This window comes from Amblyomma mixtum, chromosome 1 (genome assembly GCF_055824585.1).
Source record: "Amblyomma mixtum isolate Tamu chromosome 1, ASM5582458v1, whole genome shotgun sequence".
In the NCBI taxonomy this organism is placed as follows: Eukaryota; Metazoa; Arthropoda; class Arachnida; order Ixodida; family Ixodidae; genus Amblyomma; species Amblyomma mixtum.
In genome coordinates, this window is record NC_143012.1 from 168,528,857 (window position 1) to 168,600,945 (window position 72,089).

General features: G+C 49.4%; 1 protein-coding gene and 1 pseudogene across 1 annotated transcript; one reads left to right on the forward strand and one right to left on the reverse strand.

Annotated features, from left to right (window-relative positions):
• Positions 1–7,222: 7,222 nt before the first annotated feature.
• Positions 7,223–16,053, forward strand: LOC149369732 (uncharacterized). Its single transcript, XM_089576253.1, has 2 exons — positions 7,223–7,327; positions 14,965–16,053. The coding sequence occupies exons 1-2, from the start codon at positions 7,223–7,225 to the stop codon at positions 16,027–16,029; spliced, it is 1,170 nt and encodes a 389-aa protein (XP_089432379.1). The 3' UTR covers positions 16,030–16,053.
• Positions 16,054–44,881: 28,828 nt separating this feature from the next.
• Positions 44,882–45,679, reverse strand: LOC149369733 (uncharacterized; annotated as a pseudogene).
• Between the last annotated feature and the right edge of the window lie 26,410 nt (positions 45,680–72,089).

Genomic DNA, 72,089 nt, shown 5'->3' on the forward strand with positions numbered 1-72,089 from the left:
TGATTGGACAGTACAAGTAGGCATGTCATGCCTGTCGACAAAACTGGTCTTGACTTGCTTCTCTGGACACCGTGCAGGCATGCAGGCGGTCGAGAGCTCCTAGTACGTCTACAAATTCAAGATCTAAACAAAAAAAAGGGGGCAGGCACCGCTAGCACAATGCGCTGACGATTACGAGTCGCGTGAGGATCGAACATTCCGTTAAACAATCAAGGTAAAGGACGCGTGGTTAAATTTTTATAGCTCCATACCATTTAAAAGCTCCTTATAGGAACGCGGATGCGATAATCCAGTCCGGCCATTTAATTGTGCTTGCAGTTATTTTCCATTCTATTCTCTCATTTATGTGGGAATGCTGACCGAGTCGCAGCTAGAACATACCCACGAACATGAACGAATAAACAGTGAAAGTTATAATATAAAATAAACAATGATACTTTTAATTTTCAGCTAGAATAGGTCATACCAAAAGTAGGAATGGACCAGCATTAGCGTAATTTGTACGAGAAAAAAAGCAGCACACATTTACTAAAAGTTCTCCAGGAAAGCAAACTTGCCGCTTTCAATTGAGAGCTCGTCTGGAGCTTCTCTGCCTCTATACCGCGCACCCTGATGTGCATTGGAGCGACGTCCTTCAAAAATCCGACAACTCTCTCCACCACACTATGCAGCGTGCTCTCTGCCATTCCAAACAGCTGTGCCACAGATCTAAAGATGGCTTTGTTACCAGCGCAACTGCAAAAAAAGAGTCAACCATTCCAGCGACTGGGAACGTCTGTTAACATACTTGTATATGTGAAAAGGAATCATGCAAGTGCATATATGTTTTGCGCTTTGAGGAAACGATAATTCTTCACGCGGTCAATTACCACATAAAGGACAAAATGCGTTCTTCAGCTGCCTTCTGAGGTGTTCCGCCATGCCAGTAATGTTTAGGAAACCAGCTCGAGAGTTCAAACTGCGTTGGCAGGAAATTACATGTCGTTCTGGTCAGACGGAAATGTCTCCGAAACTGCAACTAGACACCACGAAGAAATGAAAATTAAAAAAGACCAAATAGCGGGACACAACAGATGGAAACAAAGAACTGCCGCTATTAAACGTACCTCTTCATCGCTGTATTGCGGCATTACGCTGGTGACAAAATTACCAGCTTTCGGCCGCTGGTTTAGGTGGCCGTGCTCATGAATAGCGGCAACCAACTCATCTTTGCTCTCCGATGAACTACTGGAGTCCAAGAATGGGAACAGAAAGCCAGCGCGACTATTATTGTTTACTTGCTCTTCCCGGTGCATTCAGGCGGTAAGACCGCATTCCCGGTTTGCCGCATTGTCTGCTCCTGCCTCTCCAGGCGCCTGCTAGCGCGCGCTGCATAACGGGATTGCACCGCGCTGCACGGTGGCGCGGAGGCGCGCACTCGTGTCGTCCTCCTCCCAGCCAAACGTACGGTACCGCACAAGTGGCAGCCAGCCAAACGTGGGGCACCGCACGAGTGCGCAGAAAACGCCACGAGCGCCGTCAGCCGAAGACACCATTAGTGACAACGGGGAGACTGCTGAAGAACGCTTGTCCCTACTGACAAAACGGCTTCGAAAAATTCATGAATTACTGGAAGCCTACGACGCTGTCGTCAGAGACTTTTCGGTGGAAGACATAGCTGAGCCAGTACTAGAAAAAGAACAGCCAAAGCTGATCGATTAGATGCCTTCATCAGCCGGTGTTCTGAGAAACGAGCAATACAACGAAAGCTAGTGTTTTTCGATGATTCGTCGCTTGGACAGAAGTTAGTCAATAAATCAAAATCTCGAGAGTGGTCTGAATTTGGCAGCCTTTTTGTAGCACTGCTACAGAATTTCAGAAGCCAAAGAATAGCATTGGTGGCAGACGTAGAAAAAGCATTTTCACAAATTGAGATCAGACAGAACGTAAAAGATGCATTGCCTTTAGTGTGGCAGCAAGCGAAACCAGACAAGAATGGACGAACAGGTAAAGTGCAGACTTGGCGAATGAAGCGACTTCCTTTCGGAGCCACTGCGAGGCCTTTCTTGCTGACAGCGACTCTTCAGCGTCAGTTGAATTCTATAGAAGACTATCCCGGCACGGCGTCAGTAGTGGGGCATTCCTTATAATGTGCATTACTTCTTAACTGGAGCAGAATACGAAGAGCGAGCCCCGAAGGTCTATGTAGAATCAAGGACCATCTTCAGCGCTTCCTCTCTGAGACTGCACAAAGGGCGTCCAACAATCATACACGCAACGAACAGTTTGCGGCGGATGATTGTGAAGCAAGACATGTAGGATACGTGCTAGGGGTTCTTAAGGTTTTGGAACTGACATGAAATCCCAGCAAAGACAAAACCTCGCCTTCACCCCACAGTCTACCGAGCTACTTGAGCCCGCAACAAGCACTAAAAGGTCTTTTCTGAGGACTACAGCAAGAGTGCATGACTCACATGGATGGCTAGCTCCATTCGCTGTCAGAGAGAAGGCTTTATTCCAAGAGCAATGACAAAGAAACGTGGACTGGGATTCTATCCTGCCACAGGATCTGGGCACATAAATGGATGAGGTGGTGCGAGGAACTAAACGAACTGAAAAAAGCCAAAGTGAAACGCTGCAAAAAATCGGGCGCAGTCGAACCTGCCATGAAAAGTCCTGCAAAAATTGGCTGAAGCCAGCCTGGAGGCTTTCCAGGCGTACGTCCTGAAAAGCCTAAACAAGCCACAACTAGTGACACATTTCTGGACTTTATTTGACAATCGAATTGCATTGGATTACGGGAGAGCCCTCTCAATTAAAAAAAATGGTGAGGAATCGGGCAACTGACATTCAGCGTCTTACCGACAGCCTAGAAAAATTGTCAAGATCCGAGAATTCGGCGGATCTCATGACGAGAGAAGTTACAGGTGATCAGCTTGTTGAGAGTTCCACCTAGTGGGAAGGAACGCCCTCGATGAAGGCGACTGAAAACACGCAGCCATGCTTCTCGCTACCAATGAACAATGGAGGAAGAAAAGCGAACAGTCGAAGTCCTTCATACGACAAGTTCCACTGAAGTTCGAACGCTGTTAAACACCGATCGAGACAGGAATGCGACAAGACTCTTGAGAGTTACTACTTGTGTATTAGATAGATCAAAAAGCTACGAATCTGAGCACTAACAAAGGATCACTGACGGGAGTTGAACTGGATTACGCCGAGAAATACTGGCTCCGACATGTTAGCTAGTGTCACAGCACTAACTACCGCGACTTTCTTGTTTAATCGAGAAATACTGGATACAGCAAACTCAGCGAAAAGACCAGGAGAAGGAAATTCAGTGCGCAAAAAAAGATCCCTCTCCAGCAGAGTCGCCACTGAGAGACACCCCAGTGTTATTGACAAAGACAGTGTTCTCTGTAGGAGACGCAGACTTCAACAGTGTGGCAAGCTGTACAACGAACGTTATCCAACTGTACTGTCCAGGCGACATCACCTACCAGAACTGCTCGTGCGTCAAGCACATCGCGAAGTGCTACATAGAGGAGCATAGAATACTTTGGTATAGTTGAGAGAGAAGTACCATGTTCTACAATCCCGCCAGCTGGTGAAAAAAATCATCAAAGGATGCATCATCATCATCATCCTGACTACACCCACTGCAGGGCAAAGGCCTCTCCCATGTGTCTCCAATTAACCCTGTCTTTTGTCAGTTGCCGCCACTGTATCCCCGAAAACTTCTTAATCTCATCCGCCCACCTAACTTTCTGCCGTACCCTGCTACGTTTGCTTTCTCTTGGAATCCACTCCGCTACCCTTAAGGACCAGCGGTTATCTTGCCTTCGCATTACATGCCCTGCCCAAGCCCATTTCTTCATCTTGATTTCAACTAAGATGTTATTAACCCGAGTTTGTTCCCTCACCCACTCCGCCCTCTTCCGATCTCTTAACGTTACACGTATCATTTTCCTTTCCATAGCTCGCTGCGTTGTTCTTAACTTAAGCTGAACCCTCTTTGTTAGCCTCCACGTTTCTGCCCCATAGGTGAGTACCGGTAGGATACAGCTGTTGTATAACCTTCAAACCTTCAAACCTATACTTTTCTCTTCAGGGATATTGGTAAGCTACCATTCATGACCTGAGAGAACCTGCCATATGCGCTCCAGCCCATTCTTATTCTCCTAGTTATTTCCCTCTCATGATCCGGATCTGCGGTCACTACCTGCCTTAAGCAGACATATTCTCTTACTACTTCCAGCACCTCGCTACCAATTGCGAACTGCTGCTCACTTGCTAGGCTGTTGAACATTACTTTGGTTTTCTGCATGTTAATTCTTAGCCCCACAGTTCTGCTCTGCCTGTCTAACTGATTGATCATGCTTTGCAGTTCTTGTCCTGAGTGGCTTAGGAAGGCAATGTCATCAGCGAATCGCAAAATACTCAGGTATTCTCCAGTAACTCTTATCCCCAACTGTTCCCATTCCAGTCCCCGGAATACCTTCTGTAAGCAGGCAGTGAAGAGCATTGGCGAGATCGTGTCTCGCTGTGTGTTGGAAAGATCGTGTCGGAAAGGTGTCAGGCTGGGAGACACGATCTCACCAGGGAGACAGGATCAAAGGATGCATTACTATTCAATGCTACAATGCACGTGCAGAGGCTAAAGCAAGTGTACCGCTTCCATGTGACCGAGTGACCCAGGCTTAATCCTTTCAAGTCACACTAGTGGACCTTGGAGGACCACGTCTGGTGAAATGAGAAAATTCGCTGTACAACTCCTGTATCGCGTTGTTCACTTTTGCTGTAGCACGAGCAGTTCACTTAGAGCTAGCAATAGACGTGATAGCCCAGTCGTTTCTGATGACCTTTAGAAGTTTCATCTGAAAGGGGGGTGCACCCAGTCATCTACAGTGACCACGCGCTTTCCGTCAAGAAAGCCAACAGCGATGTTTTCTACATTTGCAACTTTATCCGGAAACCAGAGGCGCTTGACTACTTAGCAAAAACACGAATTGAGCGGAACTTCCTGCTTTATTCTCCCAAATGTCCTTAATAGTACTGGAAATTTCTATCTCAGGGCTTCGTCAACACCAAAGGAACCTCTACGAGATCTTTGCGCGTGAGTGCACAAGGGACTTAAAGCGAGTACCCAAGCGGTTTAAGTTGACCTCCAAGGCGACGGCGCCGCATAAAGCCAAGGAAAGCGGGAAAGGAAAGCAGTCCACAAAAAGGGTGACCGTCAGCTTGTGGAGAACTACCGCCCCATTTCGCTCACATCTACGAGCTGCAAAACACTCCAACACATTATCGCTCACTACATTACGAATTTTCTTGAAGATAACAACTTACTCTCTCCATTCCAGCATGGATTTCGGAAGGGTTTGTCGACATGTACGCAGCTTTTAACAACTGTTCACGAAATCGCTCTAACACTTGATTCTTCTCGGCAGGCTGATCTTATTTCCTTGATTTCAGCAAAGCGTTCGATCGCGTTCCTCGAGGCAAACTTCTTGAAAAACTAAGTAATCTCACTTTTCCTGCATTTATCATAAACTGGATAAGAGCGTACCTTTCAAACCGCACTCAGTTCGTGGATGTTAATGGCCATGTCTCCAAGGCATTACCGGTTTTATCCGGAGTGCGTCAGGGAAGTGTACTAGGACCGATTCTTTTCTTAATCTATGTTAATCATATAACTAGTGCTGCCCATCCTCATGTTAACATCAGACTGTTTGCGGACGATTGTCTGCTCTTTAAACAGGTTACGTACCGTGGTGATCAACTTCAATTAAACAATAGTTTAACCACACTTAATGAATGGTGCTCGGCTTGGTCCATGACCTTAAACACTGAAAAAATTGTATTACTTCGCGTTACGAACAAAAAACAACACTTTCATTTTCGTATTGCATCACTAATACCCAAATAAAGGAAATCACAGAATACAAATACCTCGGTGTAACGTTTACAAACACTCTTTCATGGTCAAAACACATTGAGAACATTTGCGCAGCCGCCTCTCGAAAACCCGGTTTTCTGCGTCACAAACTGAAAACAGCACCTCCTGATTTAAAACTTCTAGCCTACAGAACGTACATATTGCCAAAATTAGAATACGCAGCAATATTATGGGATCCCATTCACCTAAAGGATAAATGTAAACTTGTAATGGTTTACATTTAGACGAGCAGTAAGGTTCATCTTTAAAAAGTTCAGGTCCACAGATTCCCCGTCACAACTTATGGCTGTCAACCACATACCTACCTTAGAGTCACGGAGATCTATAGCACCACTTAAATTTCTTTTCACGATGTATCATAAGTCCCTGAAATTCAACGGACGGCAGTACATTCAACCATACCTGCCACGCCCATCAAGACACCGTCACGCTCACAATTTGCTGCCTTTCCACGCACGCACTAATTTATTTAAAAATTCTTTTTTCCTCGTACAGTTAGTCAGTGGAACGATCTGCTGGCTGAAATTTTCTCCACTCACAATTTTGACCAGGCGCTACTTATGTAATTTGTAACGTAATTTTCGGTGTCATTTTCCCGTCTTTTGATTCAGTTGGGTTTTTTCTGTGTTTTTTCTGCGCAGTAGCGCATGCAAGTGCATTTTTTTCTGATTATGCGAAGGTCGTTAATGCGGAAATGCGGAAATGCGGCAGCGGAAATGTGAACTTGTTCATTTTTGTTCACTTTTTGCTGCTCCCCCCATGTCAAACACAAGAGAATAACTTATCACTTGATGTTAATGAAATGAAAGTGTTGAACACATGCCCACGTGCTTGGTCTCCTTGAGACCGCAGTACTTGTAAATAAATAATAAATAAATAGTAACGCCGCCTCGGCGCCGCATATCGGAACGGCGAGCCACGTCAACGCATCATATGGCCGACGCCGCTGCGTCTCCAGCCTGCCACAGCGGGTTGTGCTCGCTGGCGAAGGTAGCGGAGGGAGGCCACGAACTTGCCGACGTGGAAACCCAGGACGCCACTCCCGGATTTTCCACCACTCACCCACGGAGGGAGGCCTGATGCAGGGGACGCTGCAGTAGGACCTGTACTCCAACTAGGCGCTCAAACTATACAAGCGCACGAACCGCCGCCTGCTCAAGGGCGAAAACGCTCCTGTAGGTGAAAAACTACACCTCCCTTTACTCAACCCTCCCTCGAAATCCAAACTCCTTCTATAAAACGGCGCACAAACTGCAGCCACTTCCGAACGGCGACTTAAAAATCCTCATGCGACCGAAGAAGGGTATCCCGGTCAAGAACTGCACAAATCACCAAGTGTTCAGGGCCGTGTTCCAGGCCTGCGGCGGTACCACTGAAGACTCGAAGTACTTGGTACGCCTCCATCCAGGCTCTAACATCATTATCTTCGGCACCACCACAAAGCGGTTGCAAAGATATTGCGCAAATCATCCAAACCACGCTAACCGGTGTGAACTACGTGACGAACCCCTTGTAAACCCCGAACGGAGTTGCCAAGCGAGCGCCTGACCCAGTGTACGTTGCTGCTCTCCCCACCTCGCTATCCGGCGGGCCGCAAAAGGCAGCATGCCCGCTCGCGCGCCCTCGAAGGATCGAGAAGGTTTGCGTAAATTCTATTCATAGGCCCGCGGCGGCTGCATTTCGATCGAGGCGAAGTTCTAGAGGCCCGTGTACTGTGCGATGCCAGTGCACGTTAAGGAAGCCCAGGTTGTCGAAATTTCCGGAGCCCTTCACTACGGCGCCTCTCATAGCCTGAGTCGCTTCGGGACGTGAAGCCCCAATAAACCAAACCAAACTATCCACAGGCGATGGAGAGGGCGTAGCCTTGAGAGTGCTGAGTTACCCTTCTCGGCTGCCCCATATCGGATATACGCTGTATATCCCAAACATTCCTCTATATGCGATATAAGTTGTATTCTGATGATATAACGATATGGACCACTAACAGCTCCTTAGGCCACAAAGAAACCATGCGACAGGAAGCAGCACAAGTCGCATAAGATCTTGCCTCGAAAAGCGGTCTTCATTGCTCCCGACAGAAGTCTGACTACGATTTCATAATCCGCGACACAGATCACCGGGCCCGATCAACATTACGATAGAAGGGCAGCCCGTAAAGGAAGTGGAGCATATTAGGATCGTTGGACTTTGGATCCAGAGCAATCTCAAGGCGACCCACACCACCACTATTCAAATAACCCGCATTATTGCCGTATCACCCGACATCGCCAATGCATGCGAAAAAAGGCATGATTCGATTAGTCCAAGTGCTAGTCCTCAGTAGATTAACATATGGAGATGCATTCCACAAGAGCACGAAACAGGAAGAACCGCAGACTGACACTATAATAAGAGGGGCATATAGAACGGCCCTTAATCTTCCGTCCAGCACCTGAAGAGAGAAACTTCACGCCCTTGGCCTTTTCAACACATACTCCGAAATCCAAGAAGCAATCCTCACGTCACGAACAGACCGACTCCAACAAGCACAAGCCGGCCACGCCCTTTTAAGGCGTGTAGGCATGATGGCGGACATACGAGCCCTGTATTTTCAATCTTCTCTAGAGAAAGTTCAAAGAAATAAAATCATAGTAGCTCCGATACCGAAGCATATGCGAAACAATGATGATGATGTTAGGTTTTATATTGCCGCAAGGCCATCTAAGGCCAAACAGCGCCAGACACAAGGTTTGTGGTCGGCTCAGGCTAAAATGTGGCACATGTTAAAATCAACACTGGGTGTACAGGGCCTACGAGTTTTTCGCATATTGTCACGTAGCAGTTGGTACAGGTAGCGCCGCGTCTAGACGGGAGAGGAACGCCAACACCGAGAAGATGCCAACGCACACCGAGACGGCCAGGATGGAACGTCCAGTTTCTTCTTCAGCATCGAACAGCGTGGCGCACGAGCTGCGTGCCGAACAGCCACCGAGCGGCTATTGTTGTAGACGCGGCATTACCCTCCCTCTCGGAAAGAGCATCGGCCCGATGCTTAAACAAGAAAATAGGGAGAAAGAAAAATAGACTAACGCGCAGCACTTAGTCACTAACTGTCTTGCAAAAAGTAGGGCTTCATCCGCACTACATGAACAATCTATGGTCTCTGCTGACGGCGAGTAATCCGGGAAGCCCCATCCGGGAGAACTTCATAGGTTACGTCGCTTAACTGACGGAGAACTCGGTAGGGGCTGAGCAGTTTTTTGGAAAGACCACGGCGTCGAATGGGGGTCCATACCCACACTTTGTCGTCCGGGGCGAACGTTATCAGTCTGTGGCGGCGGTTGTAACGTCGGGCGTCACGGTCTTGTTGGTTCAGGATGCGCACTCTTGCAAGTTGTCGAGCTTCTTCTGCGCGAAGCGTGAACTCCTCGACGCCAACGTCGGGGTCGCGGCCATCATGGGGCAGCATTGCTTCCAACATTGTCGACACTTCGCGGCCGTACAACAGACAGAAGGGCGTCCTCCGCGTGGTTTACTGTTGAGCAATGTTATACGCGAAAGCAATATATGGCAGGATATCGTCCCAAGATCAATGGTCAACGTCAACATACATGGACAGCATGTCGACGAGAGTTTTGTTGAGGCGCTCGGTCAGGCCATTCGTCTGGGGATGGTAGGCGGTTGTTTTCCTGTGAGTAGTGCCACTCAGCCGCATGAGCGATTCCAAGAGTTTGGCAGTGAAAGCGGTGCTTCTATCCGTGATAATTAGTGCTGGAGCGCCATGCCAGAGGACGATGCGTTCCACAAAAAATTTCGCAGCCTCGGCTGCTGTGCCGCGCTGGAGGGCCTTGGTTTCAGCGTAGCGCGTAAGGTAATCAGTTGCGACGATAATCCACCGGTTTCCCGAAGATGAAGTTGGAAAAGGGCCGAGAAGGTCCATGCCAACTTGCTCAAACGGGAGTCTGGGCACTTGAACGGGATGTAAAAGTCCAGCTGGCTTGACAGGGGGTGTTTTTCGTCGTTGACAATTACGGCACGTGCGCACATAGTGTCGTACCGTCACCGCAAGCTTAGGCCAGTAATAGCTCTTTTTGATCCGAGCCAGAGTGCGGGCATAGCCGAGGTGACCTGCGGTGGGCTCGTCATGACACGCCTGCAAGATTTCTTCACGGAGATTCGCTGGAATGACGAGGAGGTAGTCGCTTCCGGTTGGAGAAAAGTTGGCTTTGTACAGCACGTTGTTGCGCAGACAAAAGGAGGACTGGGTTCTTGCGAAGGGCTGGGGAACCTCCGTGGTACGTGCTTCCAGGAAGTAGATGAGAGGTTTCAGCGCCGGGTCTTCACGTTGCTGACTGGAAATAGTCGCTGCGTCTACGGCTGCAATGAGAGGAAAGTCTGGTTCGTCGTCGTCGCGCGCAGCCTCGACTGGATATCTGGACATGCAGTCGGCATCGTTGTGCTGGCGCCCTGATTTATACACGATGGACATGTCAAACTCCTGAAGACGTGAGCTCCAAAGCGCAAGGCGGTCAGATGGATCCCGTAAGTTCGTCAACCAGCAGAGAGAGTGGTGGTCGGTTACGACTTGAAAATGCCGGCCGTACAGGTAATTTCGAAATTTCGTCACAGCCCATACCACGGCAAGGGATTATTTTTTCGGTCGTGGAGTAATTAGATTCAGCACGAGACAGAGTGCTGCTGGCGTATGCTATCACGCGCTCAGCGCCGTCCTGCCATTGGACGAGTACAGCACCGAGGCCAACGTTGCTGGCATCTGTGTGGACCAAAGTCTCCGCACGACAATCGAAATGGCCAAGGACAGGCGTGGTTTGCAAGCGTCGCCGTAATGCATCAAATGCCTGCTGCTGCTGTTCCGTTCACGCGAATGGGACGTCCTCTCTTGTAAGATGCGTCAACGGTGCAGCAAATCGGGAAAAGTTGGCAATTAACCGCCGGTAATACGCGCAAAGGCCCAAAAAACGCCGGACTGTTTTCTTGTCCGAAGGAGTGGGACAGTTGGCGACGGCAGCTGTTTTAGCAGGATCTGACAGGACTCCATGATGGCTGACGACATGGCCCAGGAAAAGGAGCTCCTCATAACCAAAGTGGCATTTCTCGGGCTTCAAGGTCAGGCCGGCAGATTTTATAGCCTGTAGCACGGTCAAGAGGCGCTGGAGGTGTTCTTCGAACGTTGGCGAAAATACAACAACGTCGTCCAGGTATACCAAGCACGTCTGCCATTTCAGGCCCGACAAAACAGCATTCATCATTCTCTGAAATGTTGCCGGAGCCGAACACAAACCGAAAAGAAGGACCTTGAACTCATAAAGGCCATCTGGCGTCACGAACGCTGTCTTCTCGCGATCCCGCTCGTCAACTTCGATCTGCCAGTAACCACTTTTTAAGTCCAGCGAAGAAAAGTAGCGCGCGTGCCGCAGCCGGTCAAGAGAGTCGTCATTGCGTGGTAACGGGTAGACGTCTTTCTTGGTAACCTGGTTAAGCTTCCGGTAGTCAACGCAAAATCGCAGACTACCGTCCTTCTTCTTAATCAAAACCACAGGCGAAGCCCACGGGCTCCTCGATGGCTGAATAACACCATCCTGCAGCATCTCTTGGACTTTTTCAGCTATGGCAGTGAGACACGGTATGGGTTTTGTCGGATTGGTCGGGTACTGTAGTCCGTAATGATGCGGTGCTTAAAGAGAGGCGTCTGTTTGACTGCCGACGTAAACGACAAACAGTCTTGGAACTGATGCAGGAGGCCGACTAGGCTCTCCCTATCGGCTGGGGGTAAGCCTGGGTTCACGTCGAGGATCAAGTGAGGTGTGCAAGAAGTGGACGTTTTGCTCTGGAGGGCAAGGCAGTCGTTAGTTTCGGCGATGCCCTCGAAGTATGCGACCGCAGTGCCCTTGGCGATGTGTTGCCGTTCGGTCCCGAAATTCGTTAGAAGTTCACCTGCCAGGCCATTCCGTAGCGTGACGATACCTCTCGCGATGCAGACCCCACGAGAGAGCACAAGCGCAGTGTTCTGTTCTGCTACGCCGTAAGCACTGCACCGGTCGTCATAAATGACGGTAACGAGGGCACATGATCGCGGAGGCACGGTCACATCGGCGTCGATTATGCGCAGCGCCGCTTTGCGTGGTTCGGTGTCGGCTGAAATTGTTCCAGGGGTCGAAAATGTTACCAGACGATCAGGAAGGTTTATGATGGCACCATGCTCACGCAAGAAGTCCATACCGAGGATCAGGTCTTTGCAGCAGTGCGGCAGAACAACAAAAGTGCCAACAAAAGCAGAATTGGCAATGGTGACTCGAGCAGTGCATCTTCCGACAGGCGTCATGAGGTGACCGCCAGCAGTACGAACTTGAGGTCCATCCCATTCTGTCTTTACCTTGCTGAGGCGATCCGCGAGGTCCTTTCTTATTATCGAAAAATCCGCGCCTGTATCGACTAAAGCAGTCACTGGGTGCCCGTCAACGTCAATGCGGAGGTCGGCGCTAACTGCATCGGTGTCAGGGAAACTCGGGGTCACACAATCGGGCTGCGGCGGCATCGGGATCTCGGCATCGCGCTCCGGTGGCGTTCGGGGGTCTTCCTTATACCCGCTGTCAGGAACCTTCCCCCCTGAGGTCGCCGCTTTCAGTTTCCCCGGCGCGGGCTTGGATACCGGCCCCACATCCACCTGAGAAAGCCTGGCGGCTGGGCGACGTGATGCGTGCGGGAGACGAAGATCGGGATGGGCGGGTAGAGGTGGTGTCATGGGCAGCAAGGTACTCCTCTATTTCGTGGGGTCGCTCACCGAAACGGGGACAGGGAGCGTCACGCGGGAAACCCCGGAGGCCGATTTCACGGTAGGGGCAACGGCGATACAGGTGGCCGGCTTCCCCGCAATGGTAACAGAGCGGCTGCTGATCAGAAGTGCAGCAATGCTTCTTCTTCAGGCATCCTTCATGGAAAATGCACGCTCACGGGCCCTCCATTCAGTTCCTGCTGACCGAACACCCTATGACTAAACAATTCATTAAAGCTGAACTATATAAAGAAACTATAAGGAAATGGAATCGTATTTGGCAGGACGAAGGGTTGGAAACTTATACTTATCAATGGATCCCAACTGTTTCAAATATACCTAAATTTTTTCCAACCAACTATCTTTCATCTCAAGCGATAAGCGGACACGGGCGATTTCCCTTTTATTTAAAACGATTCGGCATTCTAGAGAGCGATCAATGTTGTTGTAAAAAATCAGCATCAACATTTGACCATTACTTAAGTGACTGCAACTTTACTAAAGAAAAAGCTAGTAATCTTAAAAAGTTTGTATCGGGTGATGTCACAAACCATAAACCTGAAATAGTTAAACAGGATAAGGCAATAAAAATAATTGAAGAAATTGTTCAAATCATAAACGACAAAATTCTCGAACGTAATTAAAACACTGACCTGGAATTTCGTCGCCGGACGGGAGGGAAGACACTGATAATGGGAACTTGTTGTAAGGCACTTTCAATAGTGCTAATTTTACCGTCAATGACACACACTTGTTGCTTGTTATGAGCAGACAACCACCCTCAATCCCGACCACGACTAAATGGACTGGGCATCTCCCAATGGAAGAGCACTGCAGGCTAGCAGTACTCCACTGCCCAGCCAACCTCCACCCTCACAGGGACAGAATGTCTCGCATAAGCAAAATTCCCAACGAAAGATTGGGTATGTAGGCTACTGAATACAAGAGCACTGAGAGGCAGCTCTTCAATGCCCAACCGCTCTTCAGCCTTGTAAAGTCAAGGAAGTCCTGTCCACCTACAGTCACTATGTTGAGCCACTGGGCTCCCATGGCCACGAGACTACCCTTGCTTGGTAGCTCATAGCGAAGCTCCCATGATGTTGTCAACTCAAGCAACACTGTAGCTCTATCAGAGCGAAATAGCTCCCTTCGGGTCGAGCACCCCTTGAAGGAGCACCTGTTCCCTAACCTGGTTACACAGAGTGGAGATGTGTCCTAACCCCCGAGGCAGACATGTTTCTCGGTCAGCGCAAAGGACTAAGAGACTAAGAGAGAGAGAGGAAAAAAAACTGATTCATTACAAAGAAAAAGTCTTGTACCGTCACCCGTTGAAAAAAAGAAAAAAAAAGAAAAAGTATACTTTTGGGATCCATATCCTGGGGAGCCGTATGCTGCTTGAGATACAAGTCCTAAGAAGTATGCGGCACCTTATTAATCCTAATACCCTAGGAACGAGGGTAATGTTCGTAATGCTGAATGTATAATTAACACAAAACATTCAAGCGAAATGCACTAACATTTTTGTATTCAATTTATATGCCGATGTTTACTATTTTGTCCACACTTTTAATATCCGAATAAATTAGGTACTGCAGTAGATATATTTGAATACCCAACAGTGCATCCAATGTGAGAGCAATAGAATGTTTTCTATTTAATATAAACAACAGTAATTACACTGAACAACAGAAAGTAATATACCCAATACACCCCATGCTACTACGACTCTAGTTAACGTTTTATCGTTATGTATCCTTGTTGTTACCGTTTATAGCCTCTTTTATACAAACATTAAGTCCCCTATCGAGTTCACTTCCCTTAAGAGGAATTAATATGTGCTTGAGTTTTTAACAAGTCTTGCAGGCAGTAATTCATGGTTCGGAAGACAGAGTGACTTCCACCACCTGTATCCTGAGGTCTACGAGAACTTCACAGCGCAGATGGAGAACAAGAAACCAAGCCTATTGTACGTCAAGATGCAAAGATTAGTTGTGGAATTAAGTTAGAAAAAAAAAGCAAGACAAATTTACGTCAAGATTCCAAGAACAGTTGTATAATTACCACAGAAATAAATGCCGTTGAGCCGGGCCCCCCCCTCGGCTGTGGTTTCGCTGATGATGGTAGAACCCCGCCTTTTTTCTTTTTTTTTTCTGCAATGCAAAATTTTCTTTTTCCCTTTTATTTATTTTATATTGGTTTAAGCCCGTTGTGCTCTAAGCGGTGCGGGCCGGGCTCTATTATTTTACTTTCCTTTTAGACAGCCCACCCTAACATATGTCAACCGATAGATGGCAATGCAACCATAACCTCATCTTCCGTCGATCTCGCTTGTCTCGACCACGCATGGCACAACCCCGGAACGTCATCGACACGGACCCGACGGGATATAAAAGCAACACACCGGCCAATCCTCTTCAGTGGGTCTGGCAGCGGCATGGCGAACGGTTCTTGCAAACACGTGTGCTTCATTTTGCAGGTAGGCCACAAATACGCTTTCAAATGTTATAGGAGCGATGATCGTTTCTTATTGCTGCTGCCAGACCCTCAGCACTTTGTGTGTATTTTTTCTTGCCTACTGCATTCGTTAAGAATTTTGTTGCAACTGTCCGGCGATGTCGAGACAAATCCAGGCCCAAAGTCAGAGGAAATGCTAACGGAGCTGCTAGCTGGACAAGCACGAATCAGCGCAGAGCTTTCCGCGCTCAACTCTAGAATGGCTACCTTTGAACAGCGTATTACGCACATAGAGGCGTTGGCTTCAACTGCTAACGACGCTCTTCAGCGTGTTCATGATCTTGAGATAACTGTTGAGAATCTTAAAGATGTCATTACCAAACTTGACCGCAAAAATGATGACCTGGAAAACCGATCCCGTAGGAATAACTTAATCATCTATGGCTTGAAGGAACCATCAAATGAAACTTCTGAGGGGCTATTGGCTTCTGTATCGGAGTTACTGTATTCCAAACTTGGAATCCAATGTGAAGGTATTGAACGCTGTCACAGGCTTGGCAAGCAAACAACTGAAAAGACGAGACCTGTCATTTTTAAACTGCTAGACTTTAGAACCAAGCTTTCCATCCTTAAAAACGCCAGAAAACTAAAAGGATCTGATACGCACATTAGCGAAGACTTTTCTGCGCGTGTACGACACATTAGGAAGGCTCTCTGGGACAACTCGGTTGATATCCGCAAAGAAGCAGATAAGTATAGGTTGCAATACGATTCCCTGATAGTCGACAGTGTTCGTTACACTTGGGATGATGTTTCCAAAAGGCTTGTCAAGGCTGCACGTGCTGCAGTGCCTAGGGACACAGAGTGACTCGTTAATGAGCAGAAAGGTAGAAATGAGCAGAAAGAAAAGCAGAAGCTGACTCTTTTGAACTTAAATGCTAGAAGCTTGCTTAATAAGATTGAAGATTTCAATTGGCTTGTAGAATGTTACACTCCGTCAGTTATTTGCGTAACAGAAACATGGTTGGACAACTCCATATCAGATGTAGAATTTTTGCCTCCAGATTACTCGGTGATCAGAAACGACAGGCAGTTTGCTAGAGGAGGGGGCGTAGCTCTGTTCATTAGAAAAGGCATTGAAATTTTTGTATTGCCAGAACTTCCGAATACTGAGTCTGTTTGGTGCCGGTTAAACATTTCTGGTTTCGTGACAGTCGTGGGTGCTGTGTACCGTCCGCCCGGTTCGGAAAATATTTTCTCGCACATTACAGAATACATAGCGGAACACAGGCTCCACAAGTATAAAATGACCATTACAGGTGATTTCAATGCTCCTTGTATCGATTGGAAGTTGTTAATTTCAACAGGTCGTGACAAGGTTGTTTGTGAATCCCTAATTAATATGGCTATATCATATGATTTAACACAAGTCGTGTAATGTCCAACTCGAGAAAACTCTGTTCTTGACCTTGTTTTTGTTAATGAACAGTTGCTGCAATACGGATTTCAGTGTGATGTAGTCGACGGACTGTCAGATCAGAAGTGTGTTTTCATGCAATTTAATGTGGTTTGTGAGCCCCATAAGCCGAATTTCAATATTGTTAAAGATTTTACCCGTGCCAACGACCGTGCTATTACTGAACTGCTAGCGTCGTCTTTCGGAGATTTCGTGACAGACAGTGAAACGTGTGGTGTTGATGCTTTATTAGAGCAGTTTTATAATTTAGTACATAGCTGTGTGCTTCATTTCGTCCCCACAAAATGTGTGAAACATAACCCGAAGCATCCGTGGTACACAAGAGACATAATTCATCTCATAAGACGCATCAAGCGCTTGCGCAAGCGCAGCCGGCCAGGAAACGAAAGCCGCGATTCACTACTACTTTCACTCAAGTCGGAGCTAAAGACAAAAATGACACAAGCTAAACACTTTTACTTCAACACAACACTGTCAACATTCATGAAAGAGAACCCATCGAAATTTTGGAAAACAATATTACCCTCTTCCCATGACTCTGTATCTTTCATTATCAACGAGCAGCCTTGCATTGATCCCGTAACCATTTCTGAAGCCTTCAATAGCTACTTTCACTCTGTCTTTCATCTTGATGATGGTACCAATCCTCCCTTCATTCATAGCTCGGAACACCAGTTACCCAACCTCGAAGTAAGTTACCCTGGGGTTCACAATCTGTTAGTAAAAATTGACACAACTAAAAGTGCGGGACCAGACGCCATACCTAACATGTTTTTAAAGAGGTACTCGGAATGGAGTGCCCGTTACCTTACAGTGATTTTCAACAAATCACTGGACACATCCTCCGTTCCCCGGGCTTGGAAAATTGCCAATGTCATCCCGGTGTTTAAATCTGGCGATAAACAACGAATTAGTAATTACCGACCGATCTCCCTAATTTCCACTTGCTGCAAGCTTCTTGAGCACATTATTCACAAGCACCTTGTTCAGTTCTTAACTTGTCATAATCTACTGTCACACTGTCAGCACGGTTTTCGATCTGGTTTTTCCACTGTCACTCAGGTCATTGAATTTACTCACGACATCGCTTCCGCTTTAAATAACCGTGATCAAATCGATGCAATATTTATAGATTACTCCAAAGCATTTGACATGGTCTGCCATAATAAGCTTCTTCGTAAATTACGCACCATGTTTAACGGCAATAAGTTACTGGACTGGATAACCGACTACTTAAACTTAAGATCCCAGTTCGTCACTTTTAACCATGTACAGTCATCGTCAGTCACTGTAACTTCAGGTGTGCCCCAAGGGTCGGTGCTTGGGCCTCTACTTTTTATAATTTTTATTAATGATGTAGCTAATGTTACTAACGACACCGCAGTGAAGTTACGCCTATATGCCGATGACTGTGTGCTTTACCGCAACGTTGCTAACGCCGATGATCATCAGGAACTAAACAAAGTGTTTTCATTGTTCTGTGAATGGAGTAATGCATGGCAAATGAAAATTAATTTCACTAAAACAGTTGCAATGACCTTTGGTAACAAAAAGAATCCGCTGCATTTCTCTTACAGTAACAACGGTAACTGCTTGACCCACGTCAGCGAGTTCAGATACCTGGGCGTTATATTTTCGCATAACTTAAAATGGAATGCTCACATAAATAACATATCTGGGAAAGCACTTCGCAAACTTGGTTATCTCAAACGAACCTTAAAAAATGCCACGAAGGAATGTAAATTAACTGCTTACAAATCACTAGTTCGACCCATCCTGGAGTACGCCTCAATTGTCTGGTCCCCTCATTACGCGCGCGACATTGACCGTTTAGAATCAGTTCAAAAGAAAGCAATAAGAGTCATCTTCAGCCGGTATGATCGCAAGTTTTCACCTTCTTCCCATATGCACAGTTTATCTTTACAAACATTAGAACATAGACGCACACGTGAACGCATCATTATGCTGCACAAGATCGTTCACACATCATCTGGCATTCAGGCACCCTTCACATTTGTGTCATCAAGCGCACGTGCAACCCCACGGAACCACCCATTAAACATTGTTCCCTTCAAACCACATATAGATTGTTTTAAATTTTCTTTTTTCCCTCTAACCGTTGAAATTTGGAATGGATTGGACGGCTCACTTCGTTCATTGCCAATTGAAGAGTTTGTTGTTCAGTTGCCTGACAATTTGACCCGTTGATCTGTTTTTAATATTTCTGTGTTATCTATTTTTATGCTACCCATGTTATTTGTTTTTACTCATGTATTCACCCACTCCTGCTATGTCTCTCCTCAGAGACAGCAGTATTTATAAATAAATAAATAAAATAAAGTGCGCCAAACAGCCGCCTTCCGGGCCGGTGGACGCATGGCAGGTGCTCGCTGAGGCCGCTGGTAGAATGACGGTGGCGGAGCGGTTGGCGGCGGCGGGTGGTATGGCAAGCGTTGCACAGGTGGCAACTCGGAACGGAGAGCTGCCGCGTAGCTCATGGGGCGTGGCTCCGGCATGACTGGAGGAGGCAGTGAAAATGCTTGGCGAATCTCGCCGCGCACAACCTCGGTAAGAGAAGCAGCCGTCGGATCAGACGAGGCAAGGGTCAGTTTCTGGAGCTCTTCACGGACCACCGCGCGTATGAGCTCACGCCGCGACGAATTGTCGCTAGACACGCTCAAAGAAGCCGCACTGGCGCTTGGCTCACCGCACAAGGAGTCATTTCGGCGGCAGCGCTGATGCAAGGCCCGCTCAATGGCGGTCGCCTCTTTGATGAAGTCGGCTACCGTCTGCGTGGGATTCCGGACCAAACCAGCGAAGAGTTGGTCCTTCACACCTTGCATCAAGTGGCGGAGCTTCGTGGATTCCGCCATATCTGGGTCAGCGCGCCGACAAAGACGGGTCACGTCCTCGGCGAACATGGCAAGGCTCTCATTAGGCTTTTGGACGTGAGCGTCCAGGAGGCGCCGCGCACGATCACGGCGGTCCGTGCTAGCAAAGGTGTCCCGGACCTGCTGGCGGAAGGTATCCCAGCTTTGGAGATCGGCCTCTCTGTTCTCGAACCAAATCTTGGCTCCGTCTTCGAGGGCGAAATGCACGTTCCGCAGCTTCTGCGCAGGGCTCCATTGGTTAAAATCGGCAACCCGATCAAACTGGTCAAGCCAGTCTTCAACGTCTTCGAAAGTGACGCCATGGAAGCTGGCTGGCACGCGGGGTTGCTGTAGCGTCAAGTGTGAAGCGCTAGCCTGCGCCATGGTGGTATGCTCACCAGGTCGATGACTGCGTGCCTCTTTTGGGAGGAGACCAAACTCTGGGACCAGTCCCAGGAGCCGGTGGCTGCTGCGGTGAACGGGCGTGCAGACAAGCGGTAGCTGGTCGGGACTCGATGAGCGGCTGTCTGAAGAGGTGTTGGACATGGGACGTCGAGCCCGCAACCTCCACCAGTGTCACGTAGCAGTTGGTACAGGTAGCGCCGCGTCTAGACGGCAGAGGAACGCCAATACCGAGAAGATGCCAACGCACACCGAGACGGCCAGGATGGAACGTCCAGTTTCGTCTTCTTCAGCAGCGAACAGCGTGGCGCACGAGCTGCGTGCCGAACAGCCACCGAGCGGCTAGTGTTGTAGACGCGGCAATATTCATGATTATGGCGTATCAAGAGGATGTAAAGGTAACGTGGAATGACCTAAAGTTGCACTTGCCACACGCACTGCGACTTGCAAGGGCGCAGCGCTCTTGTGATCAGACTCACAGCAAGGCTACCGAAACTTCCTGCGAGCACGCGTCCCAAAACACGTTGCTGGAGTAATGGGTACCAAACCCCTCAATAAACCTCACCAGGTTACGTGCACCTCTGGTCACGAGGGACTAGAGGGAAATGAAAGGGCGCACGCCTTAGCTCGAGCATCCGTTAATCGTGCGGCGCCATCCAGCGCATTCCAATTCATCCCGATTCTCTACACGTACAACGAACGCTTAGAGAGAAAAATAGGCACCCAGGACGCTGTCTCCTGGCGTAAGGTCAAACAACACTTTTCCTCATCTCCACAAACTTCACCTCTTAAACCAAAACTATACCTTGACATATGCCCACGGTTCCATGCCTGCCCAACACTCTTCCACATTTCGTGGGGATGTGGGGCGAAACCGAACCACTTACAGATGCAGTACACGTCATTTTAGCCGTCGGAGACGATGCTGACCAGCGATCGTATCGAGGACCAAAAAACCCTCATAAAACAGGTCCGTCTGACAGCTCAAGCCACACGGAGCCGAAGCCCCGCCCACAAGCCTCAAGAAACACGCCCCGGATTTTAATCATTAAAGTTTATATAGCTACCTACCCTTCAAAGACATGGACCCAACGTCAGCAGATCACAGGAGCCTTTCGGCTAGGTGGACCAGAGGGAACCTTGAAGAAGTGCGAAATGCGAAGACTCCGAACGAGCGATAAGGCAAAATGATAAAGGAAGGTTACTGGATTCTTCTCTGTGATAGTCTCCAACCAAGACAGCAGTGGAAGATCGCAAGAATCAAAAGATTATTTCCGGGAAGAGACGGCAAGGTGCGATCGTGCCTTTTGAGAGTACCGAAAAGATCAACCCTCAAGACACCAGTTCAGCACCTACATCCACCAAAGTTAACGTAGAGGAAAACAATGAATAAATTTTCGGGGGGGGGGGGGGGGTGCGAAACCGAGACAACAACGTCCCATGTCGGAAGGCAAGCCAAACAAGCCTCGAAAGAAGTAGAGCCACTCAATGATTATAGACCTTTTTCAGTTTTAGCCTCGCTCCCAGCGCGCCGAAAGCCGCCATGTTGCTTTCCTCCTCTCTGGCTGGTTCGGAAAGGCGGCGTCCGTGCGTCCCGTGCGTTTTCTGCGGTTCTCCGTGTTTACTGTATGCGGTTGCTTAGCTGTAGTAGCCCGATTTCGGTGTATGTGCGATTAAAGCTGCAACGAGGTCTTCGGGAAACCACTGCGCAGTCGTCTGCTGTTCAAACAACTACAGGAAGCGAGGGCGGCTTGAAGCGGAGCAGTGTGAAGAACGCAGAGACCCACGGCGGTAGTGCGGTTGCGGGCTGTTTCAGCGGCACATACCTTACACGCGAGCACCTACTGTTGATGTCACTAAGATGTGTCGTCTGTGAGCCTTGCAAAATCAAAACATTAGTACTAATTCGGGGAAATGATGCAGCAGCACTGCGGGTTACGTGAAACATTTCTGTCATAACTGCCGACACTGACGACTGATTATTAACGACAACGGCACTGTAGACAAAGCTATTTGAGAGTACTTGAAAGTCATGATGCATTGCGCGAATGCCACAGCTGTTTGCTTGCAGTAAATATCCGCTAAACCAGTAGGTCTTAAATAACTGAAAGCCGCAGCTTTGACGTGTCCACCTTGCATCGTGACACCTCATGCTTCGACCAAATACTATTTTCAACTGACGCCGTAATGCAAAGTGCCGATTGTTTTTTAAAAAAATGTGCCTATTAGGGACGTGCAATCAGCAGACACGCAGTGCCCACCCGACCACACGCACGCGCTTTCTCGGTCTTTCGGCATTAATCAGCGGCCGCACCTGATACGGACCAAGCAGATACGCCCCTCAGGAACTGTCACAGCAGGCGCACCAGTTTCGAGGGTATAAATTACATCGCGTTCGAAGGCCAGATGCCTCTCTACTACATCTTTTTCCGAGTTTAGCGAAATGTCAGACGACGCGAAGCAACACATCCAGTTTCCTCGGTTCCTGCGACACTTTATTTCGATGCGCGGCGCCGACGGATGCACTGGCGCTCCGAAGAGCGCTGCCACACACTCGCATGTTCACGCTAAGAGTGGACCACAATACATTTGCACGCTTCACCAGTTATTTTACCGTTAGTACGAAGTAATCAAGAAATTTATGCAAAGCCAAAAGCCGCAACAGAATTCTAAGCGCTTATGCACTCCAGCTGTGCCTTCTGCCTGTAGCACTACAGAAAGTACCGTTTTTTAGGACAGTGCAGAGGGAAAATGTAGTGAAAGCCGTGGTCGAACGCAGTTTCAATCTGTTCGTGTCACCGGCGCAACGCAGAGCAGACCGCTTGAGCGCTTGACAGCAACACTGCTATTAGCTCGGAACGGAGCGGTTTTTCTTTTGTAATTATAACTACAACATAGAAGCGCTCAGCAAGTTTCGTGCTCGCATTAATAAATGTCTCCATTATAGATACCAGAAGACCGTTAAATGAATTGCGCACACTTGCGTAGAAGCGCACCTCCAATGTCGATTTTCGGCACAACTTGCAGGGAGACACCCGCGTCGCCGCTCGCCGAAGCACGGGCCATTTTGTTCACAGCTGCTCAGTGCATACAGTGCAACACTTTGCAGGTCAAAATCATGCAAAAATCAACACTCGGATAAGGCTGAACCGCGCGGCGAGTACAGGCAGCGGCAGCCGCCCAAGCCAACATGGCGGAGAAATCGGCCAGACGCAAGACGGCGCTGCAGTCGAAAGATGGCCGCGCGCACCTGAAAAAGGTCTATAGAGTGTCGCGATTCTCTTCCTCGCGCCTGTGCATCAAGTATTGGTCAAGAAAGGTCACATGGTTTGCTCCCGCCCGCGGTCACCTACAAGCGTCCGGACAGATGCAGCGTGGACGAAACTCGCGCCGGTAGCAGTGTGGGGATTCGTACGTTTTTCGCTTGTTTGTCTTTGGGAGAAAACGGCGCGGCAAAGCAAGAAGCGAGCCTGCTGCGCTTTCGGGTGCAGCCGCCGGACAGAGTCGGGGAAGAATTTTCTCCTCCACTTGGGCCAGGCCAGGCAAGAAATTCGTGGCGACAGCAAACACACGCTTTTCTGAGGTAAGTTCGAGTTGTTCTTGGTGGAAGTCTTGCACATAGAGTAAAGTGCAAGAAATTAGCCTGTAGTAGAACAGCTACACATGCGGACAAAGGGAAACGGATCGCGCTGTTTCCTCTAAAATTTTTGACTCCATGCCTATTGTAACTCGCTGCTCTGGTATATAATCGCTGGTATAGCGGAGGCGATTGGGCTAGCTCTTGGACAACTTATATTTGCTCATACTCGATAGGGAATTCGTGATGCTCGTGTAAGGCGATAAGAATGCGCACGTAAGTTTGTTTCTGTGTGAGTGAGCGAGAGCGCATGCGTAGAGAGTTCAGCAGCAGCTACGCTGCATCTGGAATCGCTCGATATGGACGTTCTTATGATGAGTGAGGAAGGAAAGAACGTCCGTGAGACTTAAACACCACCAAAATAACAATAACAGTGGGTGCAGGGTTCATCAGTAGAGCTCATTCTCAGGACTGGAAATGTCCTCACGAAAACTGCCGCTCAATGTTCCATACAAGCCTACCTCGTATATTTAGCAACTTCGACTGTTTTTTGAGTAGAATTTGAACTCCTTAAGGCATTAGCGCATGCAAATGTCCTTGCGGCATTCAAATTCTTGTTTGTTTTCTGCTCGCATGTAGCTGCGCCGGACGCGCGCTTCAAGGAGTTCAGAAGCTTCATCTGCGCGCCGCTCATTGTTGCAAGCAAGAGTGGGGGACTTCGAAGTTCTCTCTAAAGAAAAAACTGCGGAGCGCCCCTTTTGGCGGCTCTTCACATGTAACATTGAAACAGGCGGGTGTCATTTCACATCGCTAAATGAAGATTTCTGTTTTTAAGGAACACCACAGAGTAAGTTTATTGGTTGGGAGTGCAAAGAGGTCGCCCGGGAAGTTGTTTTTCTGGCCTGCTAGTGTGCACTGCGCAAGGAGAGGAGAAGCAAGAGGGCCGTGATGAGTGACGATGTGGCGAGAAGAGTGATAAAAATGTATACACGCACATTGTTGGCATCGCAATCGCGAGTCGAGGGCCGTTTCACTCAAAAAGTGTGAAAACGCCCGCATTGCCTGGTGCACTGATATTATGAAGCAACCACAGTGTTTTCTGTATGTTCACTAGCGTACGGAATTTTGCTGGAAAATATCTCCACAATAACGATAGTGAAGAATATTAGTGTTGAGAAGTCTAGGAACGGAGCAGTCGTTTACTATAGGCAGCGATATGCTGTAAGGTGAAATGGGGTGCATCAAGCAAGCTTGAATACTGGCCACAGTTCTGCCCACGAGAAAACAATACACGAGGCAGTTATAATGGCCTGAAATAAATTTAGCATGCACTATAAACCACCCTGCCCTAAACATACGAAAGAAACATTTGGCATTGTCCCTGCAGGGAACACTATAAGGCAGCGTTTGTATTTTTTTAGTGTTCCCAACTATGACAGAAAAGTTGTGAAGGTGTAGGTTGCGCAACCACGGGACGAACCACGAAGATGGTTCGGTTTGGTTTGGTGTATTGGGGTTTAACGTCCCAAAGCTACTTAGGCTAAGAGGGACGCCGTAGTGAAGGCCTCCGGAAATTTCGACCACCTGGGGTTCTTTAACTTGCACTGGCATCGCACAGTACACGGGACTCTAGAATTTCGCCTTCATCGAAATTCAGCCGCCGCGGCCGGGATTGAACCCGCGTCTTTCGGGCCAGCAGTCGAGCGCCGTAACCACTGAGCAACCGCGACGGGGCCGAGCCACGAAGAAAAGACACAGAGACACACACAAGCGTGTGTGTGTCTCTGTGTCTTCTCTTCGTGGTTCGTCCCGTGGTTGCGCATCCTACACCTTCACAACATCATATACCAACTAGGCCCAACCCAAGTTTTACTGAAGTTACTATGACAGAGAAACTTCAATGCTGGCAGAATTGGTAAAAAACACAGACAGAGAGATGTATGAAAACGCATGATTAAGGCAGCATTAAGGTAAGGAAAGCTTGAATAAAGGCAGAAACTATGAAATTATGGTATTATAGCTAATATCAAGAATAAGAAATTGACCTGAAGAGAACATTACATATTATAAGGAATGAAAGCACAGCAAGGGGTGGCATGTGGGCACATGAGTTTAGAGGGATTTGCTGGGATAAAGTGGTCAAAATGGGGCAGGACTTATTTCAAGACCACAAGCGAGGTCTTTGTGCTGTAGTGGTTATCTCGTGTTGTGAGGACTGAATGCTTCTGAAAGAAATTACCCGTCTGCGTGCCGATCTCACTATAGTAAAGAATTAAGAGGCGCCTATAACAAGCATGACATCTTACTCTGTTTTTGGAATGCATACCCTTCCGACTACAAGGCACTGTTAGGAAAAGTTTAACATTCGTTGTCTCGACAAGTTTGAACGAGAACACATTTTTACATTCACTTAGTAAAGTTTCACAGGTTCTTTACCTTCCTTCCTCGCACCAGGGGTGTCCCGCCAGAGACGGTTGGTTTAAATCGAAGACTGAAGCTTGATCTCTGCACCAGGGGTGCCCCGTCAGAGACGGTCTCTCGATGAGTAGAGATGCAGGGATAAAGGGAATACTTATGTACAGTTTATGTACAGCAATTTACAATAGATACAAGCTCAGGCACTAGAGACAAATTAAACGGCAAAGAGATACACAACAACAAAAAGGTGGAACTGGCTAAAACTAGGGGAGGCACCTTCTCGGCATAGCCGAAGATGCATAACATCTGACCTTAGCGCAGAACCCCGCTTAGGGCTCCTGGGCCCGGTTTTAAAACCCTAAAGGCCCGGCCCACATTTCGTAGCTTCCAATCAAGTTGTGCTCTTAACATGATTGGTTCTTCAAGGGCATGGCCAGCCCTCCGGCTTCAACAAGGCAAACCACCCTCTCTACCACTAAATAAACATAAAAACAAACACAAATGCACATTCGGGCCAGTACGTGCGCGAATCGGTACCGCGGGGCGGGGGACACCCGTACTTCCTGGCGCGTTCGCGAGCGGCCGCGTTCCGAGAAAGGAGACGCTTCGCTTTGAGAGCCCCCAGCCGCGTTCCGATGACCCCGCGTACACTACCGATCCCTTACACACTTTTTTGTTTCAGATGACGTCTGTTGAAACATACACCTGCAGCAGGTGCCATCATAGGACCCACTCCTTGGCTGCACGTTTCCGCCACCTTGCCAAATGCATTGGTAGTGAGAGTGACTGGTTACGAAACTCTGAAGGCATTCTGAAGACATATGTGCTGTATAGTTCCCCCTGGAAACATGTCAGCCGGTGGAAACAACATCAGCATGATTTGATGTCCTTTGAAGCGTGTTCTTGCCTCCAAGCAAGCAGACCTTGACGTGCGCCAGGATGTAAGTGCATCCGATGAACATGGTAGACCTGACAGCATGTGTAGTCAGCCCTCGTTTATGTACTCGTGCCCAATCTGGAATGCATTTAGCATCTCTCCTGCTCAGTAGCAGGAGAGCAGCCAGCTGCCTGAGATTATGTAGCAAAACACGCAGATAATTTTGTTACAGAATTCGTACGAGATTCAAAGACTGCAGTTGACATGTCACAGATCGAACATTTAATACGAATACTGGCAGATGAAGCTACAGGAAAACATTGTTTCTTTTTGTGCGTTTCCGGCCTGTGCTCTTAACAGACGGAGACTTACTTGAGAAATATGAGTTTGTCTCTGTCCTTGACACCATTGGAACAATAGGAAAGGTCTGTAACATATTTAAGGAAGGGAGTGGCTATTCTCCCGGCAGCCGTGAGAATTCCGCTCCCACAATTCTCACGGCACTCGCTTCTCATTGGCTGTGCATTGTCACGTGACCGCTGCCCGGCAGCCGTGAGAATCGTGTTTGCGAATTTCTCACGGCACTCGCTTCTCATTGGCTGTGCATTGTCACGTGACCACTGCCCGATGCGGCACTGATGCACGTGCGTCGATGCGCGGATAGTTGCGCCGTCTTGCTTCGCACGTGTTGTTCCGTCTTGCTTCGCATGAGTTGTGACCTGCAGCGTTTATTTCTATCGTGCGCGGTTTATCAGTGAACATGGCGAACGTGCCCAATTGCGGGCAGCCGCAAACGCACAGTGACGACAGCGATGTGGCTTTCGCAGTCGGCGACAGTTTTTCTTCGTTCTCGGAACTTGAAGACAAGATAAATAAGTTCAGGGCAGCGAACTGCGTGCAGCTGTAGAAAAGGGACACGCGGACAATCGAAGCGGCAAAAAAGCGCGTTGGTCTTATCGCCAACAAGATGCCGGAAGCACTGAATTATTATCAAGTGCGCTACTGCTGCATCCACGGCGGCATGAAATTTGTGAGTAGCACCAAAGGCACGCGGAAGTCATCGTAAGTACCCTGCTTTGATGCACGTTATCACTTGGCATAGACCTTGAGGACTGCTTTAAACAAGATTGTTGTCGTCATCCGGTGTGTCTTCGATTTGGTAGCTAAGTTCTTTTCGACCCTTTTCGCCGCTTTTCGACCCTGCAAAAGAAACTAAAATTTCATGCGATGCATCGCAAAACGGCTTAGGTGCTGCATTATTACAGCTTCACGACAATGAGTGGAAGCCGGTCGCATACGCGTCTAAAGCTCTGACGGAAACCCAGCAGCGATACTCGCAGATAGAAAAAGAAGCCATGGCGATTGTGTACGGTTGTGAAAGATTCAATCATTTCACATACGGTCGTCACATTATCGTGGAAACCGATCATCGACCTTTGATAGCGATATCTCAAAAAGCGATTGGTGACATGCCGCCAAGGCTGCAACGCTTCTTTCTGCGACTGCTTCGTTACGATATCAAGATTGTTTTTGTTCCAGGAAAGCACCTCTTCCTGGCCGATATGCTGTCCCGGGCTTCACTCAACTGTGACGAGACCGACATCGACAGCCAAGATGCAGAAGTACACGCCGTGAGTGTAGTTTCGTCTCACGTGAGCCATAGAACTTTAACTCGACTGGTCGCCGAGACAAACAAAGATGAATATCTGTGCAGTGTACTCAAAAGTCTGAGAGAAGGTGCACCGGTTGAAGGCCAGCTGAAGCCATTTACTGGCGAGCTCTCGCAAGTTCAGGGCGTCTTGTTAAAGGGTTCCAAAGTGGTGATTCCCACTAGCATGAAGCACGAAATTCTGGAAAAAAATTCACCAAGGCCACTTGGGTATAAGCAAATGCAAATCCAGAGCCCGGGAAGCGATATTCTGGCCAGGCATGAATAGTGACATTGAAGCCTTTGTCCAGAAATGCGCAGTCTGCCGGAAATATGCATACAGCCAGCCGCGTGAGCCGTTGCAGATGCGCTCAGTGCCCACGCAAGCGTGGTACCGAGTAGGAATCGACATTTTTTACTATGGGGGTAGACCTTATCTTTGTGTTTACGATGCGCTCTCAAACTTTCCGGAGGTGGAATTACTTCAGGATACATCGGCCAGGACTGTCATTCAAGCAACAAGCGCTATCTTCGCTAGATATGGCATACCAATGGAGGTATGCTCAGACAACGGACCCCCTTTTTCAAGCTACCAGTTCGCTGCATTTGCAAGAGAATATGATTTCCAGCACATTACTTCTAGTCCTAGATACCCACAGTCGAATGGCCTGGCAGAAAAGGGGGTACAGCTGGTGAAGCGAATATTAAAGAAAACTGCTGAAGCCAATCAAGATTTCTGGCTTGGTTTGCTCGCTTACAGGACAACCCCACTGGAAGGTTCTGCGGCACCCGCAGAGATTCTTCAGGCCAGAAAGCTACGAACAACGCAACCAGACACTCAAGAAGGTCCCAGTTTGCATATTGCCAAGCATCGCCAGAGTAAGAGAGATCGGCAACCCCTACCACCCCTGAGACAAGGTGACGTTGTGCGCGTGAAGAAAGTTGTCTGGGACAAAAAAGCAAAGGTCGTGCAGCGCTGCGCTGAACCAAGGTCCTACAATGTTCTAACAGAAGACGGCAGACTTCTGCGTCGCAATCGAAAACATCTCATGTCTACGAAAGAAACATTTCTGAGTGAACTTGACGACGACGGCGATGACACCATTGAGGACAGAACGCCGCAGCAGCAGCCGCGACCAGTGACATCTGATGGTGATGCAGTGTCAAGCGCTCCTGGGTTAAGCGATCGCAGAGACAACGTGCACCCCCGCGACGCTTGGAATACGGGAGAGACTTTCAGCAAATGTCTTAAGTTATTCTTTTGTGCACTGAGCCCATGTTGTGTTTGCAACTTTGCTTTGCAGCAGACCGCAAAGTGGTTTTTCCGCTGGCATTTATAACAAGTACGACCAAAAGCGGGGCAGCTTCGCGGTGCGTGCGTTTGTGCGCAGCTTTGGCAGATATAGGCGTGCTGCCTTTTACGATGGGTAGAGCTCGTTTTCTGGACTGGGTCGACCTGATGATGGTCTCGTTCCCATATTTCCTGATGCGCCGCGGCTGCTTCGGCAGCCTTGCAGATCTGTTCTGCTTTCTGGAGGGTGAGCTTGTTATCTGTCAATAACTTCTCGCGTATCTTGTCGTCAGTTATACCAAAAACAATTTGGTCTCTGATCACTGAATCGAGTGACCCGGCAAAGTTACACAGTCGTGCTTGAGTCTTCAAATCCCTCAAAAAGTGCTCGAATGGCTCGCCGGGTTCCTGCACTCGCCTCCTGAATAAGTAGCGCTCATATACTTCATTGCTCTGGGCTGCGCAATACTCGTCAAACTTTTTGATTACCGTCGCGTAGTCACTGCTGCTTTCATCTTCCAAAAAAGTGAAGGTGTTAAATACCTCAATTGCTTCTTCACCTGCGGTAGTCAGCAGTAGCGCTGTTTTCGTTGGCTCTGGTCGAGGCTTTGCTGTTTCTGTCGCCGTCAGTAAAAGCTGGAACTTCTGCTTGAACAGCTGCCAATTCTTTGCGATGTCCCCTTTCAGGTGAAGTGCGTCCGGTGGCCTTAAGAAATCCATTTCGTGGCTTATTCCTTCGGTCTGCTCGTCGGCGTTAGCCACTTCTGGCACCATGTATCGACGTCATGGTACACCGAATGCCAGGGGGAAAGAGCGCAGCTTTATTTGAGCAACGCGTATTTATACAAATGGCTTGGACAGCAGCGTATCGGCTGTTGCGTATCAGTTGTACATTTCGAGGCCGCACTGCGCATGCTGTCCCTCACGCATACGATACAAATCAGTTGCAAGTAATCGCTTTGTATGTCTCTCTTTCACTGTCAGCATGGAAAACTAACTCGTCCACTCACTTCCATTGTTCAAGAATTGGCTACAGTCTCAAGACGTCGGGACAGTTCAGAACTTAGCTACAAAATCGAAGACACACCGGATGACGACAACAATCTTGTTTAAAGCAGTCCTCAAGGTCTATGCCAAGTGATAACGTCTTATCGCCAACAAGATGCCGGAAGCACTGAATTATTATCAAGTGCGCTACTGCTGCATCCACGGCGGCATGAAATTTGTGAGTAGCACCAAAGGCACGCGGAAGTCATCGTAAGTACCCTGCTTTGATGCACGTTATCACTTGGCATAGACCTTGAGGACTGCTTTAAACAAGATTGTTGTCGTCATCCGGTGTGTCTTCGATTTGGTAGCTAAGTTCTGAACTGTCCCGACGTCTTGAGACTGTAGCCAATTCTTGAACAATGGAAGTGAGTGGACGAGTTAGTTTTCCATGCTGACAGTGAAAGAGAGACATACAAAGCGATTACTTGCAACTGATTTACGCGAAAAATAGTTTTACACTCTTTGCAATCACCTGCGCATGCTTAAAGACCATTACCAACGAGTGATGACTGGCACATTTTATCGGGCAACCCACATGCCCGATGTAAGATATGGCATCTCTTTTTCGGACGACAAAATTGATGGAGCGCTTACGCAACCATCGCCCCCGCTCGTGCTATCTCAAAAGCCTCCAGGATCTCTCGCGTTATCGGACATTTGCTTTTGAAAATTATTTTCAATCGCAAACTGAAACCAATTGCGTGCAACAAAATCAGTTGCAAGTAAACGCTTTGTATGTCTCTTTTATTCTGTCGTCCTTGTCTTCTTGAGTGCTTTCACTGTCAGTGCGGATTCTTGTCTACACTGACAGACTGGGATGACAAATCGAAGAGATCAATTGGTATCGTTCTTGATAGCGTAACTGTCATTCGCGACACCGCATGCCATAAGAAAGTCTGTTCGATTTGGTTGCACTGGCTGGATCAGTTCCGCGCTGATGTCGCATGGTTACACGGTCAGTTCAGGATGTTCAAATGTAACTTGGCCCTCCGCCGCCCCACTGGCAAAAAGAATGCAAAAATACTGGACTGCTTGAACTGGTGCAGCAAGTTCAGCCCCATTCATACAGACCTAGAGTTGTTATCGAAAGTAGCATAGCTGGCCTCTATTTGAAGGCAGTATCTCTGTTTCTACCCCTCCCTCCTTTGTTACAGAAAGCCTCAGTTCCCATAGCTGAATGTAATCTGTACCGTTCATGGCCCCTAGCGTTTACAAACAAGTATTCTTGTGTGTCAGCTCTCTGTGATTGCACAGAATATCGTTAAATGTTTGTGGTGTGCAATTCAGGATGTTATTTGGTCATTTGTTTCGCCTTTCAGCTCAATTATGTTTGGCCTGTTTCTTAAATTTATAGTATCGTCACTTATTTTGTTTTTCTCATTATTCCAGAACATTCAAGTAAGACTGCACATTCAGCATTTATATTGCTGCCAACAAGGAAGGCACTCACCTTGAAGTGCGCTCACTGAACCTCCAACACAATCACGCCATCACTGAAGAACTGTTCAGGCACCTGCCCCAACAAAGGCGACTTGCGCCCGACTTGCAGGAGAAGGCGCGTAACCTTTTGTGGCTCAAGGCTAATAAAGTGTTGGTAAGGGAAGAAATGCAGAATGAAAGTGGAAATGCTGTGCTCCTGAAAGACTTATCGAATATAGCAGCTAAAGGAAGGGCGGCTAATACAAGGAACGACTTGCTAGAAGTTGTGCGTATTTTAACTGAAAAATACAAATCAACTGTACGCCTCCTTACAGATGAGGATGATGAACTGCAGGGAGTGTTTTTTCAAGATAATCAAATGAAGAAGTCATTTCATTGCGTCTTCTGGCTGCCAAGGTAAAACCGTCCAAGATGCAGACACTCTGGATATGATTAAAGTGCCAGCTCCAATGAGAAAGTGTGGTCGGCCAAAAGGGCAAGTTTTGACCGTCATTGGCTTGCCAAAAAAACAAAAAAGGACTGACTGGCCTTATGGACCGCTTACTGTGAGGGAGAAAAACTGAAAGTGTTGACGTGGCTAACAGGGGCAGGAAATGCAGCTGATGCTATGAAAGGGAAGCTTCTCGATGAAGATTCAGTCGAGCAAAGGCCCGAATATGTCCATAGTGGTATTCGCGACGACTGTGTGGACATCAACTTTGTGCGGCGTTACTTTACCGAAGATGGATGGCAAGCTGTGGAGATGGTTGTAAAAATAAAAAAAGAGCAAGAGTGGAAGTTTAGTGAGTGCAACACAAATTTAGAAGATGAAGACTTAGTAAGATGTGACTGGTGCCTCGCTTGGAGTCACCCGCCCTGTGTTGGACTATAAACAGCCAACGAAAGACCAAATTATGGAAATGTACAGTCTGTAGCAGTACAGCGACAAATCAGTAATTGTCCTTTTGTTTGCAATTGGAAATTGTGTGAATAAACTGAAAAAACTGCCCTCATCAATGTAATGCTCCCTTGTAATGTCAATACTTTGAGTGGCTGACTCGCTTCTCTTGGTCGTCAAAATACTTCTTTTATACGCAGGCTGCCTAAACAAGGCACACGGCGACGTAATTTACTTGGAATAAAATTCTGTGCCATCGAGGATGTTTGTTTCACTGCAGTGTCGGTACCTCGGTCAGGATATCACGTAATTACTCAAGGTCATTGTTTTTTTCTGTCAACCGAGTACTACACAGTCGACCTATAAATATTAAACGGGAAGCACTACCCCGTGTGACGATAATTTGCAGCGCGATGCGCCCAAGGCCGCTGAAACGCGTTCTTCAGGTTCTTGGTTAGATGAAAACTACGCGCAACGCCTAAAAGTGCTAATATTGATAATACTATTTATTAGCACTTACGTAGCAAAAAGAAAAGTACGTGAGGCAACATGTATGGCTGGACCGAGAGGTGAAAAGCCCGCAGCGTTCCGCTGATACGGGGTCGCCTTCTGCACCAACGCTGCAATTGCTCCTCCAACCACATAAACTACTGAAACGCTGAAACCATGAATGATAATTAGAGGCGCCTGCCCGCAGAAGTCTAGGAACGCTCAACCGGTGGTAGCAGTTTTATTAAAATAATAAAAAGGTCGGAAAAGATGTTCAGGGTTCACGGCTGCCGGGAGAGAGCAACAAAATCTTAAATTATCATTTGATCACACACAGCCGTAAAAATTGCGTTGCTGAAATTTTCACGGCTGCCGGGCGAATAACAAAATCTTATTCTACCGGCAGTTATCATGTGACCGTGCACAGCCAATCAGAGGCGAGTGCCGTGAGAATTGTGGGAGAGGAATTCTCACGGCTGCCGGGAGAATAACAAAATCTTATTCTACCGGCAGTTATCATGTGACTGTGCACAGCCAATCAGAGGCGAGTGCCGTGAGAATTGTGGGAGAGGAATTCTCACGGCTGCCGGGAGAATAACAAAATCTTATTCTACCGGCAGTTATCATGTGACCGTGCACAGCCAATCAGAAGCGAGTGCCGTGAGAATTGTGGGAGCGGAATTCTCACGGCTGCCGGGAGAATAGCCACTCCCTTTAAGGAAAACAAAGCAGCAGGATAAAGAATGTAGTGTGTTCAAAACACACAAAAATGAAACTACGTTAGCTTTCCAGCTGTATTTGTGTGAATGTGAAATTTGTAAACCACTTCGAAGAAAACTTTGCAGCACAAGCTCCTGAAAGGCTATTTAACTTTTGCTTTTTAAATTTAGACCCAAAATCATGCTCCAAATTAAAGGAGAAGTGTCTTGTCCTGCTAGTGCAATGTTCCAATGTAGCAAAGTTTGCTGTGCATAAGATGATGTAGCCACTGCTAGCTTTTCTAGAACATCTGGGACTCAGCGGTGTGCACATCAATGGAGAAGTGATCAAACGCTGTCTTCTCCTTCTGAGCGCTGATAACCTTTCTGTCCACCAAATGGGTGGTTTTCACGAATGCTTTTAAGGCCTTATATAGATTTTCGCTCGGCAGACAAGTTAGTATTAAAGCACGAATGGCGCGAGCACGACTTCCCTTTTCGAACAAAACAGATGCATACTCAGTATGTAAATCTGACAAAAACCAATGCCAAAACTGTTCAGTGTCTGTGGCATCACCGGTGAAGATTGTTTCATCACTCAGCAATCTTTCGACTTAACTAGAGGTTTCCCACTTGACATCATGTACGACAAGTTTGATGGTCTCTAATCATTTGATTACCCACGATAATCTATACCGCTTGCTTGGTCCATCGCCTTTGTAAGAAGGAGATAAGAAATGCAGGCTTGTGCCTGTTTTTCATTAAGCATTATTCGGAAGCACAACATTCAAAAGTTCTGCTTCTGACAGGCTATGTTCCTGCCTCATTTTTTATGCCCCTGATGGTAACTGTGCCCCAGAGGAAAATAGAGTGTAGAATGTTTGCCTTGCGTTATCACCATTCGTGAACACTGCTCTTGCTCCTCAAGTTACAATACAATGTAATACTTGGAAGTACTAATTGAAGACTTCTATGGCTCATTTGCAAACACTTCCAGATGTTATGATCCCTAAAATTCGCCGCCTTGTTCATTACCCAATACTTTTCTTCCTACACGGCTGACTTTATAACCTTTCTTCCATGCGATTCGAAGCTAAGAACTAGTTTTTCAAGTTTATTGCTCGTATAATTAAAAACGTGAAGAATGTCGAACGCTGACTGGCCGACACCAAAAGCCGGTTATGTTTGCCTTGAGCCAGTCATAAATATCGGTGCACAGTGTTATTAACAAGAAAGCTGTTGCTAACTCTGTACTTTACCTAATCTTTTAAAATAGGCTTCAGTACCTTAGCCCTAGAGCAGGGCCTTCATTTGTTCACATCTTTAACAGTAAAGGAAAGGAAACTCTATGTGGGGTCCGCAATTCCATTTACTGTCTAAGAAGATGATCTGCCCAATTTGCTGCAGCATCAAAGATAAATCGTTTATCTTTGCTGCTTCCCTTAAGCCAGAATAGTTTGCATGCTTTTGTTGTGAGCCATATTAGCCATAATGTTATAAATAAAGGTAACAATTACCATTGGGTTTTTTTAACCCCGACATCTGTACAAACAGGGAGACTGCTCGAACTGTAGTCCTCAAAAAGTATTCTGTGAGGAAAAGCAGCTAGACTTAATAGCCAGCAAAATGCTTTTCCCTGCAGTTTGTCACAGTTAACGTGTTTTTCTTAAAGGGACACAGAGGAGAAATTGAAGTTGGCTTGTATCGACAGAATACCAGCTCCTGACTACAAAAACGCCACTCATACTGACAACAAAGCTCTTGTAACGTAGAAAAGAGCAAGAACCAAAATACAGGTATCGCCGCCACAGGCCAAACTCGCAAGTACAAGCGTGATGACGTCATAGGACAAAGCAGTGTTGCTAGAACCAATGGTTCTAGCAACTCTAGGACCCGAGAAGCCACAAATCCCTGAGACGCAGCCAATGCATGCGCAAATGTCCTTGACGTCGCCAGATGGCGCCACGTGCCCGGCAGCTACGCGCGCTCCTGAAGCATCGGGACCAATCAGCGCCTGTTTTCCGGCGGTAGGCGGGCTCCCGGTATTCCGCTAGCGGTAACAAGGTACACGGTATGCTAAAGGTGTCTATTTGCGAGAACTTCGTTGACGACTTCGAGAACGAGATCCATCGTAACGCTGGCAAAACGCCAGTGCAAACGTAATCGAAGCGACTGCAGCGACGGCCGCAATAGCCGATAGATGCCTTCAACGTGCGGCCGGCGGCAGCTTTCTTTTCGGCTGCTGCTAGGCCACACTGCTGGCGCCAGCAATCACGGAGTCTGCGGTACGTCATGCGCACGTCATGTTTCACGTCACTTAGTCCTGTGTCGACATAGGAGAATCCCAAGTTTGAATCAGAGCGGCGGGAAAAACTTTTTAAACTTCGAATCCAAATTTCTTAGAAATGAATGCATCTTTCGCTGCCGGCCAAGTGGCAACAAAGCCATGACATGCCGAACAATCGGATTTTACTATAAAAAAAATATTAATAGTGCTCTCCTCAGTGTCCCTTTAAACAGCCATGTCTACAAGTCTAATTGAGTGGACGACAAAAGTGAAATCAGTGTGATGTGTGAATATGAGGTGCATATTAAGGCGGAAGCCTTTAATGTCTCATCGTTGTAAGCAGCAGTTGTCGACAGAAAATGTCACGCTTTTTAATTGGTGGAAACGGTCGTGACGTCACAGTGCGCGAATTTCAAACGGGGCCAATTGCACTTTGGCTAGTAACCATACAACCAATAGAAGGGATCGTATAGTGATGCTCCAAGTGGGACTGAGCTTAGTTAATTGCTTAATTACCCAATTAGCCTAATTAGCTTTACTAGTCAGGCCATAAAAATAAATAAAAGCGATTAAGAAATTGGTCGAGCTCAGGAATCGAACCCCGGTCTTCGGCGTGAGAGACGAGCACGCTATCCACTCCGCCATGCCAGCTTTTTTTTTTCTTTACGATGGTTTGGAATGAACAAAGGCGCGTCTAGTGAATACGGTGTCTTCACTCACTCTCATCGTCCTCCATTCCCTTCCGGCGAGGTTTAGGTGTCCACCGACAAATGAGAGACAGATACATTTCCTTTCCTCAAAAACGAATTTACCGACGAGCGAGGCGTAGAAACGAATGGGCGAAGGCGTTCTATGTACTCCTTGGCAGCGTTGCAAGACGCTGTCGCGTTCCACTCTTAGGGGCGAAGCTTAACATCTTAACCACACATCAGTGACCACACTTTAGGTCAGAAAAGTGCCCCCCCCCTGAATTTTGACTGGTGTCCACCGAGATATGTGAGACAGTTACTGCGTAATTTCCTTTCCTCAAATACAATTTTCATTTTCTTCATTACGGCTCCTCTTTATCTATCTTCTTTCACTCCCACCTCCCTTCCTCTACGGTGCGGTTCAGGTGTCCACTGAGATGACAGAGAATTACTGCGCCATTTCCTTTCCTCAAAAAGCGTTGCGTTCAAAATCGCGCCGAACGGGTGGTGGCGATCCATGGACTCCCTGGCAGCGCTACAACGCGCTGTCGCGTTCCACTCCTAAAGGCGAAGCTTAAGCGTCATTAATTAGCAGTTAATTAGCATTCAGGCATTACTCAGTAATTAACAATTAATTAGTGATTTGCCATGACTTGGTAATTAGTACTCAAATATATGTGACGCCACCAGTGCCACAGAAACAGCGAAGGTGGTGCGGAAAACGCTTCCTCCTCTACCCACTTTAGACAGTCAAAGTGCCCCCTGAATTTTTTCAGTGTGCACTTCCATTCCATGGGCCTGGATCAGGGGTGTGCGCGAGGTGCTTTGAGCAGCTAGGAGTGTAGAACAGAGTTCAGTTAATTTGCGTGGTCAGTACTTCACGTGCCTAAGTAGCTTTATGTAGATCATATTCAGTGTTTTGTGCTCCAGCGATGAATGTAAATTAGCTTATGGCGCTCTGTTTATCCGCAAATATGTATCAATACACTCACTCCCAGATTTGTTCATCTTTAATGTTTCATTTCTTGCGTTTACGTTTATATCCATGCTTCGAAAATATTTTGAAGCATGGAAGTGCACCGCACAACCGTGTGTTTCAATGGGTGAGTTTCTATGTAATGCAACTCTTTCAGAGTAGTCGTCCTTTAAGCAGGGTTTGCAAGCCAACACACAGGAAAGCTTATTTTTCTCATATTGTCGTAGTCATTCATAAAGGGAAGAAACCGGTTGGCACGATTGGTGCAACGCTTCCTGGTAGTACAAGAGAAAAAATTATTTTCGTCATTGATGGTTCTCGATAACTATTTAGTAAATGATCCTCCGCAGCTTGCAAGTCATGGATCTCATTGTCTTTTAAGGGCACGCCAGAATGCCGTGGAATAAGCGAAATACAGTTGAGAGCAGTGTGTTCACTTCGTTCCCTCATCCATGTAAATACCAGTGATACGTTATGTTACCTGCCTGCTGTTCGGAATCTAGTGAAGAAGTTTCTACTGCTCATGGTGCACTATCTTTATATTTGTACGCCATTGCATGAAACCTTAGTTTTCAATATCTTTATACCTTTTGTACTTCGATTTATGAAAGTGTGAAACCAGCAGTAAATGTCACATTTGGTACGCCAGTTCCATACTATGTGTAAGTTTGTTCCACATCGCACGCCGTTACAGGCGCGCGAGCAACGGCGGCTATTTTCGCAAGCTGCTCATGGAAGGAACTATATTGTCAAAAAACGAGCAGGCACGCTGCCTCATCGCAGCAACGAAGAGGCCGCGGTCAAGCTGTGCTCATAAACCGAGTCTCGTTTACAGTCACAAAAAACGGCTGCTGCTGCACAAACCAGCGCCAAGTACGATCAACTCCCCGCTTCCCTCATCATGGGCGATAATACTTCGAACAACACCATGTAAGACAAGAAAATTTTATATTGGTGAAAAGAAATTCAGTGCGAGGAAAAATATGAAACACCACAAAGAGGCATTTCACAATGATTAACTGGTTCCTGATGCCCTTAGTAGGCAATGTTTTGGCTTGGGACGGGGGTGTGCAGCTCGAACTGTTGACTCAATGTGGGTGCCGTCTGTACGTTCAATTAATGTATATGTATGTATGTATGTATGTCAAAAGAAATGCAGTGACAGGAAAAATATAATACACCACAAAAAGGCATTTCACAATGATTAACTGGTTCCTGATGCCCTTAGTAGGCAATGTTTTGGCTTGGGACGCGGGTGGGCAGCTCGAGCCGTTGACTCAATATGGGTGCCGTCTGCACGTTCAATTAATGTATATGTATGTATGTATGTCAAAAGAAATGCAGTGACAGGAAAAATATAATACACCACAAAAAGGCATTTCACAATGAATAACTGGTTCCTGATGCCCTTAGTAGGCAATGTTTTGGCTTGGGACGCGGGTGGGCAACTCGAGCCGTTGACTCAATGTGGGTGCCGTCTGCACGCTCAATTAATGTATATGTACGTATGTATGTCAAAAGAAATGCAGTGACAGGAAAAATATAATACACCACAAAAAGGCATTTCACAATGAATAACTGGTTCCTGATGCCCTTAGTAGGGAATGTTTTGGCTTGGGACGGGGGGGTGTGCAGCTCGAACTGTTGACTCAATGTTGGTGCCGTCTGCACGTTCAATTAATGTATATGTATGTATGTATGTCAAAAGAAATGCAGTGACAGGAAAAATATAATACACCACAAAAAGGCATTTCACAATGATTAACTGGTTCCTGATGCCCTTAGTAGGCAATGTTTTGGCTTGGGACGCGGGTGGGCAGCTCGAGCCGTTGACTCAATGTGGGTGCCGTCTGCATGCTCAATTAATGTATATGTATGTATGTATGTCAAAAGAAATGCAGTGACAGGAAAAATATAATACACCACAAAAAGGCATTTCACAATGATTAACTGGTTCCTGATGCCCTTAGTAGGCAATGTTTTGGCTTGGGACGCGGGTGGGCAGCTCGAGCCGTTGACTCAATGTGGGTGCCGTCTGCACGTTCAATTAATGTATATGTATGTATGTATGTCAAAAGAAATGCAGTGACAGGAAAAATATAATACACCACAAAAAGGCATTTCACAATGAATAACAGTGGTTCATGATGCCCTTAGTAGGCAATGTTTCGGCTTGGGACGGGGGTGGGCAGCTCGAGCCATTGACTCAATGTGGGTGCCGTCTGCACGTTGAAATTAAGGTATGTGTATGTATGTATGTGAAAAGAAACTCAGTGAGAGGAAAAATATTGTCAAGACCAGAGGAGCCGTGAAGGTAGACGTCGAGAAGAACCCAAGACTGGGAGCCCTTTTTTAATTATGGAGCCAGCTTCCACGACACAGAACAGAACAGCGCGCCACGAGAGCCCACTGCCGCTTCGTCGTCGTCTTCGACTCAGCGCGGAGGCCACGCGGCGCGTTAGGCGCGTGGCATTATTCCCCCCCGCGAAAGCAAACATCGTCTCGATGTGGAATGGGGTATGTACAGTGAGGGGAGGAGGAACAAAAAAGAAAGACTGGGGGTGAGGCGAATTATACAGTGCGCTCTAGATGACATGCAGGGAGAGTCAAGTTCACACGTGGGGTAAGGGGAAAAGGTACGAAACAGCGTGAACACAGCGCTCAGTCACGCGAAAAGTACGGCTTTAAGCGCACTACATGCACGATTTCAGGCCGTTGACGCTGAGGGCCGGCGACCGCAGTTCCATGGGGGACAACTTCGTAGTTGACGCTGTTCAGGCGGCGCAGGACTCTGTACGGGCCAAAATACCTATTTAAAAGCTTTTCGCACAATCCCTTGCGGCGCACTGGTGTCCACACCCACACGTGGTCGCCCGGCTCGTAGTGCACGTCCCTGTGCCGAAGGTTATAGTGTCGGGCATCGGCGGATTGCTGGTCCTTGATGTGCAAGCGGGCCAGCTGACGGGCCTGCTCTGCTTGCTCCACGAAGTGGCCAGCTTCAGGGGGAAGCTCTGCGTCGCCGTACGGCAGCATGGCGTCTAGCATCATGCGGACCTCCCTGCCATACACGAGACGGAACGGGGTGAACTGGGTGGTTTCCTGCGTCGCGGTATTATATGCGAAGGTGACGTACGGCAAGACCTCATCCCAGGCTTTGTGTTCAACGTCGACGTACATCGAGATCATGTCCGCCAATGTTTTGTTGAGCCGTTCCGTTAGACCATTGGTTTGGGGATGATACGCTGTTGTCGGTCGATGAGCAGTATGGCTAAGCGCTAAGATGTCACGTAGGAGTCGGGCTGTAAACGCCTTGCCTCGGTCAGTAATGACGGCCGATGGGGCGCCGTGTCTAAGCACGATGTCGTGCATAAAGAAGTGGGCAACTTCGGCGGCAGTACCTCGCGCCAGGGCCTTCGTTTCAGCGTAGCGGGTCAAGTAGTCTGTGGCGACTACGATCCACTTGTGGCCGGAATACGAGAGAGGAAATGGCCCCAGAAGGTCCATGCCGACTCTGTCGAATGGTATTTGTGGCGGCTCGATGCACCGAAGCAGTCCAGGAGGCTTGAGCGCGGGTTTTTTTCGCCGCTGGCATTGCCGGCATGTCCGGACATAATGCTTGACACTTGAAGTTAGGTTGGGCCAGTAATAGTTCTGCCGGCCGGATTCGGGATAAGGTGCGGGTAACTCCAAGGTGGCCGGAAGTCGGTTCATCATGGCAGGCAAGGAGGACTTCATCCCGCAGATCAGACGGTATGACGAGCAGGTAAGTTGTCGGACTTGAAGTAGAGTTCTTTTTATAAAGCACCCCTCTCCGCAGGCAGAACGACGATAGTCCACGAGCTAGGTTTCGTGGTATCTCAGGGCACCCACCTTCGAGATGTTCGATGAGCAGACGGAGCTCGGCGTCTGCACGCTGTCTGGAAACGAGCTGAGATGTGCTGACCGCTCCAAGGAAGCTATCATCGTCGGTGGTGTCTTGCGGAGGAGGTTCGACGGGAGCGCGTGACAAGGTATCAGCGTCGGTGTGTTTCCGGCCTGACTTGTAGGTGACGGTGAAATCGAATTCCTGCAGGCGTAATGCCCAACGTGCTAGGCGGCCGCAAGGGTCCTTTAAATTTTTCAGCCAGCACAGCGAGTGGTGGTCGGTGACGATACGAAACGGTCTGCCATAGAGGTATGGGCGGAACTTGGCGGCGGCCCAGACTACCGCTAAACATTCTTTTTCCGTGGTAGAGTAGTTCAACTCAGCACGCGACAGCGCGCGGCTGGCGTAGGCAATTACTTTGTCGACACCGTTTTGCCGCTGAACTAGAACGGCGCCAAGACCGACGTTGCTCGCATCCGTGTGCACCTCCGTATCGGCATCTTCGTCGAAATGTGCCAGGATGGGCGGTGATTGGAGTAGGCGTCGTAACTCGTCGAAGGCAGTCTGTTGTTCGTTGCCCCAAGAAAATGACGTGTCATCACGGGTTAGGAGAGTCAGAGGGCTGGCGAGCTGGGCGAAGTTTCTAATGAAGCGGCGATAATAGGAGCACAGGCCCAGAAAACGTCGGACTGCTTTTTTGTGGGAGGGGACCGGAAAGGCAGCAACGGCAGCAAGCTTCTCTGGGTCAGCGCGGATTCCGTCAGCACTAATGACGTGCCCGAGGAACTTCAGTTCGGTGAACCCAAAGTGGCATTTTTCTGGTTTGAGGGAGAGGTTGGCGGATCGAACGGCTTTGAGGACAGTCCTGAGGCGGTGCAGATGTTCCGTGAACGTTGCGGAAAAAATGATGACATCGTCAAGATAAACAAGACAGGTCTGCCACTTCAAACCGGTGAGAACGGTGTCCATCATTCTTTGGAACGTGGCAGGAGCACAGCAGAGCCCGAATGGGAGGACGCGAAATTCATACAGCCCGTCCGGTGTAATGAATGCGGTTTTCTCACGGTCCCTCTCATCAACTTCTATCTGCCAATAACCACTTCTGAGGTCGACCGAAGAGAAGTACTTGGCTTGACGAAGTCGGTCGAGGGAGTCGTCGATACGCGGTAGCGGGTACACGCCTTTCTTGGTCACACTGTTCAGCTTCCTGTAGTCGACGCAGAACCGTAGTGTCCCGTCTTTCTTTTTCACGAGGACGACAGGAGACGACCACGGACTGCTTGACGGTTGGATGACGCCGTCTGTGAGCATCTCTTCGACCTGTGTTTGAATAGCATCTCGCTCACGAGATGCTCACCAGTGGTCGCGGTGCACTCTGCTCAGCCTACTCCTTACTGGGCGGATCGGTGCCAGGCACCGCGGAAGACTGACCTCTGGCGCACTCCGGATCAACGCCCGCTCTGCTACCACTGTGGTGAGGCCGGCCATCTCTACCGGCGGTGCCCCTATCGCGCAATGGGACTACGCGGTTTTTCTGTCGACAGCCCCCGTCCACGCCCTGGAGAGCGCCCTCAAGACATCGCCGAGTATGTCACCCGCCAGCGTAGTTCACCATCTCATCCGCGCCGCGAGTCGCGATCGCCCTCTCAAGGGAGAGAGAGAGTAGCAAAATGCTTAACAAATCGAATATCGTCGAAACAATGCTAAAACAAACTGCGAATCGAAATTAACATTTTCAAATACGAAATAAAAGGAAGATGCATGCGGAAAGAAATACTTTCAAATATGAGATATTTCTATCTACTGATAGTAACCGCAATAGTGCGATTACCCCTCAGCAAGTTTATTCAGAAGAACTGCGGATTACAGAAATCTTAGTTTGTAGAAAAGAAATAGTGACAAACCTCAATGTAACACTGAAAACTCAACCTCATGGTAAGTAGAAAACCAGCGAAAAAGACGCATTCACAAGGAGGAGAAGTACACAGGACAACGCTGTACTTCTCCTCCTGTGTACTTCTCCTCCTTGTGAATGCGTCTTTTTCGCTGGTTTTCTACATACCATGCACCAACTGGCCCAACAAGCTACGCTTCTTCAATACTCAACCTCATGTTCGTGCACAACGCTTTCTTTTTGTGTCAGTTATGTTTCACTGTTTTAGAGAGTTTATTTTAGTTTGGATGAGTGACACTTGCATCTCGGCATCAACCAACACTTTGTTTTTTCAGCTCAAGCTCTGTCACAGAAGCGGCGGCACGCTTCCTTTCCTGTTCCTTCCTCACTGCATCAGCCCTTTCTGCTCTCGTCCTCTCCAGCTCCTCTTTCCACCGTGCGTTCGCCCCACGGACCATTTGGAGCATCCTCTTGGTCAGCTGAACGTTGGCAACTCCTCCAGCCGAATTACGGCGTCATACACGATTCGCTGGGCGACCAGATTGCTCCTTCTGATTTTCAACAAGGCATTCTTTGTTAATAGAAAATCCCCGCTCGACAGACGCATCTCCGTGCGAAACAGACAGAATCATTTTCACAAACGTGAAGAGTTTTGTTCGAACCACAGATGCCTGCCCAAATCCAGCCGATGCGTGCTCCTATTGAAATTTTTTAATGTCGCTTGCGTCGAGGCTAAGTAGCATACATGCTTGTAGGACCGCATCGCCCGGTCAGCTTCTGTTCCTGTCATCCACTGGTGCTCCATCACAACTTCAAGTGCATGAGTTAGACGCCGTTCCCCGTGATCGGGAATCAGCGCGCACGCGGGATCCAGAGATGACGATCGCCTCGTCAGCTAGAACCTCAACGGCGACCTCTCCACGATCTTTTTGGCGCAGTTCTTCACGAAAGTGACGCAGTCCCTTCTGAACCCCAAGATAGCCGAATCTGAAGGTTTCGGGGCCTTTCGGAGCGCATTCTTCATAGCAAACCCAAGGTCAACCTTGGGGGTCGCAAGTACGTTGGCAGTCAGGTCCATGTCCGCCTTGATCAACTTCAAAGGAGTGTCCGCTGTCATTATTAATTATTTCTTCACTATTCTGCACATTAGTGATCGTAGAAGGTTCTCCAGTGCTGCGCCAAGAAATGGAAGCATGGGCGAATCGGTCTGGAACTCAGCCAGGAACGGCTGCAGTTCCTCCGCGATGCCAAGCATAAAGGTTAGCTTTGCAGACAGCAGAGGATCGCGAATAGCTGTTTCTACCACGCAGTAACTGGAGCTAGTCGGTCGGTTATCCTCGTTTCGGCACGACTCGACGTACACTTTTAGGTACGGTAGAATCTCAATAGCTCTTGAAATTACACGAACATTTTCAAGCCACCGCACAGCGCAAATCTTCATAGGGTAAATGTTGCTCCCGGTTATGCGTGCGTATTCAGCGCGTCGTGCAGGTACACATTTGAATAAGTTGTACAAAGCCCGAAGAAATTCCACGAGTTGCCAACCTGTTGCCGCATGTCCGGTTTCGAAAGCGCCGTTCACAACATGAAGGCCACACCTACCAACTTCGAGAATACGACGGCCGTCGCTGGATTCACAAAGTTCTTGTTTGATCTCACGGAGAAATTCTGCATTTACATTTGGCCCATCCATTCAGATGTGAAGAATTTTTGATCGGGAGAGTCCATCTGTGGAAGTTTTAAAAGCGGACACCAATTCTTCCGCCTGCGTGCGCCCCATAGAGCTTGACGTCAAGTAGCGCGTTTTGACGCTCTGCTCTGCATCCGACCAAAAGCGAACCAACACGTCCATTTGCTCTCTTTGTGCCGCTTTGTTTAACGATTCGTCAAACGCCACGTCTAAGCGGGAGGCTTGGCTTACTTCCGACATGAGGTTCTCCTTGACGAAAGGTGCTAGGCCATAGAAAATAGTATATCCTACCTTGTCATTGCCAAGCTGCATTTTCTTGGCTGTAGCTGATGATGGGAACATCAAAGGGAACAGAGAAGCTTATGCCGCGGCAGAACGGAGTGATGTGTGTGTCACAACAGCATTGAGGCACCACGTTACTTCAGCATTTAGGACTTCTAAGTCACGCTGAAAGATATCCTTTGCTGTACGGTCGGGCTCGATGTTCGTCGCCGTAGTTGAAGCACTTGAAGGATGCGCAGAAACAGACGGCACTGGCTCGGCATTGGTCTCAACGGTGGCCGGCCATGTCAAAAATGAGGCTACAGAGGGTGTCCCGGCTCCGGTAATGGCCAGTCGGTGCTTCTTACTTTCAGCGTGACTTGTCACCGCTCGTCCTCCCCTGTTGCTGAGCGAAAACTGCTTTCTGCATAGCGCGCAGTACGCTGCGTTTGGGTTACATTCGACGGGTCTAATCCAGGCTGCAAATTCGCAATGTTTCGCATTCGTCCAGTCCTGGACGAAAGTGCACTTGAAGGCCATCACGCTTGACACGTCGCACACAGAGTGCCTGCGGCACCACAGCAGCTATTAAAACTAAGTCGGTTCAAAACGGCGCAGCTAAGTACGGAGAGACTTCGTTGCTTCGCCAGCGTCGCCAGATCGCGATAAGGCGGGAAACTATCCCCCCCCCTCCCAAAGCTGCGCTGCTTGCATCGCGTGTGTGCACCCCCTGCGGCAGAAATGGACGCTTCCATCAGCGAGACGCGCAGGGAGGAAGAGTTCACTCAGAAACACAGGAAAACAAGGGGAGGCCGCTGGCCGTCGAACAGCACACGTGCGGACAGAAGAAACCGTGCGCTCTGTCGTCGCCCACTGAACCAATGTTCGCAAGCTCCGACCCTCAGGCCTCTCCGACCAGCCGCTCGTCGTCGCCTGACCGTCATCGATCTCCCTCGCCCCAATCAGCCGCCCGTCATCTCCTGGCCCGTATGTTCGATTCCGTTCGGAAAACTAACGGCTTCAGCGTGAAAAGAAATTCAGCGAGAGGAAAAATTTGAAACACTGCGAAAAGGCATTTCACAATGAATAGCAGTGGTTCCTGATGCTAGGGGAGCAAAAGTGCACGAAACAATTCCTTTTAAACTTGAAGCCTGAGTGCGCTGATTTTGGTGACAATCAATATGAATTCACTCATTTATATCACTGAGCATAGAAATGTTTCCAGGACAAGAAAGGAAAACTTGTTCTTGTGTAAATCATTGCGTGTATATTCCAGCAGTGTTAGCGGCTGGAATAAAAAAAATGCCAGTGGCTTAGCTCCTGTTAAGCCTGGATATACAAGTGAAAAGTTGCAGTTACGCTTTGTTTGACGTAATGGCTGTCACAGTTCGCGCACAATGCACTGGGAGCACCACGGTAGCGGTGCAGATTTTGAGCCAACTCCCTCGCTACCACTTTTGGGTCTTCTTTTCTTCCTTCCATGGCGAATGTCTGCGCCTCTTCTACGGCCGCCGCCGCCGCTCACGCGTGCGTTCTCGCAACGCCTTGCGAAAGAACCTTCTCTCGGGAGGGAGACCGCCCTCCCAACCGTCCGAAGCGGTTAACCGATGGCGAGGAGAAGTAACGACGGAGCGCGCGCCACGGCGCGCGGCCTCTTTTATGTCCGCCGCCGCTGCTCGGGCGTTATCGCAACGGCTTGCGAAAGAACCTTCTCTCGGGAGGGAGACCGCCCTCCCAACCGTCCGAAGCGGTTAACCGATGGCGAGGAGAAGTAACGACGGAGCGCGCGCCACGGCGCGCGGCCTCTTTTATGTCCGCCGCCGCTGCTCGGGCGTTATCGCAACGGCTTGCGAAAGAACCTTCTCTCGGGAGGGAGACCGCCCTCCCAACCGTCCGAAGCGGTTAACCGATGGCGAGGAGAAGTAACGACGGAGCGCGCGCCACGGCGCGCGGCCTCTTTTATGTCCGCCGCCGCTGCTCGGGCGTTATCGCAACGGCTTGCGAAAGAACCTTCTCTCGGGAGGGAGACCGCCCTCCCAACCGTCCGAAGCGGTTAACCGATGGCGAGGAGAAGTAACGACGGAGCGCGCGCCACGGCGCGCGGCCTCTTTTATGTCCGCCGCCGCTGCTCGGGCGTTCTCGCAACGCCTTGCGATAGAACCTTCTCTCGGGAGGGAGACCGCCCTCCCAACCGTCCGAAGCGGTTAACCGATGGCGAGGAGAAGTAACGACGGAGCGCGCGCCACGGCGCGCGGCCTCTTTTATGTCCGCCGCCGCTGCTCGGGCGTTATCGCAACGGCTTGCGATAACGCGATAAGAACCGCTAGCAGCGGCGAAGGATAAACCGATGGCAATGAGGAGGAAGCTCACCGCGGCGGCGCCGAGGGATGGCTCACGCGAAGCGCGGTGTTGACGAGCCTAGTGAAGCTTTTCGTTTCTAAAGTGAGGATAAGTAGGTGTTTTTTTTCAGTATCAAGCTAAACAGGTACAGATGTCAAATATTAAACCAGGTCACCTCCGTACCACCCGGCGCCAAGGCGGCGAAAAGCCATCCCTGTGTGACGTATGTGGAAAAAAATTCAGTGAGAGGAATTTTGAAACACCACAAAAAGGCGTTTCACAAAGAGCGGCCGTGGTTCCTCCTGCCCTTAGTCACTAGTTTTGCTAGGTACCATTTTCTATGCAAGCTAACGAGCTGAGTACCCTATGAAAGGTGTCAGTAGCTAACATGCATCATTAACTACATTCCAGTACAGAAGACAGCAAATATTTGCTCAACTAGGTCCGATAGGCCAGCTTTCCAAGCATGCGCTTTCGAGGCGAAGGCTATCTTGTGCATCAAAGTTTACAGCCTTTGTTTAACCTTATCCTAAAACCTGGCAGTTCTCGGAGGTTGGCCCTGTGCTGCCCTGCTGGAGGTATGGGCTTAGCGTAGGCCTGATCACTAATGCTCCGTCTCGAGGACATTGCACGCTGTGCAGGGCTTCCTGGCCGACCTGTCGACCAGGACTCGGACACTGACGCACATTCGTGGTGCACCAATCAGCTGCAACCACTTCGTGGCCTCTTCTTGGCGGCGGACATCGGGCTACGCGTCCCAGTCAAAACGCGCTACAGGAATTTACGACAGAAAACTTCTGTAGTCTGTCGTATTTTGGGCTTGTAGTATTTGTGTAGTCTGTCTTCTGTCTCAATTCTGTAGTCTGTAGTGTCGTATTTCTGTAGTCTGTCTTCTGTAGTGTAGTGTTTCTGTAGTCTGTCTTCTGTAGTCTAGTATTTCTGTAGTCTGTCTTCTGTAGTGTAGTATTTCTGTAGTCTGTCTTCTGCAGTGACGTATCTCTGTAGTCTGCCTTGTGTAGTGCATTTCTGTAGTGTGTTGTATTTCTGTAGTTATTACCAAGTACGCTTTATTTACCAATTAATATGCAGCTACAGAGCAGCAGTCCATGCATTCCTGCAGTACAGCCAGGAACAAGAACACCTCACTTGGAGCAAATCGGTTATTTATTTACATATATACAGAACTTTTCTTCAGCAGGTCTCTCTTGTTCACTGTCCTAGTGAAGAAAAAGAACAGTGCTATATATAGTATGCATGCACAACAAATGCATGTAAATGTTACAAAAGTCATACAGTGGAATCTCGATTATCCATTCACCTTTCATGCAACGACCCGCATTTTACGACAAATTGGCATGGGCCCGACATAAACTCATAGGAATAATGCATTAAAAGCCTCAATTATACAACTGAAGAATATGCACGCCCCGCTTCATATGATGGCTAGCGGGAACAGTCCAGAATAGGAGAGACATTGGCATGCAGAGCACTTTATTGGCAGAAGTGACGTCAACCAAGCTGTTTCCAGACAGAAATCAAGGCGGAGACGTGCATGCAACGTGTGACCAATTGCACCATGGCCTGTAATGACGGTTCTGTCGACGGCTTAGACTCAGTCCGTGCGTGCAACCCGCATCCACCAGTGCGAGGCGGTCCGCCTGGCCCGTTTTTCTGCGCGCTTCACTTACGAAGACGTTGGGGAAATAAACTGCACGTTAATAACACCATAAAGTTATTGTAGAGGCGGTAAAAAGATTAGACATTCCTGTGATCGTCGGTGGCTAGTTCAAAAGAGCTTCCCGCTACATCTTGAGTAAGGCGCAGGTTAGGCCTACAACACCACGCAAGTGGTGTACTGTCAGCCGGCAGAACGCACATCACTGCAGAAATCGTTCCGAAGGTGAACACTGCGCTTTCTGTTTTCCTTTACATGCGAATTCTTAGTACAGATACTGATGCCTTCTGCGTAGTGACAGCGGTTCTAGAGAAAGTTTGAACAGAAAGACATGTCACTGGCAGGGTCGTATACTGCGCGTTGCACATCTGCGAAGCGTTGGAGTAGTCATATTCCTGGCGCGTCGTCCATATATTTTGTTCGAGATTCATCGACATCTACTTAACGTGCAGGAAGAGAGCGCTCGCATGCCTTGTCTAAAGCCACCTTTTCGACGCTGAAAAGCCTGGCTGCGCACGGTCTGGAACAATGCATCTCCCGCTTGAAAGGTACCTGAGAAACAGGAAAGGCAACAGCGTAATGCTAACATACCTATTGTATGGCTATATACATATGCCGGCATTAGTATTGTGCGTTAGCGAGAAGATGAATAAAAGCCTGTTGGTGTCAGGCATGCCGGCAACAGTTGAAGTGCCTCAAAAAGTGCTTTACTGCAGCATTTGCACTATGAAATCATGGTCTTGAACTGTAGTTGTGAAAACGTGATGGTGCTTGGGTGTAAAAACAATCAGCATGTTGACCTAATAAGCAGGAGTTTATTGTAGGAAATGCTTTGGCAGGTGCTAATTTAATTAAAGCCAAGTCAGCAGGGTTAACTGGAGATATGGGAGAAGCCTTTGTCCTGCAGCGAACATAATTAGGCTGATAATGTTTGATACATTCATAAGCGCCAGTGTTGGCTAAAATTGGCACTTTGTACCAGTGCAAAGCCAGAAAAAATTAAAAGACCTGTTGAAGGTTCCAGAGGGTCCAGTAGGTGCAAACAATGTGAACATGACGGTTTGACATCTCAGACATGCAAAAAAATGCTTCAAATGTTCCTTTTATCTCAGGAGCTCCAATTATCTGCTGAAGCACGGCAAATGGAGGCCAACAGAAGGCAACAGTCGCTCATTAAGGAATGACACTCTGCCCGGAAATAACGACTGACAGCTTTTTCATTTGGTAAAGTAGCGAAGCGAAAAGAATGAACTGAGAAGGCACTAGAAAATCTCTTTCACCAAAGGACCTTGCAAGAGTGCCTGCAATTCCGTATGGGCACGAAAAATGACTCGGCTGCATCAGAACGGTATGCAATGGTCATGAAAAGCGTGGGACACAATGTACTGGTACGGCACTGTGGCCTCATTATTGACCCGAGCTCGCCATGGTTGGGTGCCAGACCTGACAGGCTTGTATTTGACCCAGAAGTGAATCATGGTGTCTTAGAGATAAAGTCTTTCTATTCTCTGAAAGACAGTGATGCTAGTGTTGTGGCTAGCAAGAGCTCCCTTCTTACATTAGAGAATTAAGGCCCAACTCTCAAAAGGGACGCAGAATATTACTATCAGGTGCTCGTGCAGATGGCCCTGATAGGTGTCTGTGGGCTGATTTTGTTGTTCACTCCGAGAACTGGATAGTAGTCGTGTGGATTCGTTTTCTTAAGGAGTGGGCAAATGTGTTAATGAGTGGGGAACTTTTTCAAACTGCAGCGCCTTACTTTGCCAACCGGCAGACCTCAGCCACTACAGTTTAGCCATGTGACGAACCACTGCCTAAATGAATGACCCCTTTGAGTGTGTAGCGCCCGGCGACGCTATAACGCGCTGGCGCTGAGATCGGCGTTCCCGCGCTAGAGGAAAATAAAGATGGACAGCGCGTGCTGGGCGCGCACGCCGGGCACGGGCAGTCCGGGACTAGAAGCCTGCCACGCTAATCGTCTCTCTCTGGTGCTCCGCTACGATCCCGCAAATCTTCAACAGTGGTGACCCGGCAAACCGTGCTTTCTATCCCAGCGGCGTCCTAGCATGGCGTACTGGCAGCACCCAAGTTTCGACCCGCCGCTCCCGGCGTTCCGGCCGGCAGGCGTCGGCGGGTGGTTCGCCCAACTGGAGGCTGCGATGTACCTGAACGGCATCACCATCCAGCCGTTCAAACACGCAGTCCTTTGCGACATCCTCCCGCCCGATCTCCTGCGTCGGCTCACCTACTCTGCCTTCGGCTGCCGGCCATACGATGAGCTGCGTGCGGCCGTCTTGGCTCACTTCGGCGCCTACTATGTTCCGCCGCCGCTCTACGACGCAGCGAATCCGTTTTCGCCGCCGCCAGCCTCTGGCCCTGCACCGGCCTCGCTCGCGCCCACGCAGCCTTCATCAGAACCCGGCCCGCCTCAGCAGCCCCTCGCCGCCTCGCCGCCACTCCAGGCCAGCGTCTCCGGCCCAGCTTCTTTAGCACCGACCGCACCAGACGCTGCCGCATCGCTTCCGACAGCACATCCTGCTACTCCGAACACGCTAGCAGCACTGTGCGACGACTCCACGGCCCCAAGTCCGCAGTCGCTCCCTCAGCAGCTCGGTGAGGTGCCTGGCCCGCCGCGGTTTGCCACGTCAGCGAACTCAGCGACTGATGCGCCTCGCGCCACCCTGTTGAGCGCCTCTGGCCATACCGCCTCCCATACGGACGATACAGCATCTACGGCACAGCCCGGTGAGCAACTTATCTTATCTGCAATAGTGCCGCCGTCAGTCGAGCTCTTCCTCGACGAGTGCCCCACTCCGCCAACGTCTGTACCCTACTGCGTAGCATCGCTGCCAGCCGAACGCTCACCTACCGCCTCATCGCTCATTCCGCCAAAGTCGTCAGTCACTGACCTGAGCGATAGTGCTAAAGGCGAAGTGAGATTGCCGCCACCGCAGCGTATGCCACATACCAGCCCCACTACCCCGCGGCCACACCGCCTGCCCAAGAGGCCCACCCCAAGCCCTCAGTATTGTCAACCGCTTCTCGGAGTCTGACCCTGGCAGCTCGACACTGTCGCAGCAAGCGTCTGTTTTGGTGCCTGACTTGAGCCACCTTCAGCAGCGAATGGTCCAGCTACCCACACCGAGCAGTGCGGCAGTTGTCCATCCAAAAGCTTTGTCTTTTGCTCCCAGCCAGCCATCTGATGTAGCAGTCTCAGCTGCATGGCCTGTCACTGCAACAACCTTTTTGCAGCCACCTACCGCCGACCATGCTCACACGCGCATCATCCCTGGCCAACCGCTCCGGACTGTCGATCCCGCGCTTCACCCAAGCACCTGACAATGAGCCCTGCAACTTCCTCCGCCATCGTCATGGCTCTCACTGTTGTGTCGACGGTCACACATGTGCCAAATACTGTTACAGCTGCCGCTGTCGCAGCACAGCTGCATTCAGTCCACGGAGCCGTTTCGCCCGCTCCAGTGCTTGTGACGACGTACTCGGCGCGCCAGATTCCCACCGACACCGGCTCCAACGTTCCAACACCGACGACACTTGTGTCCGCGGGCAGCACTACAGTCGGTGACGGCCCGACCATGGCCTTCCCTGCCCCCATGTCCTTTGACAACTCGGCACCCAGCATCATTCGCCCGTTGCGAAGCAGCCAGGCTCGTCCACCTGAGCCCGCGCACTCCACCCGACGGCTCTTCCCGGCACCTGACATGAACTTACCGGACTCTCCATCTCTGGCTACTCCATCTCTGCCCCGTCGGCGCGCTAATTTCGCCGTTCCGTCTAGGCGGGGGGCCCTATAGCGCCTGGCGACGCTATAAAGCGCCGGCGCTGAGATCGGCGTTACAGCGCGCGCTAGAAGAAAATAAAGATGGACAGCGCGTGCTTGGGGCGCACGCCCGGCACGGGCAGTTCGGAACTAGAAGCCTGCCACGCTGATCATCTTGCTCTGGTGCTCCGCTGCGACCTCGCAAATCCTCAACAACCTCATTACTTCAAATCCGTGCACTCTGACGTCATAACCATTTCGACCAACCGAAAAGCGTAACGCCTCTGCTGACAACCTTCTGTCGACAACGATAAGGCATTAAAGGCTTTCGCCTTAAAAAGGGGACAACGGACGAAGAGTAGACAAGGACGAACGCTGGCGTCCTTGTCTACACTCCATCCGTAGTCCCCCTTTTTTGCACCGCTGTTATTCTTTCTAAGCATGAAAACCCCTCAACAGCTGCGCTGATAATTCTTATCGCCGAGAATCGTAATCATCGAGTGAGTTTTTTTCTTATCTACGACAAAGCGGCGTGGCTCTGCCCTCAAGCACAGGCACATGACGCGATGTGGAACTGCACCCTATAAGAAATAGGTCCCAGCAAATAGGTCGCCGTCGCTAGAACAAGCGTTAACCCTGACTAGCGTCCGCTATACAGCGAACATGCTGTGTATTCAAAATGGCAGCTGCAACGGTCTGTATTTTCGCAAACAGAGCGCGCGCAACAGTCCAGCAGACCTATACAGCAGACAGGGGGCCCTGTAGCGCCCGGCGACGCTATAACGCGCTGGCGCTGAGATCGGCGTTCCCGCGCTAGAGGAAAATAAAGATGGACAGCGCGTGCTGGGCGCGCACGCCTGGCACGGGCAGTCCGGAAATAGAAGCCTGCCACGCTGGTCGTCTCTCTCTGGTGCTCCGCTGCGACCCCGCAAATCCTCAACAAGTGCGTGAGGCCTGTTGATAGTACTACCATATTTTAAGCCGCAAATCTGCTACCCTTGTTGTACTAAAAAATGAGGACAACTTTTTGCTTTGAATTTCTTGCATTTATGCTGCGTGCATTTACGAGCGCATGTTATATATAATTGTTTGAAACAGATTCATCAGTAACATTACTCAGCTAGTTGACCTGCACAAAGCCATCATGCTTATAATAGGCATGCGTTAATTATAATGACCTGATGTCCCGTTGGAGACAGTTATGTAGCAGAAGAAAATATTCAGCATACAAATGTGAACAATCTTTTGTTTCACTGATTGAGCCAGTAGGATCCGTACAGGTGTGATATGTCGCACTCTTAATGGCAGTTGGGGCCAAGCTCATTTATTTCGCAACTTCATTTTCTTTTTGGACACTACATCAATTTGCATGGCCCATTCATATACCTAACATAAGAACATAATTAAGTATGAATAACAGAAACTGCAGCGCCCATGTCAATCAAACCCTCTAGTCTTATACCTTAAACCCACACTGAAAGTATATTGGACGGGCGCTCCGGAGGTATTTGTCTGTGTCCAGAGCATGCAGCTTTCCCTCCAAAAACTGCAGCAGCCAGTTTTCAGAGCGAAAGACAGGCGCGGTAGAAGCCGGCCGGAGCGGAGAGGAAGAGTAGCGGTACGTCGAAAGGGTTCGAGTTCTGGTGGTCGATAATCACGAGGCGGAACAGAACTGGAGGGAGGTGAAGAAGAACGTCCGGAAGAGTCAGTGATGGAACGGCGCTGATGAGAGGAACCACTAGTTGTGTCGGTGCTTTCGAAGGCTTCATACCCGCGACGTTCGTCTTCAAGGCGCCGACGGCAGAAGCGGGAAATATGGCCCCGGAAGCCGCAATAATAACAAAAAGGGCGGTTGGGGCGCCAGAGAGAGTTGAACGGGAGCGTTGAGGTTGGATGTGCCAAAGCTGTGACATGATGACGTGGCGGCTCTGGCGTTGGAGGCGGGCCATAGACGGGTGGCATGGCAGCGACCTGAGCGTACGTGGGTTTTGGGCGAGGAGCAGGAGTGTCGAGTCCGAGAGAGCCGGTGATCAACGCCAACTCTTCTTTAATCATGTTGCCAAGGCCAGCACTAGCAGAGGACGGAGCAGGAGGCGCAGGTTCAGTCAGGCACGAAGAACCGTGTGTGAAAAGCTCTTCACGAATGAGCGCACGAATCAGGGCACGTAGGTCGGAGTCGGTGGGCAAAAGAAAGGCAGCCGGGTCAGGTTGCAAACGGATGGATTGCAGTTGATCGAGGCGCTGGCAGGTCTCTTTGGTTGCATCGACGAACGTAGGGTTTTGGACAGCAAGGGCATTGAACTCCATACAGCCATACCCTTGAGGACGTGGCGAACACGGTCAGCTTCCGTCACTGTTGCACTGACACGCCGGCAGAGAGAAAGTACATCTTCAATATAAGAAGTGTACGAATCGGTAGGGCGCTGGATGCGGTCAGCGAGAGCTACTTCAGCGCGAACAGCCGGAGAGCCAAAAATCTGTCGCTGCTGCTTGAAACTCTGCTGCTTGAAACTCGTCCAGTCTGGGATATGCGTCTCATGTGCGTGCGACGTCAGTCAAAAGGACACATCGAAGAGTTTAAGGGGGTCGTCCTAGCGTTTGAAAGAACTCACGCGGTCGCAGGTATCAAGCCAGTCGTCGACGTCGTCGCCGCGAAGGCCAGCAAATATCTCAGGGTCGCGTTGACAGCTGCTCACGGTCCAAGTTGCGGGGCCATCAAAGGACGAGCACGAGTGACCCGGGCCGTCGGCGTTCTCCTCTTCTTACATGACGGTGAGAGTACACAAGCGGCGACCGGAACGCAACTCCAGGGGGAAGCATGGAAAGAGGATACGAGGAATCCAAGGTGCACCTCCACCACGTGTAAGGGAAGACCACGTCAGACGTTTATTCTAGCCCTCTGCCAGAGACGTGTTCCAAGCGAACAGCCCCAAACGATGACGATGGGAATTTACAGGTGAAAGAGAATGAAGTCGCAGCCAGAGAGGCGACTTCAATCCAGCTTCCAATCCAGCTTCAGAGGTTAAATCAGCGCGGGCACATTTTCCAACTAAAACAAAATCCACAGCTTAGGCATCTCTTTTCTCCACCCTTTGTTCCTGGATTTACGTTGCTGTAGATATTATTGTAATGTTAGGGGTTAACGAAGGTGGTAGAGGTAAGGGAAGGACTCGAATGGCGCATTTCCCCACCAACAGGTGTGCATTTCAGCTGATGTTAGAGAGAGACCATTTGATGGAGATGAATAATAACAGGATGTCAAGCCTTGATACGCAGGTAAGGAGCGAGCCTTAATGAAGGTAAAATTTTGACCTCTAAATGTCATGTTTAAGCTTACAGACACATGCATTACAAATAAGGAAAAAAAGTGTGAATGAACGAAGTGTGATATGATAACCTTACAATCCACAAGAGAGCTGGGCTAAAAGCCCACCTTGCTTGGTAAAGGGGCTCTCTTGACCGATTGTAGAGGTCCTGTATGCAGGTTTCAAAAATTAGGTTTGTTGCTCTTTGAAGTTAAAGCGGACACATGACAGGCGATATCAACGTGAATCAATATTAGGCAATAATTTCGGGCGTTGTTGTTTTGGAAAAATACGTGTTCTATTGCAGAGCGGATCTACTCTTTCCAAAGCGACAACAGAACACGCGCTCAATTTGTTGTGGAAAACTTCAACCATTAGTTTGCCCAAGTAGCTAACATCGGTTGCTCCCACTGGTGTATTTGTAATTATTGCAGTAATTAAAGCGCGATAATTAGTGTAGTAACTAAAGCACACAGGTGAATTCTTGACATACTTGTGCTCGCTTGCTTATATTTACCGCGCGGCTAAACTTTTACGCGAAGAGCGCAACCGCATCGTGTTGGGCAGTGCTGTGCACTACCGTGAAGAGTTACCTCCTGCGTAGCGAGGCGTCGACATGCACGTCGCTGCGCATGGTCAGCAGGCGCAAGCAGCGGGGAGTGTTGCTTTTCTCTTCATACGAGAACGCGCAAGCAGCGGAAGAGCGCACTGAGGTTCCGGAAACGGAATGATTTCCTTTCAGTTTTTGTTTTGCAGTAATCGAGAGTTGGTTCCATAGACTGTATGTAGCACTGTGTTTGTATTACCAGTAAGTTAGAAAACTGTTATGCTTACGAACCTCTCCCGATCTGTGGTTTGCCACTGCATTTCTGGGGTAGCCATGAGCGCATTTTGCCACCGCCACCTTTCAATCGGTCAAGTCACTTCAAGCCAAGCCATGGCACACTTTGATGGGAATCAGCGAAGCAGCGAAGAAAAAAAGTCATGGAAGCGACAGCGACAAACCAAGGTGAGATACTTGACGTTTTGTTTTAAATTTCTTTTCAAAGTAAAACTTGCTAACTTAGCAGTCATCACGATAGGCAAAACTGCTAGCTGCTTGCGCTTGTTTCTATGGCACTCGCTGCTTTCGTTGTGCTTTTGTTACAGATGACATCACATTCGTGCCATTTTTAAGCCAGACCGGCAGACATGCCACCAGACAAGGTAGATAAGGCTTCAGCGCCATTCAAAATGGCAGAGTTTTGATCAGCAGTTCCGCCGGGAGAGGAACTGGCGTGTTGACTTCCTGTCTTCAGCTGCTGAACTTCGACCTAAATGAATTAAAAGCAGGGCCATCCACTTCGCTTCAACTTTAGCCCCCTGCAACGTGCGTTGTGTGATCTGTCCAGAACCTCTGCATCGCGCAAGCGTGGTGCGAAGGACAGGCGCTTGTCAAGCGAGATTAGGGCAGACAGTGTAGAAGTGGCTTATGGTGTGCCATCGGACAGCGACAAGCATTGTGGTGTCGAGGCAGCCTGCTTGTCATCCTTCAAAAGTGATGCTCGGTTGGCGTGGGGATGGGAAGCTACGGAAGGTATTCCCGGCGTGGACTGTGTTGAAGGAGGGATGCCTCCTGCACCCATCTCCAATGACAGCAGGCTTCTGAACTGTATGCACGGCGCTTCCACGGAGGGGGCGTGATGCTGATGACATCACAGAATTCAGGCAGAAGCTGCACATTTGGGCAGTGCAATAACAGTGCTCTCACACTGCGGTGACACCACTGTTGAAAGTCGTGCTGCAGAGAGGCAGCGCAAACTGCATCTGATGTAAGCCTGTGTTCACGCAATGGTAAGTTGTACTGTAGCTGCTATATTTTTTTATTTAAATACCCCAAGGGCCCGTGTGGGCATTACATAGGGGGAGGGGGGGAAAATAACTGAAAAAATGAATCAGTATAAAAATGCACTGAATACAAAGGTAGCAGCTGCGTACACCAGCACGAAATACACATAAACCACTGTAAACATACATGTTCATCTGAGTGCGGTTTTTCACAATACATACAAAATAATGGAAGGGTCAACACTACAACTGGAGGTAGCGTGTCAGAAAGACTTCAAATTTGTCGTGATCATTGAGAGGTGCAACGGTGTGAGGGAGCTGATTCCACTGACAGATGGCGAGAAGGAGAGGCGAGTGAAAAAAGAGATTGGTTCCAGCAAAGATAGGTTCGACTTTCATTACGTGATGAAATCGTGGAAAAATGTGACGGGCCGGTGTGATATGGCACATAGCAAAGAAAGAATGACTATGGTATAATTTGTGAAAAAAGGATAGAAGTGAAAATATTCTCCGTCTTTCGCGCAAAGGCAAGTGCAGGCCCTTTTTTATTTCTGTTACACTCGATGTTCGCCAATAGTTCTGGGATATAAACCGGGCGGCTTTATTTTGTAAGGACTCCAGTTTCGCTACCAAGTATGTTTGATTTGAATTCCATATCAAGGAGGCGTATTCCACTTTCGAGCGCACTAACGAATTGTACACCAAGAGCTTTGTGCTTGTGTTTGCTAAACGAAGGTTTCGTCGGAGGAAGCCAAGAGTTTTTGCCTTGTTAATAATTGCATCTATGTGACGGTTCCACGATACGTCGGATGCTAAGTGAACCCCTAAGTACTTGATGGTGGGTACTGATTCTATGGGCACATTATTCAGGGTGTAATGGCATGGTAAAGGGCTAGAGGCTGTGGTCAGTGTGATTTCATTTGTTTTTGAAGTGTTAATTTTCATTTGTCATTGCATGCACCAGTCATTAAGCTTGTTAATATCTGACTGTAAATAATTGGTGTCGGAGGATCATCTATCTGCCTGTATACTACGCAGTCGTCTGCAAATAATCTCACTGTGGAATCCAGGTTGTTAGCTAAGTCGTTAATATAAACTAAAAATAAAATAGATTCGAGTACAGAACCTTGTGGTACTTCATATTTAAAGGGATACTGAACCAAACTTTTGGAGCTGCTCTTTTGCATGTAAACAAGACCTTGACTCCTAAAATTGACAAATTCGACAAGCATTTTAGCGAAAAAGGCGCATAACACGTTGTTTTTTTTCGCGATTTATTGCCGTATCGTTGCACCTGGCGGCCGCCTGTGTAAGCTACGACTAGACGTCACTACTCCCGCGCGCCCACCGTTCACGCAGGAGCACGACTGCCATCGCTACTCGCGGTTGTCGTCTGCTCACGGCGTACACAGATATGTCAAGATGTTAATCGATGCTGCCTACATACCGTAACCGTACGCACGCTTACGTACGCTAAATGCAGCTATTTTTTTCCGGACTTTACGCCATTTCTAACATTACTTTTAAAACAGAGGCACGACGATGTTCTGACTAGTGGCGCCATCTGGAGGTTAGGAGGGAAACCATTGTTGTCAAGAAACCGACGCCCCTCTTAGCCTAAAGAGGGCAAAATCGTCACTCTAAATAAAAAAAATAAAGCACATTTATTACTCTTACGTTTTCTTATGCGCGACAGGAGACGAAGCGAAAAACCGGTGGCCCATTTATGGTCACTGAACGCGCTAAAGAAGGCAGTAACAACGACGAAACCAGTCCGAAGCGAGGCTTCAGGCATCGAAGGGCGCCGCCATATTTGTCGCCTCTAGAGGGTGCCATGACGTCACGCTCCTTACCTCGCGCCGCTGATAGGGCTTGGCGCGCGCTCATGAAACATCGAAAATAAAACCATGCGCTGAAAAATATGCACAGTGACGACTAGATTTCGGCGTAATCACATTCCGAGAATCTATTTTTAGCGTTTTTGTTCAATTTTAAGATTTTCCTTCAGTATCCCTTTAACGTCAGATAGCAGAAGCAACAGCATGTTATTGCAGTATACAGGTATCCAGGAAATATCTTCAAAGCAATGATAACTTTGTGTCATAGCCTTCTGAGATACACTGGTTGGTCTAGCAAGAGATGTCTGCCACTTCTCATCCAAACTGCTGCCCCTGTCACTTTATGTATTCTCTCTCGAGGACGTTAATACAACATGAAATGCGGTTAAAAACAGTTATCCCATCTACTATGACTGTAAATGAAAAGTTGTTTATTCTGCAGCCAGATAATTTGATGTAATTAATTGCATGACAGGGGAGGGATATCTTTCAAGGTGACATGCTTCTTAAACTTGTTTGTGCTTACTGTAGGAACTCAAATATTATGTGCATGTATTCAGCATGAAAAAAAGGACTCTACCTTTAATATACAAGAATGCATGATGCTAAAAAGGGCATTATATATTTTTCATTGCTGAAACGCTTATTGCGCGTATGCAGTAAAATACAAAAAGTATAAGGTGCGAATGTTGGCCTGCCGGTATATTGCTTTTGCCAAGATTAATTCTCTTAGATCAAGACGCCGAAATGCACGAGTTGAAGAATCAGAATTTTCTGAATGGAGCACAAAATGAGCATTTTAGTCAAGAGTAAACATCAATAAATATTTATGCATTATTATTATTGTGTATTGTTCCTGCTAGCATGCCCATACTAATTGAAATGATGCATTGCATGCATTCTACTGAGGTTGCCAAGTCACCAATCACGGCACTCTTCTTTTCCACTTCCACAGCACAGAGCAGCAGGTCAGATATTCAACTTTCCGGCTGACCTCTCTGCATTTCCAAGCAATACCTCATCTGTCTAAGGTTGCATATATCAACCGGTTTATTAAGGACCGGCGTTATAGCTGATATTTTCTGGCACTGGGAATGCTAAAACTTCCTGCCAGTTTCCTGCATTGCGCAGTTCATGTACCTGTGGAAATTATTAGCAGTTTGGCTATAGCTTCGAAGTGTTGGACTACATTTACTTTCTACAGTAGCAGCTGTTATTGTTCTTGTGGCAGCTAGCTGTAGCTATACATGTAATGGAGCTTAAATATGAGGAACAGTTCACAGTGCAGTGTGAACTGCAATGAGGCCATCAGTGTAGTGTCCTCAATGTCCCTTGTTGCCCTTTTTAGGGCATCCTGTGCATGTCCTGAATTCAGACAAATGTCTTGAAAATGCACTACAAAAGGCCCAGGGTGCCCTTTTGAGGATGTTCTCAAAATGTACTGGGGCCGGACAAAAGGACTTGTTGAGACCCTTTTGAGGATCATTGAAGGACGTCCCGAGAACAAGCAAATATCCCAGTGGAGGTATGCTGAACACGTTTTCAAGATGTATCAGCGTTGTCTGGGAGGTTACATTTTCTCTGTCGCAACTGAAACAAGGTCTTTGAAAGGTGGTTACCATACCTAACCAATTCCTGGACAATACCATTACACACAATTGGACGGACTGGGACGGTTTCCATAAGGGACGTCCCACCAGAGCACAAGACATCACGGACATCACAACCTGGGCGGCAGGGCTCGGCGATGCAGTGCACTCGGCCACCAAGACCATGCAAACAGACGACGTCGTCGTCGCCATGGACAACCGCCTGGCCTATCTCACTGTGGCCAAACGTTCGATACAGGCGCGCTGGAAGCGGCAACGGCTGAATCGCAAATGAGAAAGGTGGCCGACTTAAACACGGCCATTGAACACCACTACACGGTCCTGTGCCTTCAGCTGTGGAATGAAATCTGCAACAGAGCTGACACGCAACTGCATCGCCATTGTACCTGGAACGTATTTCGGCACCTCCTAAACGAAACCATGACCAAGTCGCACCAGCGCGACCGCCTAGCCCGGTTCATGCACACGACCACACAAGGAACTGACGCCGTTATCAAGAGCCTGGAAGCGAAGTATCGCGGGACACGCCAACGGAAACCCACCCGCGGTACAGGGAGCTGCCCAACGCTTGGCTCGACCGCGACATTACCTTGTCAGAGGTACCGGTAGCGCTGCACGAGCTTAACACCCGCTCTGCAGCCGGCCCCGATCTCATTGCAACCAGATGCTACGCAACTTCGACGATGCATCGATCGAGGCCCTAACCCGTTACTTCAATGAATGATGCCGTTTGGGCAAGCTCCCCCGAGAGTGGAAAACGACAAGAATAATCCTGATCCCGAAATCGGGCAAACCACAGGACATCGGCAGCCTGGGTCACATGTTGCTCGACTGCGTGGGCAAGGTGCTGGAGCATATGGTGGCCAACCGGTGGCAGGAATACCTGGAGAAGGAAGGCCTCTATCCGGATACGGTGATCGGCTTCTGGCTCAGACTCAGCACACAACATGCCATGATACAACTCAAACAAGAAATCATCGACAACAAGACAGCAAAGTGATTCTGGGGCTCGATTCAGAAAGCGCATTCGACGAAGTCAAACAGCCATATTAGCACAAGTATCAATATTCAACGCGGGGGCAACAAGCTAAAATTATATCAAGCCTTCTTGACCAACCGCATTGTGGAATAGAACTGCATGCCAGAGACCTCAAGCTCCCCGAACAGAAGCTCGGCAGCACGGGTACCCCGCAGGGTCCGACCACCTCGCCGTTGCTCTTTAAGCTCGTCATGATCGGGGTAGCGGGGGCAGTAGCGGGGATCGGTGTCCAACATACGATCTACGCCGACGACAATAACTTGTGGGTGGCCGGCGGCACTAACGTCAGCATCGAGCAACAGCTGAAAGCGGCGGTTACCGCTATCGAGCAGCACCTTGACGGCACCGGCCTAGTCTGCTCGACCACCAAAATCGAGCTGCTCGTCCTCACACCGTTACAACCGAGAGAGAAACGCGCTCCCCCCGGGAGTGCGATCACATCAATATCGTGACTGCTTCGAGGCAACGCATCTCCGAAGTTTCCAAGATCAGGGTCCTGGGCCTGCTGCTAAACAAGAGCAACTGCAATGACGAGACCATCAACAAGCTTAACACCAATGGACGCCATCCGTCTCATACACCATGTCTCGACACGACGGGCGGTCATGCGTGAAGACAGTCTCGTGCGCCTCGTCCAGTCATTCGTGATCAGTCACATCGCCTACGTTGTGGCCTACCTCAACTGGCAGGTAACCGACAGGACCAAGATCAACACGCTGATCAGACGGGCTCACAAGATGGCGCTGGGCTTAATGGAGACCTACCACGGATATGCGCGGTTGACTGGGACGGTCCTCTCCAATGCGCCGTTCCAGGCGTGCGACACTACCGCCACTGACGGCGCGTTTTGTACCAGCCACCACAGACAGACTGGTACATTGCTCTGTAGCAGCTGTAGAACAGCGGCACCTTTCTCGCTCTTGACTTACCCTCCTCCCACCACGGTAAGGGGTTTGAACCTGTTCAAACCAAAACGGAGTGACGCTCCGGAGCCGCACCTGCGACTAGCTTGAACGGACTGAACCCTAAACCGAAGCGAACGCGAAAATCTTGTTTCGACACCTGGGGAGAAACAAACCGCTAAAAGCAGCTGAAAAGTGCCCGAAGTCGAAACCCGTTTCCATTGCGTAGGTCATAGTTTCGTCACACAGGTCTGACGCATAAATCTTGTTAATAAGTGGCAGGTTTCAGCTGTTAAGACGCCGCTATAACTGCCTGTCACCTGCTTGAACCTGTATGCAGTTGTTTTAATGTTGGATATGAGATCCAAAATATAACGAGATACATATCAGTGATCCTAGATTGCATTCTTCAGGAACCTCTACAACACTGACCCGCCGCGGTGGCTCAGTGGTCACGGCGCTTGGCTCCTGGCCCAAAAGACACGGCTTCTATCCCGGTCGCGGCGGCCGAATTTCGATTAAGGCGAAATTCTAGAAACCCGTGACCTGTGCGATGTCAGTGCACGTTAAAGAACCCCAAGAGGTCAAATTTTCCGGAGCCCTTCAGTACGGCGTCGCTCATAGCCCGAGTTACTTTGGGACATTAAACCCCAATACACGAAGCCTCTACTACAGTAATGTAGCAACCCCGTTAATTTGCAGCACTGCAATAAGACCCCTCCGCACAAGACCCATCTCTTGTTGCTCACGAGTAGTATGAAGGGGGCGCATGACAAAAGCTGCACATTAAAGGCGCGTTTATAGTCCGACGTGTTCAGCGCGCGGGCGAGCGTCGCTCGCAGTCAGGGTTGTCAGGTCCTAAATTTTAAAAGTAGCCACAAAAAGCTGAAAAGTAGCCAAAAAAGTAGCCAACCAGCTGCCGAAGTGTCAAAAGTAGCCAAAAGTAGCGCCAAGCTTGCAGAAAAGCATCACCAGAAGCATAAAGGGCGCAAGAAATATATAATTCTTGTAGGACGCAGGGTAATTTGTGAATGCGAATAACTCTGAATTACAAACGCATCGCAAACCAAATGAAAGGAAATACATGAACGCCATGGGACAGAAGCACGGAAACAAAGGGAAAGAGTGTGGGAAAAGTGATCAGAACAGTTTTTCTTCTTTTCAGAGGATAAATAATTGGTGTTCCTAAGCCACAGCCATGGCAATTTTAATTCACAGATATGTATATATATATATATATATATATATATATATATTGTCACCGACAAACGCAGCAGAAGCCGTGAAGCACAGCCGTTTTCTAGGACGAGGCTCGCCGAACCGCCAAGCTCATTCAAGACAAAGAAGACGCTCAGCCACGCGCTGGGAGACAAGGTTCGGCTACCAGGTGGCGCCGGCAGTGTCAGCAGTGTGGCAATATATTGATATGGCATGCCTGGCAATGTTTTTTGCATGAAATGTCTTCACTCCTCCATAAACAAGGGTTTGATTTGATGCGCCTATTTCTTTTTCCGTTTCTCTCCTGTGATCTTTTTTCAGCTTTATATTGCAAAAGTAGACTGATCACAATATACAGATAATATGTTCTAAAGGCATAGAAAGCATAGTCTTGGTCAAATTTTTTCAGGTCACATGGCTTCCTTTCCAGCCGTATACTGGGGAACTCATGGCTCTCGGAAAATCGCTGTACGATACGAAGAGCCTTCGTCATCGCGTTTCAAAGCCTTTTGCTCTTCCCCGTTCCCCAGTAATCGGCTAAATGGAAACCGTATTTGCCCTGAAAAATTTTAACCAAGACTGTAATCCTCAGCATCATCATTTTTGGGCCATCAACGCGCTTTGAACCAGTATCCAACTGAGGAAACAAGGTATATCAGCTAAGTAGCAATTCACATCCTTATTTAGCTGAAGCGCATTGAGTGCATGATTGAGTGAATGGAGATGGGACATTTCTTATTGCTGGTTCTAAGGAAACCTACATATCAGCATTGCATAGCGGAGGCGGAATCTCGCTTGGGGGAACACAGGAGCCAGTGAACACAGCGAGAAGTATTTTAAGTCTAGGACATGATTACAGGCAAAATTTGAACAAAAAGACTGGCACCGCAGAATAATGGTGTTCGCGTATGGCATTCTGACGCACTCAAGCAAAGATGTATGGATCATTGGCAGAGAAAGAGGTCCATTACAGCCCTAACTTCGATTTCAAAAGTAGCCAAAAAGTAGCCAAGTTCAAATTTTTGTCGCCAAGCGGTCCAAAAAGTAGCCAATTTGGCGCAAAGTAGCCAACCCTGGCAACCCTGCTCGCAGTCTGTCGTGCTACGTTGGGTTCGCTGCGCCGGCCGGAGCGCCACCCTCTCTATCCTTCGATGCGTCCAGACGCCGCGCGCCATTAACCACTCACTCCGGAGCATGCGCAGAACGACCGCCGACTCGCCCGCCGATCGTCGGCCTGCGGGTAGTTTTGCATTCTGTTCGCGCCTTTTTCTGCGTTGCCTCATCCGTTTCGCTCCATTCACGACAATGCGGCTACAATATTGCCACCGTACGATCTAATCAGTGGCGCCGTACCGCGGCCGAACTGTTTTACCTGGAACTTGCCACGCCTTGGGCATTCGAGGTGCTCAAAGATCGTCTTCTTCCTCGCTCGAGCTCCCTGCTGTCCGGAACGCCCATATTGTCTTATTAAACCTGGGATTTGTTCTTCAACCGTTTGTCAGTGACATATTTGGTGGAGGTGCTGGGATGCCTCCCATGTACTCAGACTGCGAGGACACTCTTGACGCCTGTTCTCCACGCATGGCCTCAACACCCGTCCACAAAGCGAGCCGCCGCCTGCGAGGCCTACAACCAGAGTTCGGTCAACTGACAGCGCCGGTAAGAGCCATGACATTCACCGTGGCTAGACAGACAACTCACCATTCCGGGAATGCCTAGCCATTCGTCCTCCACGCACCCTGGTCGCCACCACCGTTCCACGGGGACAGGTTCGAGGACTGATTGGCCACCTTTGACCGAGTGGCAGGTTTCAATGAGTTAGACAGCGAGCGCAAATTGCGCAACGTCTACTTTGCGCTGCAGGACTCGACCAAAACATGGTTCGAGAACCACGAAGCTTCCTCTGCCACCTGGGAAGTTTTTCGCCGAGAGCTCCTAGCGACACTTACCACCGGCGAAAGGAAAGAGAAGGCTGAGGTCGCCCTGCACTGGAGATCACAGCGGTCGAATGAGAGCGTCGCGATGTTTATCGAGGACATGACGCTACTGTGCAATCGGGCCGACCCTGCTATGGCCGAGGCCAAGAATGTGCGCCACTTAATGCGCCGCGTAAAGGAGCAGCGGTTTGCCGGACTGGTCCGTGACCCACCAAGAACAGTGGCTGACTTTACTAGGAAGGCCACGGGTATCAAGCGCTCTCTGCAGGAACGGGGCGCGCACTACGGACGTCAGGCTACTGTAGCAGCCGCTTCCCAGTGCACACCTACGTCGCTGCCCGCTGAGGAGCTTCGGGAGCTCGTAAGAAGCCTTGTGCGCGAGGAACTGGCGAAACTTCGCTTTAAAGCTCCTCAGGCCACTGTTGCTGCCGTAACGGACGTGGTACGTGACGAAATCCGATGAGTTGTGCAGCCGCCCCCAGCTCCACACCCGGCACCTGCAGTTATGACGTATATCGACGCACTACACCTGGGCCTGCGTAGTCCTGGGCCAGTGATGCAAGCCTTTTCCCCATTCGCTTCTGTGCCAGTACCATCTCTGCAGTACCCTCCGCGCCGCAGGAGTCCAGGCCACCCATGAGCAAAGCGCACGTTTGGCGTACGCCAAGCAATCGGCCGCTCTTACCACTGCGGGGAGCCCGGCCACATGCTTCGTCAAAGCCCCTACCGAAGAATGGGTTTAAGGGAGTTTTCACCTGACGCAGCTCGACCGCGCTACGAAGAAGACCACAGTATATCGAGCTATACCTGGCTGATAATGTGCAGTCCTCGACATCGCAGCGACGCCAGTCCCAATCGCCTTCCCCAAGGCGGTTCCCTTCGCCCGCCCGCCCGTCATCCTCTGGCCAGTTCAGAGGTGCGTCCCCACATTGGGAAGACTGAAGACGGCGTCCTCCGGGGGTAGGGCGACCGCTACTGGACCGTGTCAAGAGCCTCCACCCGAAGATTCGCCGCGACGCTCCGATCGACGACGAGCTGACCCGACGGCCTCAACACCGCGCTGCGACCGATTGGTTTCCGCCGAAATCCTGGTATCAGCCGACAACCATGACGTTACTGCACTCGTGGATACCGGCGCCGATTTTTCTGTAATGAGGAGTCGGTTAGCCACGGCCCTGAGGAAGGTTCTTACCCCTTGGTCTTGTGGGAATCCTGGCTTTCCGCCGTTGCCTTTGCGCGGCCTTGCCGGCTTCCCGCGTTGTTTCTCCTCTTTCCCTTGCTCCCGACTCAGGCGGTGGAGAGGCGGCTAGGTGACTAATCACTGTCGTTTGGCCACAGCTCCGCCCCGGCTCCCAAACGGCCTTTGCCATTGGTGCCTTTTGGCGGGATTTCGGGACCCGCTTTGGCGGCCGCGCACCGCGCGACCGTCCGAGCGGGGCCCAGAGAGAGATCCCTCCGAGACAGCGTAAGGTGCGTACGCTACTGTTTGTCCGTGCCGGCCTTTGCCGTTCGGACCAGTGCTTACTCGAGCTCGCCCGCACGTGTCCTCTGACCTGCAGCGGCTCGAGCCTGTCCAGCGTGGTCCAGCGACCTCCGACAGGCGTACCTTGCGTTTATTGCCCACTGTCTCTCGCAACCGGCCCAACGGTCGACACGAGAGGGAGATCACAGCACTGCCGCGGGGACATTCTCCTGCAGCGGCGTGCATTGCTCGAGTCGCTTCGTGCGCGCAGCGGAGGCTTGCTCCTCGCGCGCCCCCGCTACGGGGTGACGATTGAGTGTGTGTGTACTGCTGGAGGACGTCGTGAATAAAGGTCTACTTGGTGAACTTGGAGGCCTATTTCTCTGCGGCGATTCGCTCTCCTCCCAGCGGAGGTTGAGTGCACCGCGTCGGTGTCCCAGTGTGTGCGTGGTGACGGCTTATCGGGGCCCTAGGCTCGCGCGAAGCTCGAACCCGCGGTGGTTGGTGGCCTGTGTCCGCTTAGAAACCCACAGTCTTGGCCGCAGATCCAGATAGCTGGTGGCCATGTCGTAACTCCGATTGGTGTCTGCACTTCGCGAATCCAGATCCGCGGTGTTACTTTCCCTGGTTCCTTTGCTGTGTTACCCAGGTGTTCCAAGGACCTCATACTCGGTTTGCATTTTCTTGAGGAGTACGGTGCCGACATTAACCTTCAGGAGCTAATCGTGTCGTTTTCCACCCAAAGCCATGTCGACGACGATACCGTGCCACGCTGGGCTAAGTTGTGCGTCTTAGACGACCAGGTGTAGATACGGTCAATAGCCAGCGTGTTTGTTACCATAGAGTGCGATAACTGCCCCTGCACTCGTGGCATAGCTGAAACCAACATCTCGCTGCTCCTGGCTCGGCAAGTCTGTGTAGCTCGCGGAGTTATTGAACAGTGGGCGAACAGAACTTTTGGTGACCAATTTTGGTTCTGAACCTCAGTGTTTGGCTGGCAAAACAGCTATTGCATATTTCGAAGAACTTGGTGAATTCGTGGGACAGCACGCGTTGTCCGAAATCGCAGCATCAGTGGAGACGCCAACCACTCCTATAAAGACCGACGTGAGCCCGAACCTCCCGTCTAATCAGAAACGCTGCCTGGAGAGCATTATCGAATCTTTCCGCTACTGTGTGCCTACACCTCCAAAGTTAGGCAGACTCCGCTTACAAAGCACCACATTATAGTTGACGCAAATCAGCGACAGTTATGCCAGCCGCCTTACTGGGTTTCTTCTAAGGAACGTGACGCCATTCGCTGACAAGTTCCAAGAAATGCTCCAGGACGGCGTGAGACAGCCGTCGACGAGCCCGTACGCATCGCCTGTTGTTCTTGTGGCGAAGGATGGAACCCTACTGTTCTCTGTTGATTACAGGCGTCTAAACAAAGTCACCAAAAAGGACGTTTATCCTCTGCCGCAGATTGATGACTCCCTGAGCTGGCTACGCCACGCCACGTATTTCTCGTCACTAGATTTACGTAGTGGCTATTGGCAGATCGAGGTGGACGACCGCGACCGGGAAAAGACCGCCTTTATTACACCGGATGGTCTGTACGAATTCCGGGTGCTCCCTTTCGGACTGTGCTCGGCTCCTGCCACCTTCCAGCGGATGATGGACACCGGGCTTGCCGACCTAAAATGGGAGTCCTGTCTCGTCTACCTGGATGACGTTTTCATCTTCTCCGCTACGTTCGAAGAGCACCTGAGGCGCCTGCGCGCCGTGTTCGCCGCAATTCGTTCGGCCGGTCTTTCCCTCCAGCGCGAAGTGTCACTTCGCTTTCCAGGAGTTGAAGTTTCTGGGCCACATCGTGAGCGCTAAGGGAGTAAGCCCTGATCCCGATAAGACAGCCGCCGTCGCTGCTTTTCCCATGCCAACCGATAAGCGAAGTGTGCGCCGCTTTCTGGGTCTCTGCGCCTATTATCGGCGTTCTGTGCGGAACTTCTCCCAGATCGCTGAGCCCCTCATCCGCCTCACGGAAGATGCCGAACCGTTCTTCTGGGGCCAGGAGCAACAACAGGCCTTCGAAGACCTCCGCACTCGTCTCTAAAGTACGCCCATCCTTGGCCACTTCGACTAGTCAGCCGACACTGAACTGCACACAGACGCCAGCAACATCGGCCTCGGTACGGTCCTTGTGCAGTGGCAGGATAGTCTTGAACGCGTAATCGCATACGCAAGTCGCACCTTGTCGCGCTCGGAGGCGAACTATTCCACCACTGAGTAAGAATGCCTGGCAATTGTGTGGGCAGTTACTAAATTTCACCCGTACTTATACGGCCGCCCTTCTAAAGTCGTCAGTGATCACCATTCGCTGTGCTGGCTGGCAAACCTCTTAGATACCTCGGGGCGGATTGCACGCTGGAGCCTTTGCCTTCAAGAGTTCGACGTCACCATCGTTTAAGTCCGGTAGGAAGCACAGTGATGCCGACTGTCTGTCTCGTGCTTCTGTTGAGGACAACCGAGCTGATCCCGACGCCGATTTTGTTTTTCTCGGTGCCATCTCCACGTCCGTCCTCACTCAATACCAAAGAGACGACAGTGAACTACGGCCTCTCATTGAGTATTTTGAAGGAAGCGCTCAGCCACCACCGCGAATCTTCTCACGTGGACTGTCGTCATTCTGCTTGCACGATGTCGTACTTTATAAGAAAAACTACCACCTGCTCGTTGTACCTGCAGCCTTGCGAGACGAAATCCTGCAGGCGTGCCACGATGACCCATCTTCTGGTCACCTGAGTTCTTCCCGCACTTTGGCGCGGATACGCTAAACGTACTACTGGCCCAGGGCTGCTGCAGTTGTCCAGCGTTACGTCAGAACTTGCCGCGAGTGCCAATGTCGCAAGACGCCACCGAATAAGCCAGCCGGACTACTCCAGCCTATTGATCCGCCACAAGACCCCTTCCACCAAGTCGGCATGTACTTACTCGGCCCATTTCCAGAGTCCACGCTGGGTGACCGTTTCATTGCGGTCACCACCGACTACCTCAGCTGGTACTGTGAAACTAAAGCTATCCCTCGTGGTACCGCTGACGAAATTGCGAACTTTTTCGTTCAAAACATTGTGCTTCGTAACGGTGCACCGATCATCGTTCTGATAGGGGAACGGCGTTCACCTCGACCATTAAGCAGGAGGTTTCCCGCCTTATCGGTACAAGTCATCGCAAAACAACCACTT

Excerpts from the sequence above, each read along its gene's own strand:
- LOC149369732 (XM_089576253.1), top strand. The coding sequence starts at position 7,223 with ATGCGACCGAAGAAGGGTATCCCGGTCAAGAACTGCACAAATCACCAA. Across the intron at positions 7,328-14,964 it reads CTGAAGACTCGAAGTACTTG|ACAGCCCACCCTAACATATG; the intron begins GTACGCCTCCAT and ends CTTTCCTTTTAG.